Consider the following 72,030-nt stretch of genomic DNA (forward strand, 5'->3'; position numbering starts at 1 on the left):
TGTACATGTATGAGTTTGGACGTATTTCCGCATGGTGGATTAGAAAAATTGCAAGAAAACCCGAGAAGGAGGATGGGGACATGTCCTCAGTGCTATAACTTATATAAGATTTTTTCTACTACATGTACATGTATCTGCCTGTGTATAGTTCTTGCTAATCGAGGACGTGGCTCGCAGTTTTATCAGCGCTTGAAATTAGACTATTTTTAGGATGATCATTCAAAAACATTTGTAGCGTCAGGGGGTGATGGCCCTAGTCTTCTGGGATGATGGCGTGCCTAAGCGGTGCTGCCACAGGAACTCTTCTAAGGTGAGGCAATGTTGACTTGACGGAGTTTTAGTGGCGTGGCTCGTTGGTAGATCCATAAATCATTTGATTCTCGACCATTTTTAGGGGTATGCCAACTTCAAGGTACCCTTCAAAAACTTTTTCAAGGGCTTTACACAGTCGACCTACTCCCCAAAGGAAACCCACCTGTAAACATTTGAGCGATGTCGGAGAGATGGACTTTGCACATATTGCCTGGTTTTCTCATACATTTAAGTTGACAACATACGAGAATGCTTGAAACACAGCCTGACATTCAAAAGTCGGTGACTAGATGATTCAAATTTGATGGGTTTTCTGAAAGACCTTCCGCGCCAATAGCGCACCTATCGTGGTACCCAATGGGCTTAAAATGGTGGCAGAAGACGTTTTGGAACGGAAGGGACTAGCGGCAGCGATACTTCCCCCTCGAATTGGGCTGGTATGTACGCAGTCATTCGGTTGGTCACAGTATTGAAGGTTATATCCGCATCCAAGGTGGTATCCAAGGTGATATGCAAGGGATACACTGGGATATTTGTCATAAATGTACATGTAACATGTTCTGTGTGCCTGTCTCCTAGAGTCCTCTTCGAAGTCTCACGTTGCCCTAAAGTGTTTAGATGAATATTGATCTGACGCTCATCATTCGCTCCCCTGTCACAGGGCAGTTCTGTCAGTTTGGTTCAGCAAATTCAAATAAAGCTGCTCATGTTTGCCGATGACAAGACTTTGTACGCTTCCTCACGAGATCCAATAGTATGCGCCGATGTTGTCTCCTCGGCTCTCGCTAAGCTACACTATGAACTAAGATCACTTGGCATGAGCGTTAATGTTGACAAAACCGTGGCCATGAGGATCTTGCCGAAAAATGCTCCTGACGTACAAAGACCAGTTCTTGTTGAGCTGGGTGGTACTACCTTTTAAAAGGGGAGTGAGTGAAACTCGCTGACTTGGTATCCTTATCGATAACAAGCTCTCATTTGTCCCACACGTAGATTACCTCGCCAGTAAGGTGTCACGCAAGATAGGCGTGTAGCGACGCACCTTCCGCCAAATGGCAGCATTTGCCCGTCGCCAGTACCTGCTTAGTGTGCCAGTTAGTTGTAGAACGTCAGTACCGTCGGTCAGTGTCGTGCAATGTTACTGCATAAGCTGATTGTTTAGTAACTGGTGGTGTTAGTGGACAGCATAGCGTAACCTCTAGTTCCTTAGTCCTTTCTCCTTTGTATACATTAAACCTTGGCTCTCCATCCCAGTCCATTTCAGAAGTTATTGCAACTCTTCTTCTTCGACGTGTACTTGGGTTCTCTTCTCGTATCAGTATCATTTTAAATATAATGTTGTATTGGCTTGAGCTACACTAGAGGAGGTGGATGGTGTAACAGTTCTCACCCCACGTCTAACACCTGAGGTGCACGCTACGCTGATTACCCGCTTTCACACCTTTTCGTCATATACAACATGTTGGTTTAGCTTGATGAAGATGATAATCCCATTGAAACGGCCTGTCCGTTACACTCCTTGTCGAATATTTATTTTGTGAATTTCTCAGTTTCATAGTTATAAATCACACATTGTCTTTGTTTACATCTAACTGGTTCTCCCAAGTTCGATTCTAAGATGTTTTCTCCTCGCCGTTTGTTTAAAGAGGTAAATAAAACTGAATATCACGAACAAAACTCAATATGGCAGATATGGTTCTGAGCTCTGAGCTGGGCGGAATCATGGCCACTAGTTGAGGCGGGCCATCCAGACACTGAATCTTGTGCAGATAAGCAAGCGCGTACACTAGTATCAGTGCAGCAAGGCTGTGAACAATAACTAAGGGACCAATGGTATGGGCGCGCCCCCTGGGCGCTGCTCAGCTGTGCAAGGTTGGATTCACTTGGATGGGCGCAGCGCCCAGTACTCTAGTACTGGTCGAATAAGGCAACGGTAGATAGTGCCCTCTCCTTGCGTGGGTAGGTACTTGTATGCATGCTTCTGGAAACCAAGCTTGGAAGCGGCACTAAGTGTAACATTATGAAGGTGTAAGCAGAAGGTCAGGGAAGCATCAAATGTCACCCTGGACAACTTAACCTCTGCTGCGGGTCCCACAGCATGGCCTCCGAAGCTGGAGTGTGGAAGCGCCCAAGCCTCGTAGTGTTCGGAGAGATGAATGAGTTGGGACTTGGTGGGCTCAAATCACACCTTCCATTGTGCGCCCTGGTTAGCAGACGATCAATGGATTACTGTAGTTCAGCCTGGGTATGATTACTAGCAGTAGTTTTATGCTGTCCAGAGTTGTATAGTCAGCGTAGGCGGCCATCTCCGTTCCCCCAGGAGAATTGTTCCTGCGTTGTTCACATACATGAGAAACTGTGATGGCCCCAGAATGCTTGAGGAACTCCAGTTGTGATATTGAACGGCAATGATAGCTAAGCGCAACGCAGAGTGATCGATGCTGGGGACAGTGTAGAATCTACTGAAGTTGACATTCACGTACTTGTATTCCTAATGTGGCAGCCTTGTAGATAAATTCCTTCCCGTGAAACCTTGTCAAATGCCCTGGATATTTCGACTACGATGACCTATGCACATCCGCAAGCACAAACAGCTGACGCCCAGTCATGTTGCAGGACTGTAAGCAGGTCTACTATTCTCAGTCCACAGGGAAGTCCAATTTGCTGACTGAAGGGTGTCCTGATGTAGTGTCTGCCCTTAGCGAACTGGTGAAGGGTGCAGGTGATGGGTTATTGCCAACTCCTTGTTGTTGTCAGCGCCAGGTGCTTAGTTCTTCAAAGTGTAGCTAGTCACTGACGAGTACTGTCACTTTGAAGTTGACACAATAGCGTGACGATATCCTTAATTATAGATCAACCAAGTGGGCCTGTAAGATATCAGTTCCCTAGTCGTTGAGTTACCTTTACGGTATTGTGCTCAGGGCTGGCACATGACCCGAAGCAATGATACCTACAGTTCAGCTCTGGATGTATCAGTCAAGAATGAAAAATTATCGTTGAGAGCTGAAATGCCTGTGAGCAGAAAATATGTTGTCAGTCAGGGAAACATCCCCCCCAATCCCCCACCTCTTCTTTTGAGTTAAAAAAGGAGTTGACTAGAAGACCAACTGATAATTATAGCGAATACCTGTATATTTATCTATGGAATAGGTTCCACTTTCTCTTCACCTACATACCTGTCTGTTGTGTGTTGGTATACGCTTTGGTCGTCTTCCTCCTACTCTTGCGTAGGAGCACACACACATTTATTGAGAAAAGAACTACAATATCATGTACAAGTCTTTAGCGGGTAATAGAGATAACGCTAACGAGCACAGTCAGTGGTCCATTACCTGCTGGTTAAAAAATGTGGTTGGCAGTACCCACTTGGACCATGGGCTGTAAGAATATCTGTTCTTTCCTTAGATTCCAGGTTGAGGGTTTTCCAGTCCTATCATTCATGTTTATGTCTACATTGATGACGCCCTTTCCCAATGTTGTAGGCAGCATTTTCTACGTGTAGCTGTCTGAGTCTTTTACCTTGACGGCATGCATTGGAAGTTGTGAGATCCGTAGAGGGGTAGTACATAACAAGAGCTAAAACACCCTCCGACGACCAACTGCCACCATATATACTGTGATTTAATATATGTACGGTGATCGTCTTGGTTTGGGGCAGGATAACGTAAGGTGGCGAGTGTGTTCCTCAGCGATTAATGTTCATCTCCGCAAGGCGTAATCTTTTTTTGTGGGCTTGCTAGACGATTGATTTACGATTTGTGACTGAGCACCAATCCATGATGGGGCTGGCGTCAGCTTTCCAGTTCATTTTGATGTTTGGATTGCTGTTTTCGGTCTCGTCCATAACGGCTGGGTCCACTTACAGTGGTGAAGACTTGTCTAACGGAACGACAAATAAAACAGGTACTTAACACAAAGTATATCCAGTTCGAGTTGTGAATCAATTTGTTGTTAGGCTTTCATACGGTTGACAGTCACCACCAGGGCTCGAACCACGGACATTCGCCCAGGTACCAGTGATGCTCTAACCACCGAGCTACATGTATAGTGTAGCTGTAATTCAGGCAACGACTGCCTTTAGACTTTTCTTCCCCTTTCACTTCCCTTCACTTCGGAGAGTCGGAATATGCAGATGATGTGGACTTCATCAGTACCGACCAACAGTATCTAAAAGATTGCCTTCCTACAATATCCTCTTCGTTAGCAGAGTGGAACTTGAAGATGAATGAGGGGAAGACGGAACACACCATGATAAGCAGACAAAAGGATCGAATAGAGGAACAGTGGCGACACACAATAAAGCTGGGCTCGATGCTTGGAGTGGATGAGGACATAGGCAGACGAAAGCGGTTGGCTACAAGCGCACTTCACCGGATGTGGGTGATATGGCTGAGAGGGCAACACATCAGAGAGTCTCTACGAGTGCGCCTCTATAATAGCTTCATTCTACCAATCCTGCTTTATAACTGTGGCACGTGGAGTCTCACGGGGACACAGGAGCGGAAATTGGACTCGTTCCACAGGCAGCAGCTGCGAACAGTGATAGGCATTAAATACCCGCTCATAATAAAGAACACTTCCCTGTATAAACGCACAGAATCTCGTCCCGTGAGCCAAATCATCAGAGATGCTAGATGGAGGCTGTTTGGTCATGTGCTGCGTTTGGAAGAGGCAGCCCCAGCCAGACGTGCCATGGGAGCTTACTTCTTAGGGGGTAACGGCCCCAGCTTTAGGGGACGCCCAAGAACAACGCTCCCGCGAACGCTCAATAATGATCTCAAAAAGCTGAAAAATAATACCGCCCTAGAGACTGGCGATGACTTGAACATGCTGCAGCAGCTTGCCCAAGACCGTCGACAGTGGCGGGAACTGGTGAAGGCTGTATGTAGCTGCTAATGAAACAATGGACATAATTTATACCTTTATATATAGATAATGGAGATGACTGCAACAGGCTGCAGCAGCTCGCCCAGGATCGCCCTCAGTGGCAGGACCTGGTGAAGGTTGTATGTAGCCGCTAATGCAACAATGGACATAACTTTGCGTTTCCATCTTGTCTTTTTTGTGATTGTGATGCTTGATGTGCACTGTGCTTCCTCGCATTCACTTGCTCCTTCTTGCAGCTTGTCTCTTTTTTTCTGTTTTTTTGTTTTTTGTTTTGTTTTGACGCTCTGTGTGCATTGCGCTTCCTCGCGCTCACTTGCTCCTTCTTGCGGCTTAAGCGAAGGCTATATGTGAGCTTTATAAGCTCACTGATGCTAACGCGAATAGAGCATAATAAATAATAATAAAATAATAATTCACTTCCCTGGAAATGATGAACATTCCCCCCAAACATCTCTAACAAGTCCATATTATTAACACTGTGATGTCCTTACAGGTTGTTCTCTTTTGGGCTCTTCTCTGGAAATATTCATCACGGAAGGGGTCGCTGGTGATTTTCGAGAATTTTCCGGGAAGCACCCGCCGCTTTCTATCAGCATGATTGAGTTTTTTCTAAGAGAAAACATAGTCGATAGGATATCTCTGTCCTAACCACTTTAGTTAACCGCTAATTCCAATATTGTTCTTGGTCGCTCGAGCAAGAGCTCGTCATCTTAGGTTTCAACCAGCGATGTTCACCAACAAACTATACGGTAGTCAATAGTGTAACAATGAACTCTCAGTATATTCTTCAGACTTCAATTTTATGCTTCCCTTAAACCTACACAGGCTGGTACATGTAAATTGTGTAACCATGGGCCTTCGCTTTCCTGATATTGGTATCAAAATTTGATTCCTTTACACCTGACGGTATTTGCTTCTGCGACAGGCGTCGAGGACTCGTGCATGTCACGAGTGCTTCAGCATTTACCCTCCGCAGCTCTCTATCGTACCATCCAGGACACTGAACTACTGCTATCACGTCTCACTCCATCTGTTGATCAACTGAATGCAGCCAATGCCGACACAGCATCGCTGTCGGCATTGCTAGGTGGCCATCAGCATGCCGAGCTGTTGTTGCAGTGTCTTAGTAAGTCAAATCTGTACCTAACCTTACATTATAGTGTTCAACAGCACACTCGATATGTATTTTTTAAATTGCACACTCTAATGGAAAGGATATGAGTGCATACAAGAAGAACACGAAGAAGAGGATGAAGACTGTGCTTTCATCCGAGTTAGACTCACTAATTGATCAGACAAAAATCACAAACATCTGGATGCTGCTTTATATACAAACTAAGTAAAGGTTTAAATGAATGCAGATTTGAACGATTGCAACATGAATAATATTTCGTGATTATTTTTTAAAATAGAAGAAATCAGATGGAAATGAGTTATGAAGCAACTATCCATGGCTGTAACAAGATATTAAGCAGTCAGAGAATGCGATAACAGGGCATAACACTAACATGTTACTAAAACATTCTACGACCTGAGACCTAGCTCTCACACACCTCCAGTGCGCAAACCAACAGCCATCCAGCTTGGACGGTTCAAGGTTCTGGTAGGACCAATGAGGGGAAGGTGAGAGCAGCGAAAATGTGCACAAGCTAAATCCCACGGCAACAAAGAAAGACGACTGTTACAAGACCATGACGGGACCAGTTAATGACATGACAACGCGGCCTAACTACAATTCGAGGCAGGAAAGCAACACACCACCCAACTAGGGTCAGGAATATCAGAGATAAAGAAAGGGGTAAACTTTGCGAAAAACAATTGTACAAAACCGGACGCCAATATCTAACAGTACTCCTCATGCATGACAGTATTATGGACGACATACGTTTCGCGGTATTGTTTGGAACGGCTCATCAGGTGGAACTCGGATACTGCGCCAATAAATAACGTATAGTTAAAAGTAATTGCGATAATTTAGCAGCAATTCTAACGTTGTAGCGTTGTTCTCTTGTAATTTAGTGGAACCTGTATTGAGTAACTGAGTTTTATGTTTCGTTACATTGTCGACAGATCTCCTGTGTACCGGTTTTGTGGCACAATGATTATAGCCATTATATTTTGTCGTCCCCATTCTTGTGCAATCATGCATATGTAGGTAATGGTTGGTTCTCTTCATGTTATTGTGGCCAATTTCATAGATGTTGGTTGCCTTGTTGCTTTCTCTCCCCTCTCCTCTCACCCAAGCCATTCTGCATAAGCGAAGCTGTGGACGCAGCATACTGCTGCTACACTTCAACGCGGGAATGCGTATAATAATAATAATAATAGTTAAAAGTGAAGAAATCAGACCGAAACGGTCCTAAGGGGCCTATTATATGTGCAACTCCAGCCCGGGCTGGATACATGTGCAAGGCCGGGCTGGTCGCCAGCCCGCAGTGAGTTTATATGCGCTGAGCACACGCCAGCCCGTTGTGAGTATGTAGCAAATACACTACGACTGTAGTGTGCTGCCCCGGGCTGAAACGCAGGGCTGCAGGCCATACTCAGGTTATAAACCTAAAAACTTTTTTTCTCATACAATGTACTTTGAAGTATTCTTCTGCTGATTTCTTTTCGCGCTGTGGCACATGTTTGGTGTGTTGTATCACCTCGTTTCTTTTCCCTGTTTTTCACATTTTTAGCTGTCCATATCAAAGTATTTTGCAAGTAGTTCCCCTTCCACGTTAATGTAAATCATGCATGTCGACAAATAAACAGTGCTCACTGTACGTCCTTCTTGTTGCTGTACAAAAAGCTTCATAGATTTTCAAGACAATATCGGGAATCCTCTTTATAGCTACCCTCAAAAGGTAAAAGTACCTATTTTGTAGTATGAACGCGGTGTAGACACCATAATAATATAACTCTGGCCCGGGCTGGTCTGTTTATATGTGCTTTTTCCGGCCCGCCTAGCCGGGATCCCGGGTGCCTCGAGGCGGGATCCTGCCTCGCCGGGCCAGCCCGCTTGCCATGTAAACGCACCACAGGTTTTGTGTGGATTTGTGTACAACCCCGAGATCCCGTTGCAGGCGGGCTGGCCCGCCTGTCGACCAGCCCGGGCTGGAGCTGCACATATAATCACCCCCTAACAGTCGGCATTCTTTGTTGCTGTTGCAAACCACCTGTTCTCAAGTGGGAAAGGCCTTCGCGCTTATGGCATTGTATTCATTGCAATGTTGTAATGCGACTCCGCCGTACCGCTGATGTTGCAGCATGGCATACGCTATATGCGCTGTGTGCGGTTTGCAGTATACGCTGTCATGTTATGTTTTATATCTGTATGTTTTGATACACATGTACGCTGTTTTGCATACTATAAATAGCTGGTGTTATTAGTGTTCATTTTTAATTATTCGATGAAGTGAAATATGCTGTGGAAAAGAAAAGAGTTGTCCTCGTGCCGTGTGGTCGTTCGATCCTGACAGGTAAGAGAATCTTAGAGGGTTCACAACATTTGGCGACCACGCCAGGATACAAGCAAGCATGGCAGAGGAACCAGAACAGCTACAAATTTTGGAAGCCCGCTTTATTGCCAATGGAATTCTGCTAGGATTGGAAGGCAGTGAGTTCAGGGAACATTTGGAGCAGAGGCTCCGCCAGCACGAGGATCGTGAGGAGCGCAGTGCCAGACGGCCAGAGGAAGCGCTCCGAACCGAGTTTAGAAAAACGCTCAAGGAGATTAATGAGCGCATCGCCAACGCGTATGAGGGTGATGGTAAAGCCGCCAGTGAGAGCGCGATGGGAGGAACAGCGGAAGCTCCCAGTCACAGCTGTGGGCATAAACCGTTAATGAAAATCCCCTCATATGATGGAACGCAGCCATTGGAGCGTTATCTTGACCTGTTCGAGGACATTTGTTCCAAGAACGAGTTATTTTATTTATTTATTTCACTCAACTCGTGGTCCATGACCAATTGGCACGCAAAGTGCGAGAGAGGGGTGATCGCCAACCACGGCAAAAAAGAAAAGAAAGGAATATAGAAAAAGAGAAGAAAGAAGGATAGACAAGAATCCAGCAAGGAGATCCTATCATGCTACATTTAATATGCGATCGGAGTGCATTTTTAAAGCGGGAAAGACATTTTGATGTCTTAACATGCTGGGGAAGTTGCAGCCAAAGGCTGTAGGACAAAAACAGAGGAGAGTTGGTAAATGCGGCTGAATTAGCACGGGGAAGTGAGAGACTATTACGAGTGGACCGGGACAGAGAAAAACAATTGAATACGGAGACGGATGAATGGGAATTTTACCTAGGCAAATTCTGTGGATCAAAATGCAAAGCTGCTGTTTGCGATTATCTTGCAGTGGCTGAGTATTGCTGATACAATAGAGCTCAAGACTAGGAAATAAACGCTGCTTGTTAAACAATATATTAAGAAGAGATTTATGTTGGATTTCAAGTTTGTTCACAAGATGTTGACTTAGACTACACCAAGACTGACATGCATACTGGAAAATAGGTAATAGATACGAGCGATAAAACATAGAACGGCATGTATTTGGCAGATGAGAACGGTGAGGATATAGTATGCCGAGAACACTACTAGTTTTCTTGCAAATATAGTCTACATGAGGAGCCCATGCTAGACAGTCGTCAATAATTATACCAAGGTGCTTATGTTCATGGACAATTTCTTTGGTCGATGAGCTGCCAGGACATGATAAAGACACATTACTGAACTGATCACTAGCACCGCTACAGAAGAACATCACTTTGGTCTTGCTAGTGTTCGGTCTCAGCTTCCAAGTCGACATCCAAGAAATGGTGGAGTTTATCTTTTTCTGGAGGTCATTGACTAGCAATTGCTTGCAACTACTTGAAGCGGAAACTGTGGTGTCATCGGCAAACAGTGAAACATTAGGGACAGACATCGGTAGATCATTAACGTAGACTAAAAAAAATAGTGGCCCCAGGATTGACCCCTGTGGCACACCAGAATTAATTGCCTGGGGAGACGAGAGGGTATTGCCGACGCGTACAGCCTGTAACCTGTCAGTTAGGTAGCTTTCAAAGAAACAAAGCAGGTTGCCACCAATGCCATAGGCACCCAACTTGGCTATCAGGCCTGTATGCCAAACAGTGTCAAAGGCTTTCGCCAGGTCAAAGAAGCACATGCCAGTATATTCTTTCAAATGTCGGGACTGCATGATGGTTTGGGTTAGGTAGACTAGGCGCAGAGCTGTGGAGTCTCCTCGCCGGAAACCAGACTGCAGTTCGAAGAATGCGAATGGCTGCTGCGATTGCGCATCGCGCTAGTGGGTAGCAAATCGGAGAGGATATGTATTGGATGCAAAAATTACGAGGAAGCAAAGCGAGAGTTGCTTGCCTCGCTCGGAGAGACTCCGGATAAAGCGTGGAAAACATTGCTGAAAGGCAAGCAGCGGTCAGAGGAGTTGTTTCACCAATACGTTGTCCGTGTTTGCCGAGATGTAGAGGTGTGGGCAACACTCGCTATGACAGAAGATGGCGAGGTGGACACCAAGTATAGCGCCGATATAGGTTAAATGGCCCCGGTACTGCAAGAAATTGCAAAGCAGGTAATCTTGGAGTAATGCGAACCTGAGATGAAGACGTACCTGGTCGAACGGTAGTGCTACGGGATGTCTCTGCGCCAGGTACAGGAGCACGGCGCGTCTTACCAGGTAACGCACGGACGACAGAGTGATACTGCCAGGAAGCTATTAGAACGATCCGTGCGAAGGCCCACGGCAACGGCACAGTGCATGGCGATATCGGTCGCAGATGCAGAGAAGCAGCTAAAGTCGCTGCCACAGGAAGGGAGAAAGGTTTTTCTGCAGCGAGAGAGACTCTGCTGTATGGCCAGAGAATGTCGGTGAGGCTCGAGATGCACGAAATGCCAGAGGAAGCACCACCTGCTAATACATGATGTGTTGGATAGAGCAGATTACAGCCAGGAGAAACCGACTGAGATAGTAACGGAGAAGAATGTTGTATCGTGCTGTCTACACTCGCCAAGTGTGTGGCTGATGACCGGAGTGGCACGAGTTGAGGGAAGAACTCGAAAGGCGAAGGTTCGCGTTTTCCTTGCCTCGGGTGCTGAGGCGTCATTTGTGACTGCAGCGTTGGTGTCAGCAATCGATGCAGAACACGTTGGGGTAGAAAACGTACAGGCGCAAGACGTAGAGGCGCAAGACGTAGAGGCGCAAGACGTACAGGCGCAAGACGTAGAGGCGCAAGACGTAGAGGCGCAAGACGTAGAGGCGCAAGATGTAGAGGCGCAAGACGTAGAGGCGCAAGACGTAGAAGCGCAAGACGTAGGGGCGCAAGACGTACAAGCTAAGGGAATGAGCAGGGCGATACTGGTTAGCACGGAAGAAGTGAGCGGCGAGATTGTGTGGAACACACTGCAAGCTCCGTTAAAGTATCGGTTGTGTATTGTCTCGTCCAGCGTCCGCCCCACGTCGAAGTGGCCCGGTGACCGTTCCGTGTGTGACATCCTACAGCGGAAGGCTTCTCGTGTTGCTGGACTCGGGTGCCAAGGTGTCATTTGTGACTGCAGCATTGGTGTCTGCAATCGATGCAGAGCACGTTGCTGTCGAGAATGATGAGGTGAAGCCGTTCGGTGTGCAACAGCGGATGGACAAGTTCGCCATCACGATCCTGGGTACCTCCGCCGTCATTCCAGTATGTGCTCTCATGAAGCCAACCTTAGAGCTTGATCTGAAGCGCGCAAGTCCGCAGACCATTGCTCAGTTGGCAGAAATGGTGAGCACTCGTAATATTCCACCATGGCCACCACCGTAGCAGCAGATGAGGCGTCGTCAGAGCGCCTACTCCACCCTAGTTGTGGTACGACGGTGAGAAGCCCTTTGGTGGGGAGAATGTTGCGAAACGACAAGTTCTCGAGAGTGAGAGGCATTCTCGCTTGTGACATGTTCGTTTTAATGCACTTGTATCCCGACTCCGCCGTACTGCTGATGTTTACGACATGGTATACGCTACAGGCGCTATGTGCGGTTTGCTGTGTGCGCTGTAGTTGTATGTTGTATGTGTATGCTTTTCTCATATACGTTGTCATTTTCACGCTATAACTACCTGGTGGTTTTAGTGTTCTTCATTATTGTTAGTCGATCGAAGTCAATATACTGTTGAGAATAAATAGTTGTCCTCGTGCCGTGTGGTCGTTCGTTTCTGACACTTAGATAAGAGAAGAGGGTTCATAACATTTGAGAGTTGGCCGAAGTGGTGAGCATTGACATACCACGTTGGATTTGCTGCGATCTTAACACGCCGATTGCGCTTCATGCCTTCGCGGATGCCAGTGGGAAAGCGTTTGGATGTTCTTTGCATGCAGTCGTCAATGGACAGTCGCACTTGGTATTTGCCAACGCCAAAGTGGCACCAGTGTCTCCACCCACGTTAGCCCGCCTTGAGTTACAAGCAGTATGTCTAGCGGCTCGCTACGCTGAGTCTGTGGTGAAGGAGCTGCTTGTGACCATCACGCAAGTCTATGGCTCGACTGACAGTCTCACTACCGTTCATTGGATCAGTAATCCATCGTACAAATGGAAAACATGTGTGGCTAACCGCGTCAGTCAAGTCCAAGAGATATCGAAGAAGGTCGGAATTGTGTGGAATGATTGCCCGGGTCTTTACAACCCAGCAGATTTACCGTCGCGTTGGAGCAGTGCACAGCAGATCCGTAGTCCGTTCTGGATGGGCGGACCAACCTGGATTAAGGAGCCCAATGACTGGCCCACCGCATCCTCAACCGCAGCTACAGATGAGGCCAGTGTAGAAGTACGAGTGTCAGCAACCACCTGTAGTCGAGAATCTGATAAGGAGTGGTGGCTCCGATTCAGTAAGTGGTCGAGGGCACATGGCATGGTGACTCGGATGTTGCAGTGGAAGCACACTGAGCCTCGTGCTGAACTCTATTTTGCAGCAGACAACGTATTGTATTGCATCGTTCAAGCCGAATGTTTCGCTGAGGATCTTGATCTGATCAAGCAAGGTCAACCAGTGAAGCCTGGGTCGAAGGTGTATCAGCTTGCACCATTTCTGGATGAGCATGGAGTGCTCCAAGTCGGGGGACGACTTCAGCACAGCGAGTTGGCGTATGGAGCCAAGCACTGGCCGTCAGAACGGCAATTTGGCTTCCGTCGCGACCACAGTGCAGCTGACCTGCTGACTGCGCTCCACCACCAGTGGGTGCACACCGCCGGAGATAAAGGAGCTTCTCGAGTGCTGGCCATCTACATTGCTGGAGCATTTGACCGGGTGTCTCACACTGGTGTGTTGCACAAGGCTCGAGTGTATGGAATCTCGGGAGACCTGCATCGGTGGCTGCAAGACTACCTCTGCAACCGCACACTTCCTCATCTCCGGCCAGACATCAGCCAGATACCCAGTTAAGGCTGGGGTCCAACAGGGCAGTATCCTGGGCCCCATCTTATTCTTGGTCTACGTCAACGACCTTGAAGACCACCTCCCATTCGGCTCCAACCTTGCCTCATTCGCCGACGACACAACCCTATGCGCCGAAATTGCAACGCTCGCTGCTGTTCCTGACAACGCTAGAGTACTCCAGGCTGTTGTCGACCTAGTAACCAGTTGGGTCTCGGATTGGAAAGTGCAGTTCGAGCCAGCCAAATCTCAGGCCCTTACAATTTCCCAACATCGTCGGGACTGACCAATACCCCCATTGTCTTCAATGGAACTCCTGTCGAGGAGCAGCCCTCCATCAAAGTACTCGGCGTCACTTTTGACCATCAGCTAAAATTCAGCCAGCATATCTGAACTGTTGTAGTCCGAGCAACGCAGAGACTTGGAGCTTTGCGCAAGGCATTTCACTTGCTGACTATTCCTGCCCGGCTTCGAGCCTACAAAGCCTTTGTCCGGCCGGTTATGGAGTACTGCCCAATCGTCTGGATGGGGGCAGCACCTTCCCACTTGATTCGGCTGGACTGGGTGCAGGAGCGCGCCATCAAGGTAATACAATCGCAATGCTGGCTTCCTAGCCTCATAATTCGCCGCACCATCGCTGCCCTCTGCCTCCTGTATAAAGCCATTTGCGATAATTCTCCATCTCTTCTCTCGAGAATGGCTCCACCCCCGACACACCAACCCAGGACCACACGCCTCACCCGCCAGGCTGTACGACTGTCCACCGCGCATCCCCATCAGTTACAGAATGTTCTTCCGCCCAATTCCCAGAACAATGAGAGCCGAGCCTTTCCCCACTCCGTCATCCCAATTTGGAACCAGCTGCCTACCTCTATCATTCCCCACCCATTTCACCCAAAGAACAACCAAAAGTTCAAGACAGCAGCTTATCACCATCTCCTCAGAACGAACTGGCACTGCGCCACTCATAGCATACGCGAGTAAGAGGGTACAGTGTCCTACCCTGCTTGGACATACATGTAATCTCTCCTCACAGACAGTCTCCTCTTGAATTTGAAATTCTAACAGCGTTCACATCAATACTCAACTTATTCTTTCGCTCACTCAGCAATACAATCTTTCCATTTTCTTTCTTCTGTTTTCTTTTTCAATTTAATCCTCCCTACTTAGTCGGCATGTGGGATATTATAGAAGATACTGTGGAAAAGAAAAGAGTTGTCCTCGTGCTGTGTGGTCGTTCGATCCTGACAGTTTAGAGAATCTTAGAAGGTTCACAACAGTTGCCTTGGGACGTAGCTTGTGCATATTTTCGCTGCGCTCTCCTTCCCCTTATTGGTCTGAGTGGTTTTGTGCCCTGTTATCGCACTTTCAGACTGCTTATGATCTTGTTACAGTCGTGGATAGTTGCTTCATAACTCGTTTCCATCTGATTTCTTCTATACAATTATATTATATTAGGTCAGGTATTGCAGATGTTCGACTTTCTTTCAAGAAGTCGAACAATGGCTCCAAAAGCCAACCACGGACGCTTTATAACATATTATAGCAATAAAAAGTGATTTATGGAAGTTTTCTAAAAAATGTTATTGTGTTCTAGTCCATGGACCCCGTCTAAGGAGTGAGAAATTAACGAAATGTGATAACTGAAAATTAAAATTTCACACAAAACCTCACAATAATCACAACAGCACAATTGCCGTCGACGGCAATAGTGCCTACATTACCCGTATCGAGAGCCGTGGAGATGGATAATGTGCACATTGTCACTATAACACAATGCACCATAACAACACAAGAGAGTACACCACAACAACATCCAGCTCAAGACCAAAGTGAACGCTGCGACGAGGTGATGCCCCCATCGCCATCGTTGCCGTTGCCTCCCCCAGAACCGCCACCTGCATCTGTCATCGGCAGTGCTGGGGCTGAGTCTGTGGTGTCGCTGGCACGGGCAAATATGGATGATGTAAGCACTGAACATGAACAAGAAGAAAGAAGGCTGAAGGAAACGGAATTCAACAGAGAAAACAACACGATTAACATTCAAAGACCTAGACGATCAACCGCTAATTATTCAATGAATTATTACAGTACTGGATGTCAAGCACCGGCGAAGACACTGGGAACAGAAGATTTAACAACAACAGGAGAAACAACAATGGTAACAAATTACCATCAAGATCAAAGGAGGAGTCAACGAACAGAGGTTCAGCAACGTGAAGCGAGCCTGGGACCGATCGGTGTTGATGAGGAGAATGACACGGAGGACGACACTGAGGACGAGTTGGAAGATGAGACGGGGGACGAGGTTGCGGTTGGTGGGGACGAGGAATCGGATGGTGATTGTGATCGTAAGAAGTCTCCCGTTTTTCTTCATCTGTTGTCTCACCCTAAGTGTCTGCAGGTGTATGATGATTTTAGTTTTACTGTTCTTTGTCGTGCACGGTACGCTAGTCAGTTGAAAGTACTTGAGGCTGTTTGTATTCGTTTGCATAAGCCTGATCTTTGTAAGCAGAAGAAACATGTAGTTGCGTTAAGATTGTTTTCGTAGGTGCACAGCATGATTGTTTGTCTCACTACACAGTTCTAGCGTTGCAATTAGTTCCTCACCCCTGTTGCACTTAGCTCTCAATTTACTTCTATTGTCTCACCTTCCCTCATTCTATTTTAGCACTTTGTTTTGTTCTCGTAACACATTATTGAATGTATATAAATTATTGATTTAGCATGGTTATTCTTCAGTTACGGCTTTCCAGTGATGATTGTGACAAGAAAATCGATTTCGGTAAACCTTCATGACTTTGTTGTAGTGTGGCGATGACAGCAGAATTGTTTCTCTTTATAGCTATTATACTACTACTACGTACGTTTTTTGGCATTCAACCTGGGCGTGCTAAGCCAACTCGGAGCACAAAGCCAACTATAAAACAACTATCCCAAGACCAAAAAGATCTCCACATATGCATCCATGCTTAGCCAGATCCTGCCAGAAGAAAAGTAATGAAAGAGGAGCGCAACAGTGTTCAGCACAAAATCAGAAAAATACTGAGGCAGGATGGAGACGACTTCTGGCAAAGGCAGGCAGAAGCTACTGATGCTTTATGACCTGACCCACGCTCCTATCACAATGCAATCCGGAAGCGCCAAATGAAGTCGAACACAAACACTCCTCCTGTTTGGCGTGCAGACCATTATGGCAATATCACGACAAACATTCAATGGAATCTCGACACAATTTGTAAATGCTTCCAGTCAATAATTTATCGCACTGACCTACCCTGTGATTTCCGTTGCTCGTAAGATATAAATGATGAGGAATTGCCGTTAACCACCCAAGTAGCACTTCAGCAAAAAGGAGGTGCCGTTGGACCCGATGGAGTCAGTGCGGAAATGCTACGAGCTGCTAAGGATCTCCTCAGTCCTTGGCTGGCCTCTTTCTTCAACACAATACATAGTATTGGTTATTGCCCTGACGATATGCGCATAGGATTGGTAGTACCTGTATACAAACCAGGCAAGCCACTCGGAAAACCGGAAAGTTATCGCCCGATCATGCTACTCTCTAAGGTGATAAAGGTGCTGACGTCAGTTATTACAAAACGTAGCACTGATGAAATCACAGTTTATGTCTCTGAAACCCAGGCAGGATTTTGTACAGGTCGCTCAACCGCTGACGGTGTATTTTACACAAGGTGTGAGCGCGCCTTGCTTGGCAACTGAACATAGTCCTTCACCCTCCTTGATTTCTGTGGTGCCTTTAACACTGTAATTCGCACCACAACACTTGAAAGGTTTGAGGAAGCAGGTATCAGACCAACAACTATCAAGTCTCTACTTTCCAACAAGACAGCCAGGATCAAGCTGAGTGGCTCCCTGAGTCCACCATTCCCACCTAACATCGGAGTGGTCCAGGGAGGCCCGATGTCCCCTAGTATGTTCATAACATTCTGTAGAAGGCGCAATGCGCAATATCTGGGAAAGATGCACAATTCGCTAATCAATGCCTGGTCCAACAACGCAGTACGCTGACGATACTGCTCTGCATTACCGAAAACTAAATATGTTGATGTTACGAGAAACAGCAACGAATGGAGATCAATCAAACTCCTGGGTTCCCTTTTGGTTTCTGCAAAAGACGTGGACATGAGAATTTCAAAAGTAAACAGAACGCGTTTGGTTTGATTTCTTGGAGACGACATTCCTTTCAATCCCGACTGTGTATGTTGAACTGCCTCATAATGCCGATCCTTCTATACAATTGCGGATTGTGAAATCTGTCCTAATTGCTAAACGACTAACTGGACAAATAGCAACGTAGGAAGCTTCTTGACTGCTGCAGATTATCTATCCGCAACGCATCACCAATAACAACTTGTACCCAGAAACAAAACAATCTCCAGTCAGTGCCACATGCCGGCGGCACAGGCTGATGTGGTTTGGCCATGTGGTGCGAGAGGCCCCAGAATCCGCCTTGTTTCAAGCACCGGAGCTATCCGTGAACACAAACGACATAAAACAAACCGGAGAACACTAAACCAGGAGACGTGAAACACCTTACCACATTCAGGACCGGACACCAAATGCTTGTACTGGTTTAGTGTTATTCGTTGCGCACGTTTCATCAGGCAATTGCAGGTGTTGGAAGCTGTGTATATTCGTACTCGTGACCCTGTGCTATATAAACCGAAAGAAAACGTTGTATCACGAAAACGTCATAACTTAACTTTGGACTTGGATGGAGAGCCAAGGATTAATATATAAGAAAGAAAAGGGACAACGAGCTAAACGTTACGCTACAATGTCCACTAACACCACCAGTTATGTTATATATAAAGCTTAGAACCTTTCAAGTTGGAAGGCTGTTGGAGTGCGCATCCAAGATGTACTAGAGCTGTTAGCCAGTCAGTTGTAGCACGTCAGTATCGTTGTTGTTGGTTTTTATTTCATTCAAACGGGATGACGACCCAATAAAATGACGGCCAAGGCTTAGCCTAGAAGTGACTATGGAAGAACATAATAAAGGCTATGGAAGCACATAGTAGGAGAATAGGATACTAATAACTGCGAGAAACCGGGGGGGGGGTGAGAGAGAATACGATGTATCGTCGGTCAGTGTCGTGCAGTGTTATCGCATGAGCTGATCGTTTAGTAACTGGTGGTGTTAGTGGACATTGGAGCGGACGTTTAGCTCTTTGGTTCTTTTTCTTTCTTATGAACTTAACTTTCTTCATTTTTTGCTGTTGTGATGAGTGCACAGCCATGCAAAATCTCTCGATCCTTCTATACAATTGCGGATTGTGAAATCTGTTCTAATTGCTAAACGACTAACTGGACAAATAGCAACGTAGGAAGCTTCTTGACTGCTGCAGATTATCTATCCGCAACGCATCACCAATAACAACTTGTACCCAGAAACAAAACAATCTCCAGTCAGTGCCACATGCCGGCAGCACAGGCTGATGTGGTTTGGCCATGTGGTGCGAGAGGCCCCAGAATCCGCCTTGTTTCAAGCACCGGAGCTATCCGTGAACACAAACGACATAAAACAAACCGGAGAACACTAAACCAGGAGACGTGAAACACCTTACCACATTCAGGACCGGACACCAAATGCTTGTACTGGTTTAGTGTTATTCGTTGCGCACGTTTCATCAGGCAATTGCAGGTGTTGGAAGCTGTGTATATTCGTACTCGTGACCCTGTGCTATATAAACCGAAAGAAAACGTTGTATCACGAAAACGTCATAACTTAACTTTGGACTTGGATGGAGAGCCAAGGATTAATATAATATATATTATAAGAAAGAAAAGGGACAACGAGCTAAACGTTACGCTACAATGTCCACTAACATCACCAGTTATGTTATATATAAAGCTTAGAACCTTTCAAGTTGGAAGGCTGTTGGAGTGCGCATCCAAGATGTACTAGAGCTGTTAGCCAGTCAGTTGTAGAACGTCAGTATCGTTGTTGTTGGTTTTTATTTCATTCAAACGGGATGACGACCCAATAAAATGACGGCCAAGGCTTAGCCTAGAAGTGACTATGGAAGAACATAATAAAGGCTATGGAAGCACATAGTAGGAGAATAGGATACTAATAACTGCGAGAAACCGGGGGGGGGGGGTGAGAGAGAATACGATGTATCGTCGGTCAGTGTCGTGCAGTGTTATCGCATGAGCTGATCGTTTAGTAACTGGTGGTGTTAGTGGACATTGGAGAGGACGTTTAGCTCTTTGGTTCTTTTTCTTTCTTATGAACTTAACTTTCTTCATTTTTTGCTGTTGTTATGAGTGCACAGCCATGCAAAATCTCGTTTTTTGCCATTTTACGGCTATTGTCTCTTCGTCGAATGTCTACATTTTGCATAGCATTTGGAATTATTTTTCTCCTTCCATACTTCAGAGCCTTTGTCAATTTTTTAACCTTTCCCCAGGTGGGGAGCTGGAGGCATGCAATCAACGTCATCCTTGCAATAATGCCGGAAAGTGCATCTTCAGAAGATCTCTAGAAGGACATGGAGAGTACACTTGCATATGTAAAGAAGGCCGTGCAGGAAAGTTCTGTCAAACAGGTAATCAAATTGTATTAGCTTGATTTCGAATTTCGTAAGATTGGCCTTACTCCACTGTTGATGCAGTTTATTAAAGGATTGGGAGAACTTCACGTTGAAAGGATCTGTCAGGGAAGTGCATTTCCTGGAAAGAGAAAGGTATGTTCTCTTTGATGAGACAACTGGCGTTGACAGCACGCCGCTTTGAAATTTGGGTACATGTAGGTACGTCTTTATTGGAATTCGCAGAACCAAACTGGCAATGTCGCCAGCCCTTTCCCAAAGATGCCATAATATTTCGCAATTGATCCTTTTTGCAACCGTGCCAAAAACAGGTGCTAGTTGTTGAAATCGCATCCATATTTTCAGAAAGAGCTCAAAAATTGCTAATATCGCAACGCAAAATTGGAGCGGTCTTGTGCAAAAAACAACAAAAAAAGGAGCAGAAACAGTAGAAGTGCAGCGACATCAAACTCCTACACCCTGCTATGAATCACCCCTTCACACAGTGCCAGTAGCCAGTTGCAAGTTGCCAATAAAGTGGCGAGCATCTTTGGAAAGGGCTGGATGTCGCGCACTTAATTGGAAGCAAATGGGAGCAGAAACTATATGCACTGGCACCATGAAGCGAACTTGGAGCTATTTTCCCAGTTGATTGACCATTCCCAGTTGTCAGCCAGTCTCCACATCAAGAAAGTAAAGTAAATTATCGTATCCGTTCCCGAAGGGAACTCTTGACGGCCGCTTACACCCGGTAAACCCTAGCAGCAGATGCAGCGCCTAACGACAGGGGTGAGGCGATAAGCCACACAACCGCTCTCAAAAGTTCTCAGAAATCCGAATAGCGGCATCCATGTACATCTAGTGCCTGGCCACAATGTCCCAGTTGACTGTGGTTAGCAGAACAGGCGGAAAAACCACCCCCAGGCAGGACCTCAACCAGGTACCTCTCGTATTTCAACCTTGGACTTGTCAGTACCGTCGGTGAGTGTCTTCCGATTCCATTTTGGGACTTTTCCAAATGCTTAGCCAGTATCGAATCAGCAAAGACAGAGAGAAACAGAAGGTGAGAGAGGAGACAGAGACAGGGACAGTGACAGAGAGTCAGAGAGAGAGAGAGAGAGAGAGAGAGAGAGAGAGAGAGAGAGAGAGAGAGAGAGAGAGAGACAGAGAGAGAGTGTAACAGGTTTAATCAAACTTGAAAAGTAAGAGGCCTGGTTGAGCGTGCCTCGACCAGTTATATACAAATGTGATAGTATACATGTGGCAATGGCGCCAATGAAGGTGCTAATAGACAGGCGTAAGACGCATGAGGTGCGAGGGAGTGTAAAGTTATAGAGAACAGGGGAAAACTGTTACATCATCCCCCTCCTATGGAGAGGAAGGAGCTTATAACCCAAATGCTCAAGTGGAATAGAGTACAATAAGCGCAAACACGTGCGAGACGAAAAAAGGCTTTGCACTGAAGTAACACAATAAGACGACTGAAACTCCATGCAAATTAAAGTGTAATAAGCTCAACAAATGTGTAAGGTGAAACTAGAAGTTCAACTGCAAAACTCAGCGGGCAGAAGCCAAGGTTTTGTACTTCTGAAGTGGAACAATGTCATTACCAGATTCATCCAACAAATAATGTTCAGGCTCCCAAGTGGCATCAGAGTAGCCTTGCCACTTGACTAGGTACTGAAGCTGATTCTGCCGGCGGCGGTGACTGAGAATGTTCTCCACCACATAGCGGGCATGACCATCAAGGTCCGTGATAGGCGGAGGCGTAGGCTGTCTCCTATTAGGAATAGCGTTCTTCTCGTAGGCACGGAGTGCCGACACATTAAATACCGGGTGACAGCGGCTGGTATGAGGCAACTTGAGCTTGTAGGCATTCGGGCCGACCACATGGGTTATAGGAAAGGGGCCAAACCACTTGGGGCGTAATTTATGGGATGGTCGGTCCCGAGCTTCAGGAGTCAGGAGGAAATCCCGGTAGACCATTACCAAATCTCCCACCTTCAGCTTTCCCTCGACCCTTGTCCGATCTGCATAGAAGGCCTGACGAGCTTGAGCTGCCACTAACGCATCTTGTGAGATCTTGACCGCGTCTTGTCTTGCTTGCAACCAATCAGCTGAATCTCTGCCTCCCTGAATAGGGTTGAGGAAGTCGGGTGGCGCTCTGGGATTTAGACCGTAATTTAAGAAGAACGGTGTGTTTCCTGTAGATGATTGAGTAGCGCTGTTGATAGAAAACTCACAGAGAGGTAGGAGCATATCCCAGTTATCTTGTTTATGATTTACAAAAGCCCTCAGCACATCCTCTACTATTCTGTTTACTCGTTCAGTTAGGCCATCTGTCTGAGGGTGATTGGCAGTACTAAATGCTAGTTTCGTTCCTAAGCGATCAAACAATTCCTGAAAAAATGCTGCCGTAAATCTTGGATCACGATCACATACAATACTAGAACTCAAACCATGAAGTCGAAATACATGTTGAATATACAGATCAGCACTTCCTTTAGCGTCAATAGTAGAGGAATTAGGTGCTAAATGTACACACTTTGTCAAGCGGTCTACAAATACATATATAGCATCATGACCTGTATCGGTCCTAGGCAAACCCATGATAAAATCCATCGAGATATCCGCCCACGGCTGACTGGGCACTGGTAAATTCTGCAAGAGACCAGTTTTTAGCTGGCCGCCTTTAACTCGTTGGCAGACGTCACATGACTTGACAAACGCCTTTACATCCAGTCCCATTCTGGGCCAATAGAAATATCTAGCGAGTCTGAAATAGGTGCGATCTCGACCGGGATGCCCCGCAGTCACACAGTCATGGTATTCTTGAAGCAGGGCGAGTCGGAGTTTGCTACTCTTTGGAATACATAACCTGTTCTGTGGTGAAGATCTGAGATAAAGATAACCGGGTGTTTCATTTAGAAGGTAACGGTCGTGCAGATTGTCATGGCTTGAATTTTTCAGTCTCCTGATAATGGGAGCAAGATCCTTGTCGCACTTGTAACCGCTGACAATTAACTGCGCTAAGTCTGGATTAATCTCTAGGGTATGCTCTATGGCATTCAACTGAATGTTAGGAGGATAGGATGACCCGCCTATTTCAGAATCACTGAACAGATCTGGACGGCGTGAAAGCGGGTCGGCAATGTTTTTCTTTCCTGGTTTGTGAAAGACCGTAAAGTCATAGTCAGCTAAAAACTCTACCCATCTTGCCTCACGCTTGGTGAGAGTCGGTTTGGTTCGTAAATAGACAACACCCATATTATCAGTCATCAGGTCAAAGTGGCGGAATAGATAGATTCTCCAGCACTTTAATGCAAATACCACAGCCAACGTTTCCCTCTCGGCCGCAGTATAGTTGCGTTCTGCAGCTGACAGTTTCCGACTACAATAGGCTACGGGATGCAAATCCATATCTTCTCCCTGCTGCAGGAGCACACCCGCCACGGCAAAGTCACTTGCGTCAGTTTCTACCGTGAAGCTTTTCTCAACATCGGCCAGTTGCAACACTGGCGCCTCGAGTAATGCTGATTTTAGAGACTCGAATGCCTTCTGTCTAGCAGCGCTCCATTCAAAGCGTGAATTTTTTCCGGTGATTTCTTCTAATGGACGAGAGATGGTCGAGTGTCGATCTATGAACCTTCGGAAATAGTTTGCAAAGCCAAGAAACTTCCTCACATCAGTTACTGACGACGGAGTTGGCCATGTTTCCACAGCACTTATCTTCTTGGGATCAGGGGAAATTGATGTGCCGTTGATTTTATGCCCCAAGAAGAGAACTTCTCTCACGCCGAATTCGCATTTAGACTGTTTGCAATACAGCTCACTATTTCTAAGTGTTTCTAGAACTGTTTGAAGATGATGCTGATGATCTTCCCAGGTCTTGCTGAAAACTAGAATGTCATCCAAGAATACTACAACGAATTTTCGGAGATGCGGTTGCAGAATAGAGTTCATGAGTGACTGAAAGGTGGCCGGGGCATTAGTCAGCCCGAATCCCATGACTCTAAATTGGAAGTGGCCGAACGGCGTATTAATGGCCGTCTTAGAAACATCCGAGTCTTGAATTCTGATTTGATTGTACCCCGACCGCAAGTCCAACTTGGAGAAATATGCACTGCCCTGGATCGTGTCGAATAAGTCATCAATATTAGGAAGACAAGCTTTGTTTTTGATCGTAATTCTATTCAATTCTCGCCAATCGCACACCATTCTCAGAGTACCATCCGACTTTTTCACAAAAAACACAGGTGCACCGTATGGCGACTTACTTGGCTCAATGAATCCCTTCTCAAGTAATTCTGACAGCTGTGACTGGAGCTCGTCCATCTCCGGTTTCGGCAGGCGGTAGGCGGGTCGAGACGGTGGTCTGGCTCCATCTTCTATCTGGATTTCATGGTCGACTGGTCTCTTCGGTGGAAGCTCATTCGGCAGCTCGTCTGGAAATAAATCCTGGTACCTCTTGAGCAGGTTCTGGATGTCTTGTTGCTCTGATTCCTGGAGTTGTGGCCCGGAACGATTCTCCTCGTTTGCAGCAGTGACCCATGCAAGAAACCCCTCGGCTCCACTCCTCAGGGCATGACGAGCTTGTCGGCCACTGATAAACATGCTTTCCACAGATGGCCGGTCGGCTGTCGGCGGGTTAGCTGAAGGCAATTTGGCAACAAAGGGCTCACCGTCCAACTGAACTTCGTTCGTACGGAAGTTGATGCTGGGGTTGTTCCTTGTAAGCCACGGCTTGCCAAGAATAGCGTCGTAGCGAGTCAGGGGATACACAGTAAGGTGCTGTTCCTCACTGAAGCCCCCGACTGTCACCCTTAGCGTGCGTGTGGAAATCTGCGGGACCTCGCTGGTCGAGCCGTCCGCCAATGTTACGCTCAGCACTGCTGAGCTTGCATCCGTGTCAAGATGATGCTTTCGAACAAAACTGTCTGCAATGAAGTCATGCGTCGAACCGGAATCTATCAGCATCACTGCACGGCGACCGCCGATCTTTCCCTGTATGCGCAGTAGGTCGTGTTCAGGTTCATTGCCGACGCTGACGTTGCTGACATGACACCTTTCTGCAACGGGACAATTTCCTACAGCTATGGGTGTCTCCGGCTCCGTAGGTTCCTGGAGAGCAACGTCTTCAACCTCCAGAGCTCCGAACCGGTTAGCGACTGGTACCGGCGTGGGTGCTTCGGTCGTCGCCAGTAAGCGCACCCCCTTTCTTACTGGCGACCAGCGTTTGGGTAGCGCTGTCCACCCTCAGTACAGTCTTTAGCGAGGTGGCCTGGCTTCCTGCAAGCAAAGCAGTGTCCCATTGCTCGCAGTTGGACACGCTCTTGGTCCGTCAGCTTGCGGAGGCCCTGACCACAGATGCTGGGCACGGAACGCGACTCTCTACTGGCTGGTGGCCCCGACGCCGGTGGCCCTGACGACTGCTCCACGGTGTTTGCAGCCATGACAGCTTGCTCCAGGATACGTGGATGCTCACGCAAGACCTGTCGCTGGATGTGCGGCACTAGACCCCTGACGAACAGCAGCGCTCTGGTGTGGTGGTCGATTTCCGGCACTTGCAGGCTGAGGCGAGTGAAAGCAGCAATGTATGCGGCCACCGACCCGCGCTGCGCTGCGGAAATTAGTCCCATACGCGATGTTTCCTCGTTGTGCCGTGGTCCGTACACATCGCCAAGTGCCGCTTTCAGAGCAGGCCAGTCGGAAAACACTTGGTTAGCTTCCAATGCCGCTATCAACCAAAGACGAGCGTTTCCAGTCAAAAATCCTGCCGCGTAGTCGACCCTCTGTGCCGCATTTGGGAGTGCCAACGACCGTAGGGCCATGTCCATTGCAAACGTCCATTCTTTGAATGTAGCGGAATCTCCTCCAAACACAGGCGGCTCTTTCGTAAGGCGGGGTGTTGGCTCCCACGGTTCCGAGTTCGGATGTATCGTTCGGTTTCCTTGGCTAACGCGCTGAGCGGTCTTGATATCGTTTATCAGCCGAACGACGAGTACGAGGAGCGTAAGCAGAGCGACCAGAACACCTGCCAAAAGCAGAGTAGTAACCATCCTCTGCTACCAGTGTAACAGGTTTAATCAAACTTGAAAAGTAAGAGGCCTGGTTGAGCGTGCCTCGACCAGTTATATACAAATGTGATAGTATACATGTGGCAATGGCGCCAATGAAGGTGCTAATAGACAGGCGTAAGACGCATGAGGTGCGAGGGAGTGTAAAGTTATAGAGAACAGGGGAAAACTGTTACAGAGAGAGAGAGAGTGAGAGAAAGAAAGTGAAAGAGAGATAGCTAAGAATACCAAACGTATTTTAAGGACAGCCAACCCCGATACAATGTAGGACACATATTTTGACTTGGTAAGATTGACAGAATATAGCTCAAGACAGGACTGAGCTTTACAAATCTCGAAAACAAGGCGCACAACAAGAAATGAGTTTTATATTTACCGTGCTTTCGGTTGTCCGTTTCCATTTTGTGACTTTCCCAGAATGTTTAGAGGAGCCAACAACGAATCAGCAAATCTTGCATCAAGTGAGCAAGGATGTGCAAGACCTGAAAGTACATATGGCCACACAGGAGGACATCAGGCACATTGAAACTTTCCTGGAAAGTATAAACTCGACCATGACTGAAATGGCATCGAAAATTACGTCCCTGGTAAGTTGGCAGACAGTGTCTGAACATGTATAAGTATGGTGTGCCTTCCGAGCAGACTGCTTGAGTGACATTAAATAGGTTTGCCTAGCATTTAAGCTATAAATCCTACTTAGTAGGAGTGATGAGGATTCGTGCAGCTTTATTCATAGGAAGTGTGTTTTAGAGCAGACCCACCCCTTTCCCATTCACTTTGCTACAATCTCGAACTCGTTCATCAATTAATTATTACAATGGTTTGGCATAGCGCCCTCGTCAGGTATGCTCCAAGCTTGCAAAACAAATAAAAAGTTCGACGGGTTCACGTACCGGGCAGGTCAAGAACAAGGAGTCGTACAACTCCATGGTCAAGAACCACCTTTCCACTTCCGTGCTAGCAAAGGAGCAGAAACGCCTGTACCTGCAATACTATTATTGTCAAACACCGTGACGTGTTTTAACCATAAAATAATGATAGCCTAAAGTTGTTAGACGAACAATACATGATAATAACTTTATTAGGATGACCCAAAGGCATTATGATGCTAAGACAATTATTTGGTGATAAATTCACGCAAGTCAGTAGTGCTACCCCCCCCCCCCCCCCAACACAGACACACATAATCCGGCAAAACAAAAAATTATGCTGTCCACAGAGATGTATAAGGCAGGACACCTTACCAGCTAGTGGCCAATGTCGCCCAAGTGGCGACAAATAAAGGGTCACTGACGCACAGTAATATTTTGTTGGAAGGATGTTAGAATAACACTGAGCTGTCATACTCACAGAAGCCCTCAGCCAGCGTTAGGGTGTATTTATGGTTCGAAGTTTATTATATACACAGCTTCTCTCATTTTTTGCTTGCCCTGTCACCTTCCCATGCTAATACTGACACACCCGCAAATTCGGTGTCTCCCAGCGCCAGTCTCGTTGGGGCATGCTTGGTGCACACGTGCTCACCCCATGGTTTTACTCGGGTGTGGCGTCTCGCTTCTCCATTATGTTTAGTCAGTCTAGTTTCTAATGATCTCTCAGTCTCCTAGACATAAGGTTCCTGGCTCCACTTGCATCGCAAATAGTAGATATAATTTTATTGCATAAGCACTTGCAATGAACTCGGTAATCAGTACATGTACAATTCATCTAGCAACGGGTAACGAATACTGTGCTGAGACGCAGAATCAGCGATCCCAAAAACAGATTCGCAAGTATGCCCGTCTTCAAATTCTATTTTAACTTTATACGTGCACGTACATGTACAGTGATGGCAAATAAAATATCACCGCATAAATCAAGAGTGAATACTGGCTGTTGTCATGCAGCAAGAATGTGAGTGAAGGTCCCACCCCTGCCCCCCCCCCCCTCCCCCAGATTCGCTTGTATGTTGAAATTCAGAATTCCGTTTTTAAAAATTGATGTGTTTGCTTCGCTGTTTCTTTAGAATGGGTACCTTGCAGAAGACCAGGAAAATCAGGGTGTTGAGGAAACGGAAGGTACGGCACGCACCGTCACTAAACCATGTTGTAGGAACCATGTTGCTCCATTGTAGCTGATGAAAGTCATTATTTTCACCTCCTCTTCACAGACCTTACACAGTAATTGAACAGAAGCAACTCTGTATTCACAGAAAGCGTGAGTTTTGAAGTCTGAAAAAATTTTTGAACTGTCGCTGCTTGGGTAACTACCACCCCATAGCTTAGTTTTAGCCCTGTGGAGCGTATTTGGCCGCAAGCGAGGGTCCCTGGTTCGAGTGTTGGTGGTGACAGGGAAATTTTCGGTCACACTTTTTCGCGTTTTAACTTTCCCTCAAACTTATAACATTCTAATTTTAAAAGTTGTCTTTAATTCTCCTTAGTGATTCATGTGCACATGGTAATGTCGACTTACTAAAAGAGCAGTGCACAAAGTGAGAAAACGCTACACCTATTTAGACGCCTGAGGAGTTTATACCCTGGCAATTTTTGCCGTTCTCCAGGTCTTTATATCAGCCCGAATGCGCGATTTGGTGGGTCTTGGGTGGGAGTTTTGTGGATTTTGCTTCTGGTTTCCTCATATGGCGGTAAAGGCACACGTGGAAAAATTGCGGTTTACTTGATAACGTTATTAGCCTGCCCACACACGCTTTCTAAGGTGCAAACTGTACGGTGAATTGTTGTAGAGACCTCTTTCTCACACCAGCTGTTAAATGGGAAGTTGAGGCAAAAACCAAAATTTCACCAGTTGTAGTCTTCGGGGTGCTAAGTTGAATGGTCGTGGTCCGAGGAAGCTGAGACGCTCCCTTCCTACTTGAATCCCAATTGAACTCGCGCACTTCCACCGAAACTGGGTGACTGTCGGAAAAGGCTGCGATGCAGCGTTCCTCCTTTATTCCCAATCGAACATGGTTGACCAAGCGGTCACGTGCTCCTGCGTACACCAGTCACCTGGTCACCGTGCCTGCAGGGTACAACTTACTAACCTGTTTGACCTTTTTTGGGTGCAGTCCTGTCACTCGAGTTGAACTCGAGTTGAACCTTGGCGTGAAAGTTGTCGCCTGCTGGCGTGGTGACCAGGTCATTTTGGCACCCAGGAGCACTTGACCACTTGTTCAACCATGTTCGATTGGAAATAAAGGAGGAACGCTGCATCGCAGGATTTTCGGACCAAAACCAGTCGACTCAGCGTCCAAAAGATTACAACATATGGGCCAATCGCGGTCAGCTGTGCTTTTATAAGAACGAAATGGCGCTTTTAGTGACATTTTGCATACAAATCCCCATCTTGTAGGGCGCAGTCACCCAGTTTCGGTGGAAGTACGCGAGTTCGATTGGGATTCAAGTAGGAAGGGAGCGTCTCACGTTCCTCGGACCACGACCATTCAACTCAGCACCCCGAAGACTACAACTGGTGAAATTTTGATTTTTGCCTTAACCTCCCCTTTAACCACCACAACCATGCACCATTACTCCGCGCATAGTGCCTAGAGGTCTGCGACAGAGTGCAACTTTACTGCGGTGTGTGTGCATGACATTGTCTTGGTGTGGGTTATTATCTTGTTACTGTGTGCGACGAAGCTCTTTATCATTATGACTATTATTTATCTATTATTACTATTCGCCATGGGCAGCCATCTGGGCAGCCATCTGGTCAACCATCCGGCAACCATCTGGCGCCGCCATTGGCCATTATTTTCATGTCAGCGCTTGAGAATGCAGCCCTGTCTTCTGCTGAATTTCAGCCCTGCATTTTCAAGCGCTACATCTATGATATAATCATGCTGTGGCGATATGGACGAGCGGCTCTGAGCAGGTGTGTTGCCTATCTCACCAACCAACACCCCTTTTATAACATTCACCATCACACACTCCGACAACGACACCAGGAGCGTCGACTCCCCTGATTTTACGTTGAGTGTCAATCCCGAGTGTACGTTGGAGTGGGAACTGTTTGTCAAGCCTTCACACAGCGGAGTTCACCTGTCATTTCTGTCGTCTGTTCCTTTGTCAACAAAGCGTGCAGTCGCAGTTAATCAGTGTCGTCGGGCAATCTCCAACGGTTCAACGGAGGCGGGAAGAGGAGCTGGAATCCAGAAAATCACAGCGTTACTGGAAGCCAACGACTATCCAGATCGAGAAATTCAGCGGGCAGTTAAAACAGCAAAGAAATCGAATCGAGGTAAGATGAATCCGTGGCAGAAGCCGAATCAATCAATTCTCAAGCTCCCATTCATCAATGATGCACTGGCCGCTCGGGTTTCTCGCCGTGTTCGTCAGTATAGTCCAGATGTTCGTCTTGTTTTCACGTCCGGTCCGTCATTGAAGCGTAGACTTGTCAGTTCGTCGTTTGGTACGCGTATGTGTCCGCGTGATGTGCAGCGTGCGAAGGTGAAGCGTGGTCCTGGCAGGCCAATGGTGTGCAGAGCATGCGATGCGGATGTGAAGAGCAGTGAATGTCTGACGAAGAATGTAGTCGACTGTATGTCATGTACCTTGTGCGAGGAGCTCTACGTCGGGGAAACCGAGTGTTCAGGGAGGGAAAGATTCAAGGAACATTATCGAGAGGCAAGGGTGAGGGCAGTGAAGACTCCCTGGGGGGGGGGGGGGGGATCACAAGTCTGACCACCAAGAATTTGCAACATCATCGCCTAACTTCCAGCCTTTCCACCACGCCAAGATTCTCGGCAGGGAGTTTTCGCTGCCTTCCCGCAACTACATGGAAGCAACCGAAATCAGAAGCAGAAAGCCAACAATCAACTGTGACAGTGGATGGAGACTATCGGCATAAATTCATCAAGACAACAGGACCTTTTATGGTTACTGTGGGCAAGACCATCTCATCGAATGGATGCAATTGCCGCTCTTGAGGCTCGCACTCACGCACTAAATAGTTTGTTCAAACGTGCGGCTCGCTCGGTGTGCAGGGCAGCCCCTCGAACTCACACGGCTCCCTTACTTGAACGCATGAATGCCCATACCCTCAGCATATACACCCACATGCACATTCTTGTATTCATTTGGCGCTGCCTGAACAAATCTTCAAGTACTCTGTTTGCAAGCTTTTTCACCCGTAGTCCCTCTCTCCGAACACGAGGAGGGAGCAGCAAGTTACTCATCATTCCTGTCTCCCCCACTGCATCCTCAGCTAAGCGCATTAGCCATGCTGGAGCTATCCTGTGGAACCAGCTCCCAGACACAGCACGCCTCGAAAGAAAGCGCTCCACTTTCAAATCGCTAAGCCTGGCCTTTCTGTTAGGCAGTACCGTCAACTAGGATGAACTCATCTGCTTCACTACCTCTCTCTCTCTCCCTCTCTCTCTCTCTCTCTCTCTCTCTCTCTCTCTCTCTCTCTCTCTCTCTCTCTCTCTCTCCTCTCTCTCTCTCTCTCTCTCTCTCTCTCTCTCTCTCTCTCTCTCTCCCTCTCTCTCTCTCTCTCTCATGGTGAGGCCTACCTCGATGCGCAAACTCTGCCATTCTTTTTATTGGCAGTCGCAAACGCTTTGGCTTACGCCTCCACTACCTTCCTACGGTGTGGAAAAAGTGCCAGTCCATCAAATGGCACATTCTTCGATCGAGTGGGGACGCGCGCATGAGGGCGCTGTACACTCTGCGTCGGAGTAAGGATGCGAAGCTGACAAAGCGATATGCGGCGACAATAGAGCTGGAGTGTGCAGAGGCATCAGTAGGTTCAGGGACTCTCCGTCCACCGTCATCTTCAAGTCATCGTGCAGGGTTGGGTGCTCGTGCTCCGAAGCAGCATTCCAAACCCCCGAGGAAGGATCTCCTTCAAACATTTGAGGAGATCAACGCGCAGGAGCAGATTTTGAGGCTGAAGACTCTTCAGGTGCAAGGCAAGTGGTTGGAGTGGACATCGGTGATGTGGCAGGACCTCTCGTGGAAATCCCTTTTGTACGGTGGTACTGGTAAGGATTTGAAATTTCTTCTCGCGTCAACCCTCGACGTGCTACCTTCTCCGACGAACCTACGCCGTTGGGGAAACACCGTAGTGGATCCGTACTGTAGTTTGTGCCGTGCCTGGGCCTGTGCTACGCGCCACATGCTTGGCGCTTGTCGCGTAGCGCTGGACCAGGGACGTTACACCTGGAGGCACGACAACGTACTCGGGGTCATCGTCAGGAACATGCGTGAGGAGATTCGAATCCACACTGCTGCAAACACCGTACAAACCGAAAATTCAAATGAACTTGACATCATCTCGTTTTGCAAGGCGGGAGAGAAGCCAGTTCGCGTTCAGCCCAGACGGAAGTTGGTTACGACTGATCTCCTGTCAGCGGCCTCAGACTGGAAACTTCTTGTCGACTCAGTTAGTGCAAAGATTTCTTTCCCTAGCTGTGTTGCACTTACCACCCTAAGACCAGATATAGTTCTGTACTCTACGAGTCGTAGGATTGTATTCTGGATGGAGTTGACAGTTTGTGCTGAGGACAGATTCAGTGTCAGTAACTCGCGGAAGGACAGGCGGTATGCGGATCTGGCCGATCAATGCCGAGCAAACGGGTGGCAGGTCGTTTCTTTTTCGGTTGAGGTAGGTGTGCGTGGTTTCATCCCGGACTCTCTTCGGAGGGCTCTGAAAGCGCTTGGGTTTTCTAATCGAAGAATACAATTTATTTGTAATTTGTGCAGTAAGACGTCTCTGCGAAGCAGCTACATCATCTGGTTGCGAAGTCAACAAAAACACTGGTCGGAAGATCCACTTTTCTGAGGTACTGTATGTGGGGCTCCGTTTATTGAGGTGCGTTGAAATTTATTCTCTTTATCTTATTATTTCTTTTCTATAATTTCCCCATATGAGTTCCTATCGGTTGCTGTGAACACCTTGAGTGGAGAGCGCTTGCTCGAGCGTTGAACCGGGTTCTTAATCCACCATACCCAGTTCGCAAGGCTGGGCGGGGTTGTGAGCAGGCTTTCATTTCATCTTTTCTTATTATTTCTTATTATTTCTGCTTTTCATCTCATTACAAAAATTCTGCGTTTTTCTCCATCTGCGCATAAAATCTAGACTGACAACCTGCTTGTTAAATCATGCACCTGCTTTCAGGCGTAAAAACCCTGTTGTAGAGGTCTCAGTCCTCATTTGTTAGACTTACCTGTCTTTATAAATGTAACTTACTCTCTCTCTCTCTCTCTCTCTCTTTCTCTCTCTCTCTCTCTCTCTCTCTCTCTCTCTCACTCACTCACTCCTTTCTTCCCGGTTGCCGTGCTTGTGACTTTTTTCCCCCGCTGCCGTGCTCATATTAGTTATCTAACTACAGCTGTATCCTCTTCTTGGTTCTGTTTGTACGCTTTTTTTCGCGATTATTAATAATTATATTTTCTTTTCTCTTATTATCAGTGGGACCATTGTCATTAGGTTTAGGCCTGTTTTGGAACTCCACTTTAAATAAAGCCAAACGACAACAACAAACAACAACAACGCACACCCCCCCCCCCACACACACACGCACGCACACACACACGTGCACACACACACACACACACACAAACACATACATACACACTATCTTTCTCTGCCTCTGTCTCTCTCTCTTTCTCTCTCTTTCTGGCCTCGTCACCTTCACATCTAGGTGGCGATCACACCAGTTGAGACATGCACTTCACGCTGACCCATCATCACCTGACTTGAGATCTTGCAAGTTGAGACATTTGTTTTTAGGCGCTTTTTTTCGCGATTATTAATAATTATATTTTTCTTTTCTCTTATTATCAGTGGGACCATTGTCATTAGGTTTAGGCCTGTTTTGGAACTCCACTTTAAATAAAGCCAAACAACAACAACAAACAACAACAACGCACACCCCCCCCCCCCCCACACACACGCACGCACACACACACGTGCACACACACACACACACACACAAACACATACATACACACTATCTTTCTCTGCCTCTGTCTCTCTCTCTTTCTCTCTCTTTCTGGCCTCGTCACCTTCACATCTAATTGGCGATCACACCAGTTGAGACATGCACTTCACGCTGACCCATCATCACCTGACTTGAGATCTTGCAAGTTGAGACATTTGTTTTTAGGCTATTACCTGGCGTGCGATATTGTGGGTAGGTTCTGTTTTTGTTTCTGAATATGTGACATTATCTACAATGTTAGTCTCAATTCTTAGCACTGGTTATGATGTTCCTGGTATATTGCCACGTTATTATTGTTACCTTTTTCTGTAGTTATATTGTTGTTTGTTCACAGGATTCACATACCCCTGAAGATGCTCTCTTGGGCGAAAATTTGGAAAGGAATTTGAAGTTTGGTTTGGAGAGATTTGGCGAGATTTTTTTGTAGCCAAGGACTTGTGCGGCCGTGGGCGGTAAAAATTTAAAAATGATTACTATTCATGAAGTTGATTGTTCCAAATAGGAACACACGCTTCTTGCCGAACTTGACACTTGACTGACTCACGACTGCCATCCGGAGCACACGCGGAGCACGTCGCACCTTCCACTCGGCAAACCTGCAAGAAAGCACCACTCCCTGCTCAATACACGGTGTTTCGGGGAATTCACCCCTCATCAGTTGAGCTTGAGTAGGCTGAGGAAGATTCCTAGTTGGAACAATCAACTTCATGACTATTACCGCCGAAGTCGCAACTTCTAAGTTCTTATTACTATTATTATTATTATTATTATTCTCGTATCCGTTCCCAAGGGGAACTCACGACAATGGAGTGAAAAACATAAACAAAAATAAAAAAACATGGTGACGTGGAGATAATAATGTTGCGTACATTGAGTACAAAATAATACAGATACAATCAGTGCTTCGGATGCCTGTCGACCCTGATATAGTTGTGAGCACAAGCACCGTCCATACACGTAAGACAGTCCATATGTTCATGTGATGGCCGAGCAGATGTTGCCCCAATTCGTTCGATCGGCCGCGAAGTCCCGGAGCGTGTCTAGGTGTCGATTCGTCTTCAGTGCAACTGCAGTTAGCTTGCAGTCTCGCTGAAGGGTGGTTACCACGCAGGACCGAGGTGCTCCCTTCCTGTGTTTAGTTGTTTCCTCTGCAGTTAAGTATGCCATCATTCCTTGGTTCTCTGGTGTGCCGATTGGTTGGCGTAGAATATGCCCGAGTAACCGCCATTTACCTCGCTTCGTAATTCCAGATAATGGCTCGGTGTTGGTGAGCTTATACAGATCGTTGTTTGTGATGATTTTCGGATAAAGGATGCCAAGCATGTGACGAAGCTGCTTTCGATGGCTCTTGTCGAGGGAGTCTTCCAGTGCCTTTGACAAGCCTGCGCAGCCAATGTTGTACGTGAGAATCGGGAGGACGTATGCGTGGTACAGCCTCATCATGGTGTTAGTTGTTAGGTGATGTCGCCGGAGCCAAAGCTCTTTCATGCGCCCAAATGCCGCTGCGGAAAGGCTAATTCGCCGTGCTACATCATAGCATGATCCATACAAGGAGCCATAGCAAAGAAAACAGGACCAAGAAACTACAAGTTATGCTTTAATGTCCTCTAACACCACCAGTTATTAAACAATCAGCTCATGCGATAACATTGCACTACACTGACCGACGGTACTGACGTTCTACAACTAACAGACTCACAGCTCTACCACACCTTTGATGTGCACTCCAACCGCCTTCCCACGTGGAAGGTTCTAAGTTCTATAATAGTGCGGGGTTCCTTTTCGAAAAACAGTCATAGTTTAGAAGTTTCGTGGCTAGCAGGACCTCACAATTATTTTAGACCTATGTCTGACTAAGTTGTGGCTGCTGAAGACGATAAAAGTATCGGCAAGTCTGTACAGTTGTTCGTTTGTTAGATATGGCGATCTTCCGCTGCATACGGAAATTGTACATTTACTATAACCCAGTCATTCTAGGGTATAGCGGGTTTCTACATACAGAGTCCGTCAAGAAGCATTGACGTTTAAAGAAAAAACTTGCTCTAGAGTGTTTTGGAGCCGAACCGGGCAGGCAGACCCGAAGCGCAACAGGCGCGATCTGAGCAAGTGTGTTGTGTGCCAGGATTACGAACCTGACGCGCAGAACAGGCGCTTGGAAGAGAAATTTACTCAGTGCGCCACATAGACATCTACGAGGAAGAGTTTAGTCTGCTCGATGCTGCGCGTACACGCAGCCACGCTAAAATGTTGAACGAACTTGAAAATAAGGTTGGTATAGCGAAAGAGATCAAGTATCACCGTAGCTGTTTTTCACTGTACGTAAACAAGAAGTCTCTGAAACGCCTTGCTAATGATGCAATAGATTCTGATCTGGCCCAGAATGGCGATGTGAAGGCGCAGACATTCATGAAATTGTGTGAGTGGATTGAAATTAGTGTACTGACTCAGAATAACACCGCAACAGATGTGACTGAAGTATGTAAACGTGACAGTCGATTCCTGGACGAACTAGGATTGATTAGTCATGTTCAGATGTCTTTCGCGGTGCAGCAACGCCTCATGGCACACTTCAGCGACCGGTTGCAGTTCCATCGGCCTGGATCCCGCAGAGAACCAGAACTTTGGAAGAACACCTCAGTTGACCTCTCTGGCATGGCACTGACCCAACCGCAGGCTGCCTTGGCTGTATTCACCAAAGGCTTGGCGGCGATCTGGGCTTATCACCTGCGCTGCTCACCGTGTGCGCCTGGGCTGTCGACTGAGCTCGATAGGAAGCTGAAGGAGTGCCTATTGCCGGCCCTGCTGGGGGATGGTGTTCAACCTGCGATTTGATGGTATGGCTATCCCATGGCCCAGTTCTCGAAAACACTGCTCAGGTAGAACATCTATCCGAGCGACCAAGCCACTCGTGCAGCTCCTACTTACCGGAACCTATGAGAGCCCTCCGGATCTGCATCGAGGGCTGGTGGACGGTGTGCATGCTACGGGGGACCCGGTGTGCCGCATTATCGCCTGGTTCCGTGCCGGCTGTTGCGGGCGACCCGGCAGATGGCACACGTGCAGCGTTGTCCCCTGGTCCAGTGTCGTCCACAGTTCACGATGGCGTATCCATACTGCCAATTGCACATGCGGCTGGCAGTCTGCAGCTGACTAGCAGAGACCCGGTGCTGGATGCCATTGGCGACACTCGACCACTTGCGCGATTAGCGCGGACAGTATGCGGCTGCCAGCAGGAGATTAAGCCGAGTCTAAGCCCGGAGCAGATGCTTATGGTTGAGGTCTGCGATGAAAAGGGACTCTCATCTTGGCTTACGGTAGTGCCCAGGTTCCAGGACGGAACAGTTCTGAAGAAGACTGAGTCCAGACATGCACTCTGCATTCAAAACGGCCGCCGTTTGGTGGGCCTTCCGGATACATGTGTTTGCGGTGTAGTACTCACCGCACGGCATGCGCTCACCTGCGCAACTGGTGGCTATATGATACCCGGTCGTAATGAGGTGTGCGATTTGATCGCGCATCTTCTCCGAGAGGCCGGGACGGTGGACGTTGAGACAGAGCCGAGGTTGTTGGCTTGTGCCGGCGGGGACAGCCCGGCTGGTCGATCCGTCAACAGGTGTGCCGAAGCTCCTTAGCCTCGCTGTTCGTGGAGCGGAACAGTGGACTGAACTATTCAGTGGTGATGGGATTGTTGCGCACAAGATTGCCATTTTGTGTGCTTAGATGGGCCGTCACTTGCTTCAGAGGATGCCACCCATCATACAGTGACAGGCCGCAGTTGAACTCGTTTGTTGCCCAGTATCGCCAGGCTGAGTAGGCACTTGCCCTTGGCCGGGACATTATTTACTTGGTGTTATTCCTATTTTATTTTACTCCAATACCTACCAGTTCAACATAATATCATCAATGTTTAGGCTGTTGTGTTCAATCATTCACAAATTGGTTTTGAGTTGAGTTTGAGTTGATTTCCCTGATCACCACCTGGTCAAAACAATGGGACGTTGTATTTCTCGCCGGCCGAGCGCAGCGAGATAGGCGAGAAATGATTTTCGCGAAACATTTTCAGTTGCAAATATGGCATCTGGTGTGTTCTTTTTGTCGCTTTTTTTCCTGACTTATCAGTCAGTTTTGATTATCACCAGTACCCCTGATCTCCCACCCTTCATTTCTGTACATGTTATCATTGCTTTGTTGTCATTTTTTGCCGGGACGTACTTGCGAAGCCTACATGATGCCTAATCGCCATTGGAGATATACACCCGGTTTTTTCCCTCACAACTGCGTCCATCGGCTAGCTCGGTCTAGGAAAATTAATCTGACGATCCCAAGTGGTTCTGCATCATGGCCTATTTCTGCTATCCCGTCGACTGGCACGCCTACTCTATCTGAGACACTCTGTTCTCAGTCCTTGCTTCCATGCCTCAATCGTTATCCGGCCACCTACCCTCCACTTTGTGTTTTGTCGCTATTGCTCTCCATGTCTCTGTGCGTGCCAGTATATGTGGAGCAAGAAAAATGTTTTATTGCTTTTGTGTTCAATTGTATATTTTGATTTGATTTCCCCAATCACTTTAGTTTGATGACATGCATATTGACTTGCTGGTACAAGTGGCTTTTTCCTATGGAGCTGCCAGTGATTGTTGCAATGATGATGACGTCATCAACACTGAAATCCAAGAGCTAAATTGACCTACTTCATCCTGCTGTCTTGTGGACTGCGAGCAAAACTCTGATGCATGTGTTTATTGCGTCATGAACTGAGTTTTTTTGTTTTGCTATATGTTGCTAACTGCTGAATATGTAAGTAATTTGATTGTGTCACTTGTATGTCATTTTGGTCGCTCTTTGCTATTCTTTGCTGCTGCGCCGCTTGAGACAGACGTGTAAATCGTTTCGTTGTCTTTTTACTTGTATTTAATGTCTTTTCACTTGTATTTAATTATGTTGGCTTATTGCTACTGTATTCTAATTGCTGCTGCGCTCGAGTACATGGCAAAGCCAATGTACGTTTCATTTTTTGTATCACCAACACTATATTTTGTATCAGTGACTGAGCGCCACTCGAAGTTTGACAGCCATGCCACAGACTCGCATGAAAATCAATTTGATTGCATTTGTACAGTTGCTCGCATTGACCTTGCAAGTTCACCTTAATTTTACATTTTGCTTTGTATTGTTCAATGTTTTCAGCTGAATGATGTTTTATTGCCACCAGGGAGTCGTAGCCACCCGACTGCCACCAACTGGAGTCTAAAACGGACTCTGTATGCAGGAACCCACGATACTCTAGAATGACTGGCTTAGAGTACATGTACAATTTCTATATGCAGCTGAAGATCGCTATATGTAACAAACGGACAACTGTACAGACCTGCCGATACTTTTATCGTTTTCAGCAGCCACAACTTAGTCAGAAACAACTCTAACAAATTTGTGAGCTCCTACAGGTTGCGAGTTTCTAGAAAATACCACCTCGGACTGTAGACTATAACTAACACGAGGAGCTGTTAGCCAGTTAGTTGTAGAACGCCAGTACCATCGGTCAGTGTTGAGCAATGTTATCGCATGAGCTGATTGTTTAGTACCTGGTGATATTAGAGGACATAAAAGCGTGCCTTGTAGTCCTTTTTTCTTTGTTTATTTTTTCTTTACTATAAATTTGTCCTTTGCTCTCCATTCGAGTCCATTGTTATTTATTCATGTTTTATTAGAGCACTCCCCACAGACCCAAGATCTTCTTACGGGTGCCCTAAGAATAAAAGTAATGCATGCCGAAATAGGTATGGCGATGCAGCAGTGCGGATATGAGATGGAGCGCTTTTTCATCTGTCTGGAGTGAAATAATACAGACAAAACAGACCGTTGCGTGAATAAACTCCGGGTAGAACAAGACCATTGGAGGAGTAAAGGTGGGTCCGACATTGCAAAGTGTTATCTGCTGAGAAACAAAGTACAAACAGGTCCCAGAGAAGGGCACTCTTCTGGCCTAGGACGCAACGGAAACCAGTTCTGAATAATTTTCAACAGAAAAAAAAATTCACGGTTCGCGTGAGACTCGGCCAAAGGCCCAGTTTTCCGTATCCGCAGGAACGCCACCACCCTCTTGGATCAAGGCGCAGATGCAGCTCCTAAGCGGTGGGAGGTGAGTAGATCAGACCCACCACAAAGTGGTCAAAGACCGAAATCCCATTCACTGCATCCATGTTTCCCTCGTGCCAGGCCACGAGTTCCCAATTAACTGTGGGTCGCAGCACGGCTGGAAAAAATCTCACTATGCCTGCCTGCTTCAACAGAAGCTGAAAGAAATTGACATTAAAGAGAAGAGTGCAAGAATTGAGGCTGAATGGGAGGACGAGGGGTAACCAAACACTATCCGTAATGCACGTTTAATGATCTTGATCAGGTTATCATAATAATATTATTCTGTGGTGCGAAGAAAGTGTCCATATTATGCTTTACTCAGATACGCAAGAGTGGATTTTATTTATTTATTTTGACTACAGTCCATTCATTGGAAACTGGCACCCTAACTTTTTGGTGGCTCTCTCACATAGTTGAAGATATCGTGAAAACAACAGTACGTCCTGCATTCTGTGACCCGTGCAATTACTCCTTGCAACATTTGAGGGCAGAAAAATCCAAGAACAGGGAAACAGAAATTCAGCCAGGTTTTACAAAATTAGGACAGGTATGCCATGGCAAAATGTATGGAGAAGCCGATCCAAAACCCAGCTTTTTGAGATTTATAGTGGGTTTTTGAGCCTCAATTCGGCCCAATTCCGACTTTCAAAAGCCAGCGGGCCAGTTTGCGATGAATGGAACTCGTGGTCCATGACCAATTGACACGCAAAGTGCGAAAGAGGGGTGCCAACCACGGCAAGAAAAGAAAAGAACGGAATAAAGAAAAAGAGAAGAAAGAAGGATAGACAAGATTGTATTAAGGATACGTAGAACGAACATTTAGCTTAGGTTGTCAGGTGTTCATCGATGATCAAGCAAAGGTATTTTACGCTTTACGCTCAAAGCTGAGGAAATACTCATGCCGTCGAGCATTAGGGGACGGCTAGCGGGAGTGGTCGGAGTGCGGATATGCATGTACTGCGTCTTTGCAGTATTGAGTGGGTGGGTGAAATAGAATAATTTTTTAATTATGATCTCTCTGTGGCCACTGGTGACCTACCTGCGTGTGTGGGTGTATGTCTGCATATCGGTTTTTGGTTGTTGTGTGAGTCGAGTCTGAGTGTCGGTGCGCGTAAGAGTCTGGGTGTGATTGTGTGGATGGTTTTGCATGTGTTCTGCTCTACACTTGCAGCATTGACCGGATGCAAGAGATATGCTCACGACGCATCCGGAGTATTCGCAGGCCAAATTTCGACATTTGAGTACATTGCTTACTGTGATCGAGAAACCGATGGAGGTGGCTGGACTGTGTTTCAGAGAAGACAGGATGGCTCAGTGGACTTTTACCGTGACTGGAATGCATACAAACGAGGATTCGGATCAGCGGCTGGAGAGTTCTGGCTGGGTCTAGATATACTACACTATCTGACGTCACAAGCGGGTAGTACATATGAACTGCGTATTGATATGGTGTTCAAGACAACTGGAGAGAAGCATTATGCCAAGTGGTCAACATTCCGTGTTGAAGGTGAAGCTAACAATTACAGACTACACGTTTCAGGATTCTCAAGCCCTACCTTGGTGGACAGCATGAGTTACCACAATGGACAACAGTTCAGTACTCGAGACCGTGATCATGACTCACACAGTAGTGACTGTTCCAATGCATACAAGGGTGGTTGGTGGTATAACAACTGTCACCAAGTCAATGTCAATGGATTGTATGGACGTAGTGATGGAGACGCAACTGGTGTAGTGTACCGTCAAAACGTGTTCAAAAGTTTGAAGTTCGTGGAAATGAAACTAAGAAAGCAAGGATAAAACCCAAAGTACTACTAGATTCACTACACACACTGCGCTCATTTGCATCCAAATGCAACATACTGCACGTCTTAACTAGTTTCCTCTTTTCATAATGTCTTTAGAAATGCTTAGACCTCTTTCCACGCTTACAATTCCTTTGCAGAGAATCAGCATGCCATTCGACTCTCAGTCGCGAGAGTCTACAAACCATCGATGCTTTGTTTAACATAATATTACTGCACACATTCACTAAGTGAGTGTTTGCCATTTAAGGGCATTGCTCCAGTTCCTTCGCCACCGTAAAACACATTGATCTTCTTGGAGCGCTTTCGTTTTATACTTTTTATCAGCGAGCCATCGTGGTTTCAAGAATACGATCACTCTTTGTAATGAATGGTACTTTTCCTCTCTACTACAATCACCCGCATTCTCTCACTAACCACCTGAACATTAACCGTCTAGCGCTATCCACTTCAACTGTTTTTGTTTTGCGTGACTAATTGCTTAAACCAAACACACAGTAGAATGACTCGCGAGCAAAAGCTGACGTTCAATTGAGGGGAAGACACACTATCAAAAATGTCTGTGACATGCACGGTAGGTAAGAACTGTTTCCTGGTGCCTCTATATCTTTTACTTTGAACTATGTGCGGCTCCTCCGCTATTACCTTAGACTGGGGGTGAAAGTTGGCAATGAGATCCCGAGTTTCGCTAGCTTATATACTCTCCCTCGCTCTATGTTGCGGCACAGTAGCTCCTTTGTTCATGTAATAGCTGGCCTACTGTAACAATTATGACTTTGCTAGCCAAATAGCTGAGCCTGCAGTCACCTCACCAATCATCTCATATTTTCAGTGTTCCTTTTATTTTACTTTAACAATTTCGCAACCTCTCTCTCCCTCCCTCTCTCTCTCTCTCTCTCTCTCTCTCTCTCTCTCTACCTCTCTCTCTCTGCCTCTCTCTCTCTCTCTCTCTCTCTCTCCCTCCCTCCCTCTCCCTCCCTCCCTCCCTCCCTCCCTCCCTCCCTCCCTCCCTCCCTCCCTCCCTCCCTCTCTCTCTCTCTCTCTCTCTCTCTCTTTCTCTCTCTCTCTCTCTCTCTCTCTCGCTCTCTCTCTCGCTCTCTCCCGCTCTCTCTCTCTCTCTCTCTCTCTCTCTCTCTCTCTCTCTCTCTCTCTCTCTCTCTCTCTCTCTCTCTCTCTCTCTCGCTCTCCCTCCCCACCCACTCTTGGTGCGTCTAGGTGGCTATGAAGTCGAGACCCTAGGTCGGCGGAGCTCCGTAAACCTCACCACCACTGCCACGATTCAGGTTGTGCGTGCTTCCCCTAGCTGCATCTCATGTTTGGCATTAAGTGGTCTTTGTAAAAAAAAGAAAACAAAAAAAAAAAGTTCGAGTACTCTGATCTTCTCCGATCGTATATTCGAGTAACAAAGGGGAAGGACAAAATGTTACGAGTTATGACTACCGTTACTTCTGGGATAAAAGTAACTGTCTACAAACGTTGGTGGACAGTTAGGCATAACTCGTAACATGTTGTCCTCCTTTTTCACCATAATTTAATTGGATGGTGGCACCATCCGAGTTGAAGACAGAGAGTAGAGGAAACATGGAAAAAGAGAGCAATACCTACATGTAGATACTAGATAGGTGCGATTAGACTGAGTCAGTAGTCCACATTCAGTTCTCGGCACGCAGGTAGTGGTATACCTGCATCTTGAATGCCTGCATTCGGCTGCGATGGGGAGGATGCAGGAGCAGATCACAGGGCAATACATTCCACTGGTGGAGCACACAGTGGGGAAATGATCGCTTCAGGACTAACGGGGTAGAGGCTGGCGTCCAGGTGAAACTGGTGGCCGGCAGCGCTGGCATGGTCGCTCCGGGTTCACGGGGTGGCCAACTGCTGACGGCGAGCTGGCAGAACCGCAAGAAGTTGAGGTGGGCCCGTAATTACTTGTAGCTTGTATAAACAATCTAGGGCAGCTACTGTCCGTATGATTGCCATACTGGGCAGGATTGCTCCCGGACCGATGATTCTGAGGGCGCTGTGCTGGACTCGGTCCAGTCGGCTGAGTTGGCTGGGTGACGCTCCAATCCAGATAAGTAGGGCGTACTCCAGCAGGGGACGAACGAATGCCTTGTAAACTGGAAGGATCCGGTTCGGAAAGGTCCAAGAGGGGAAGGAACGTGCAACGAAGAAGAGCACGAGCTACGCCCCACGGCAACAAAGAATGCCGAAAGTTACTGGATAAAGAATAAAGTAGTTCCACGCGACGCACGTTTCGCCGTATATGTCATGACGGCTCAAAAGGTGTACGAACTCGAACTCGGATGGTGATCCAATCTTATTATGGTAAAAACGGGGAAAGACAAAATGTTTCGTTGTATGACTAACTGTCCACCAACATAACCAGATCATAAAAGAACGAAACAGCATGCTGTCCGCAGATTGAGTAACCAGATCATATACAGTTAAGAAGTGCGACAAAATGGCAGAAAACTGGCAAGGTGAAGTGAGACATTCAGCGACCTGACACGTAATTCCAACATGTCTCCAAGGTACAAACCAATAACCTTCCAACACTGCAGGATGAGGCTCGGAAATGTCTCAGTACTCCTTGTCAGTTTTGTGCCATTTTGTCACACTCGCTGACTGTATAATTATGATCTGGTTATGTTGGTAGACAGGTATTAATCACTCTTAACATGTTGTCCTGCTCCTTATTTAACATAATTAAATTGGCTCACCATCCGAATTCAAAGATAGTAAATGTTAGGGATTTTGTGAGTTCAAACTTTAACCGCAAAGTTTTGTTCCACAACAAAGGTCATGCAATCAGTCTGCAGGTGAACTGAGGTAAATTGACAAGGAGAAGTGAGACAATAGATATCCTTAGCTAAAAAAACGCTAACGTAAACGCAAACCTTTCCGTACTTCGGATCGTTCAAGCTGACTTTTCCCTTAGCACAAAGTACGTTATAGTTGAGACGAAGTAGTCGTGACAACCATGGCGATTTGAATTTTCGTGGAACAGGTGCGGGAAATTCAAAATTTTGAACCAGGGATTAGTTTGCTGTCGTTCCGAAAGAATACCTTGGCCAGGTATTTTGCTCTGGAATAGCAAAAGCACGGCGAACATGAGTTTTCGCTGTTCCCAGGTCCTTGGAAACCCTTTCCTAAACGCAGCACCGAAGACTGTAGGGGTTCTCCAGCTCCAGCACGTCTGGGAGAGGCCGATGAATTTCTTCCTCAGGAGTGCCGTGGAACTGGTCCTTTGTTTCCCAGATGGGATAGAGGGAGAAAGGCACGAAGCAGAGGACGCAGAAATTGTCAACTGAAAGGCAAAACTCGCCAAAAAGCTAAATGTCACAAGAGGAAGCAATCTCGACTCTCGATCTCATCTCGATCTGCACGACGTGCTTTTTATCTCCCGCCAGTTACAAAACAATGCAAGTTTTTGCATTTTTTGCAGAATTTCCATAACGAACGTCGGCCCGTTATTTTGAGCTCTGTAACGTTTTTCCGTTATCCGATAACGTCTTTTGTCACGGCTGGGAGTGAGTACCGTAAAAGTTAGCGTTATCGTACTTTTGCTAAGGATGTCTATTCAGCGACCTGACACGTAATTCCAACATGTCTCCAAGGTACAAACCAATATTTATTTATTTATTTATTTATTTATTTATTCAACATCTCCTGGCCCGTCCGAAGACTGCCAATAAACATGAGAGGTCAGGTGATAGCCAACCACGGCAAGCTAAAAAGGGAAAAAAAAGAAAGATGCTGTCAGAGAGGGAAAGGAGATAGGGAGAGAAAAAGAAAGGGAGGCACATTAATAATACATGGGATCACTTCGGATGAGACAGTGTGGAAAGCTGGACTGTGAATTTCCTGATATCCTGGCATGTCTTAATGCTAGTAGGCAGGTTAGACCAAAGGGAGTATGCTGAGAAGAAAGGGGATTTCAAAAACAGAGAGGAACTAGCTCGGGGCAGTGATAAGGCATTGCGTGTTGGTCTAGTGGTAACAAACCAGTTGTACTTGGCAATATGTTTCGGGACTTGGGCTAGGAAGATTTTTTGAACAAGGATACAAAGATGCTGCTGTTGTCGGGCAAGAAGAGGGTGCAATAACCTTCCAACACTGCAGGATGAGGCTCGGAAATGTCTCAGTACTCCTTGTCAGTTTTGTGCCATTTTGTCGCACTCGCTGACTGTATAATTATGATCTGGTTATGTTGGTAGACAGGTATTAATCACTCTTAACATGTTGTCCTGCTCCTTATTTAACATAATTAAATTGGCTCACCATCCGAATTCCAAGATAGTAAATGTTAGGGATTTTGTAAGTTCAAACTTTAACCGCCAAGTTTTGTTCCACAGCAAAGGTCATGCAACCAGTCTGCAGGTGATCAGAAGTACTGGCTGATGGAAGAATAGTGAAGGGCTTTGTCATGAGCATTGGTACACGACACCACTACATTGGGCAACATAACTATCAGCGGGATCGTACACAAAGGAGAGAGTATGGGCCAGAATGCTGTACTTGCGCACACCAGATAAGAGAGAGCGAACTCGGGATGGTACTTTAAGAATAACAGCTCGCATGTACCCCATGGGGGAGATCACCCATTGGGCTAACGCCTCTCTCGGCAAAAAAGAGTTAGAGAAAACGAGAAATATATGACATACACATCTTCTCCATTCTGTTATTGCAGGAAAAACTACATCGATTCCACCATGAGCCTAGGCATGAGGAATATAATATTAAGTACAGAATGTTATTTATCAAAAAGATATTTGAGTAAGCGCAGATATTTTAGGCATGATGAGTTCGTACATTGATTCACAATGCCGAGCCAAGCTTCCCTGTCTTGAGGGATAGCTTCCGCCTCGGCAATGGAAACGTTTATTGTCTTTAAGTCATTCTTGATGTTGTCGATCCATCTGGTTACGGGGCGTCCTCTGGGCTTCTTGATGTCTTTGGTGTCGATTGAAAGTCTTAGAGCTGTTGTTGTTGTTGTTGCTGTTTTTTATTTGAATTCGCAATACCAAACGGGCAATAAGCCCAATTACATGGAAGCGAAGAAAAGAATGCTAAGAATGAGGGATTGGGGTGGATGTTATTTCAAGTGGAAAATACTGATCCCGGGAGGTACTACAAATAGGTACAATGAAAATCTGAAAAGGCCATGGTACTGTCGTTTACCATGCTGGAAGCAGCTACATGAAGAAGGGAAAACAACAAGAAAGACGTTGAATCTCATGTATTGGACAAACAGAGCTAACAGGAAAAGACCGTTCGTTATATGCCTATACATACTGTCCGTGTGTGTGTGGGGGGGGGGGGGGCATGTCACTGTTTCTCTTCTTTTAAAAACGTTTATGGCCTGAGAGTGTACGGGTACACGGCTGCTGCGAAATCGGCCACGGCTTTGCAGGAACGTACACTGGCTGGCAGAGTGTTCCACAGCGCAGGTCCACGGAAGAACGGTCGGCGAGTGCCTGTATTCGTCCTGGCCAGCGGGAGAATGAGCCCGGCGTTGGCTTGATGTCGAGTTGGGGCCGTGGTTGCGGGCTTCAGCTGCTTTGAAAGCGCTGTACTACATTGGCCGTTCAGGCCGCGCCAGATGAGATCGAGGAGTCGGTGGTGTTGTGTCTCCTCGATTTTCCGGAGGGATATGCTCTCCCTTTGGTGGCTTACCGAAGATGTGGGTGGTAGGCTGAACACAGCGCGGATGGCACGGTTCTGAAGACGTTGGAGTTTCCCTAGAGCGAAAGCTGAGAGGGACGTGCTATAGGCCACACTTCCATATAATAGGTCGGGCATCACAACGGATTTTAGGTATTGGACCCTGGCCTTCTGGGAAAGGGATCGCCGGGCTCGCCACAATGCTCCGACTTTCCTGTTCACCTTCGCTGTAACATCGTGGATATGAGGGTCCCAGGTCAGTTGCTCGGTGATGGTTAAACCCAAGTACTTGGCCGCAGTACAAGCAGGTAAGCGGGTCTGATGGCAATTTACAGCGATACTGGTTTGCGCATCCCTCCCACAGATGGACAGAACTTGACTTTTGCGTTCATTCAGTATCAGGCCGCGGTTTTCGAGCCAGTCGGCCAGCGCAGTGACGGATGACGAGAGTCCCAGTGAAATAGTTGCCGTGTTGGAACCACTTTGGTACAGTGCAATATCGTCAGCAAATTGTATGCTAGGGGTCGGGTGAGCTACTGCAGCTACCGCTCGGGTGTATATATTGAACAAGATGGGCCCCAATACAGATCCCTGGGGTACTCCACTTGTGCATACTGTGATGTTGCTCAGTTCGCTACCGATGCGGACTTGTTGTGTCCGGTTTGTAAGGTAGCTAACGAGCCATTTCATCACCGTACCGCCAACTCCAATTTCAAAGCAGTCCTGGATCATAATTGCATGCCGCACTTTGTCGAAGGCCTTCGACATGTCAAGGAAGCACACTCCAGAGGAGTCCTTCTTGTCGCGAGCCATTTGCAGCTGATCAACCAGTAAGGCTAGTGCATCAACCGTCGAGTGCTGCCGGCGAAATGCAAACTGAGTTTCCGGGATAGCGTCGGTGTGGTCGAGGTGCCGTACAAGCTGCTGCTGGACCAGCTTTTCCAGCAACTTTGACAAAATCGGAAGTAGCGACACTGGCCTATAGTTTGTCGGCTGAGACGGATCCCCAGACTTGAACAGCGGGCTTACAGCCGCCAACTTGAAACCGGCGGGCACTGCACCAGATTTCAGTGACAGGTTGAAGAGTGTGGTGACAGATGGTGTGAGGACCTCGGCACAGGCCTTCAGGAGGAGCTTTGTAGGATGATGAGTCACTGCCTTCTCTGATTACATGGCCGAGCCATAACAAGCGCCGTTCCCTGCATGTTCTGGTGATAGGCTATTGGCTGAACAGCTTGTATAAGTTTTTATTCGATATTATTTGGGGATACACTACGCCAAGAATGGATCATAGTAGCTAGTTTGCGGCGATGCCACGTGTCGATTCTGTTGCCGAGTGCTACTGTCTAGGTTCACAGGCCACAGTTGTATAATAGAACCGGAAGGATAAGTGTGGTAAACATAGGCAATCTAGATAATATAGTGTGTCTCTTCCAGGCTATAGTGCCAAACGCTCGATTAGCCGCATTGATACGGTTCTCGATGTCACTTCCAGATCACAAGAGACTTCCAAGTAGTTTCGTCTTTCTCCATGCGTCATCATCCTTGGAAGGAGTTACAAATTGAGTTTTTGTTAGATTTAATCTCAGGTCATCCTGGGCGAAAATTGGCTCACATTTCGCTGCAGCGACCACCACAGCATCACGATCAGTGTCATGTATTGTGGTGTCATCTGCATACTGTGAGAAATGAGTAGGCAGGCATGAAGGGGAGGTGCAGGCTTCTCTCACCTGCCTCATCGCACCTTCTGCGTAGACAATGAACATGGCGGGAGACATCGGGTCTCTCTGAACCACGCCGATTTTGGTCGAGAAGGGAGCACTGAGCTGCCGGGCAATCTTCACCCTAGCTGTCGTATCGGAGACTAGCAATTTCATCATTGAGGTGGGTGCACCCGAAGCGGCCATTCGATCAAGCGCCTTGCCATGGTTCACTGTGTCGAATGCACCGCTGAAGTCTAGTAAAGCTGCCGAATAGTTCCAATTTCCTAGCAAAGCTCTCTCACACAGAGACCACAAACAGAAAACCCCATTAGCCGTTGAGCGACCAGGTCTGAAACCGGCTTGTGACTCGTCCACAAATTGCTGAATATTGGTGCTAATTCTCTTTGTGATTATGGTTGTAAGGACTTTCCGAACCACTGACAATAGCATTACTGGTCTGTAACTCTTCGGGGCTCCCTTCGGTTCGCCATTTTTGTATATTGGCACAATAATTCCAGTGGTCATGTCGGCTGGGCAGTGCTGTAATTGGCGAATGACATTGAAAAAGGAGGACAGCCAACCAGCTAGAATGTCAGAACCTGATACTTTAAAAACAACTAATGGTACTTGCAGATGACGTAATGGTACTTGCAGATGACGTAATGGTACTTGCAGATGACGGTCGCAGTGATACGCTTAGTTAGCCATGGAAGCAAAGACCCATTGAAGAGGTAGCCAGTGATCTTGTAAAACAGGCAACAGCGTGACACCTTTTCAGATGTTAAAGCATTATCTACTGCTACTGCAAGGACTACTCTCCGAGAGTTAATAGTGCGCAGCAATGCAGAAAGATTCAGCAGGTCTACTACCACTAGAGCATTTGGCAAAAGCCAAACCTGGTGCTCAGCTAATTGTTTCATGATGCTAATAATGATGCTCTGCATGACTTTAGATTTGAACCTTCATGTGCAGTGCAAATCCGTCCTGCTTTGTGGGATCCTGAATCTAAGCCCATGATGAACAACTTTGAATCACCCAATTTCCGTTGTAAGAAGTAGGATACTTTTTCAACTGCATTGATACACGATATTGGAATGGTTCGAGTTATGTATTTGTGGCATTGAGATACCGATGATTGCACTTGCCTGTGACTGGAATATACATGTACATGTATATGTACGCAGGACTTGAGCGGATCGGTCACCGGTAAAGGGCGAATGAGCAGAATACTCGCATTGGCATGCTTAGCCTACGAATTCAGCGACCTGAACCTGTTGAAGTGCCAGCCACGCTGAAACTGCTATAAATCGTCTACATGCTTTAAGTCAGGCAGAAAGTGAAGCTACACCTGGTATAGCACTGTCTTCGCCTATTCATAATGTTAACAGTTTCGAAGAAGGTTGCCAATCTCGCCCTCTCCAAACCTAGTTTGAAGCAAAGCAAAATAACAACCGTCCTTCCTATCTCTCTACAGGGACTTGAGAGGGTGCAACTGAGACAAATATTATTTTAAATGTAAGTCTGCTGATGGGGCACGTGGAACCACTGCAGGTGATAATGTTGTTGTTGACAGTGGCAGCAGTGATGTTGTCCGTGAACACGAAGATGACTCTGGGCAGGAGCATTGAAGGCGAAACAAGGGAGCCGGCTACAAATGCCACAGGCAAGTGACTTCCTATTTGAAGCCTTTTGAAACCTCATGCCACTTTGCAGTACTGTACCCACGCAATTAGGTCTCCGGGGAGCTAATTTTTCAAATTCCATCAAAGACGGTGCACTATGAAAGAGAGGGCGTTAATCAAGAGAGGGTAGCATTATTATAATACTATTTTCCAATTCTGGTACGTTTTTCCAATTTTTCCAATTCTGGTACGTTTACGTCATCCAGCATATAATTAAAAAAGGCAAATAGAAACAGAGAACAGGTAGAGATCGGCTATATAATTATAATTATAAAAAAATTACAAAATTAAGCTATTGTGTCCGTTACCGAAGGGAACTCCTGACGGCCGCTAGCACCCCATAAACCCGAACGGCAGATGCAGCGTCTAACGGTGGGGGTGAGGACAACCACTGGCGCAAGTGCCAAGAAAGACCCCATTAGCCGCATCCATGTACCCCTTGTGCCTGGCCACAAGTCCCCAGTTGACTGTGGGTAGCAGCACGGCTGGAAAAACCGCTCCTAGGCAGTACTCTGATTTTTGCACGTTATTTCTGCATTGATAGTCATATAGCTATGAATAGGATGAAGGCCGCAGACATTACGCAACTACGTTACTTTTTTGACATGTATTACTTTGTATTTTATAACAAAAATATTATTGAAAACCCAGAATCGATTTTCTCATTCCTATCATCAGTGGGAAAAAACGGAACTAAGGATACAACCAAAGAAACTGAAGTTAAGTACTGTAAATAGAAAGGTGTTAGAAATAACATCAAAATACAAGTGCAATAAAACCACTAGCGGAAACGCAAAAAAGGTAACAAGATTACATAACCAAAGGCGAGAAGGCACAGAACGAAGTGTCAACCTACGAATACAACTTCCGTGCAACAACGTGCTCTTTCTGCTTACACAAAACAGGCTTATGAATACGTATACAAACAGCCTCAAGGACTTTCAACTGTTGGACATAACGCGCACGACACAGTACAGAAAAATGTGAGTCATCATACACACCAAGACAGTGAGGACGAGATAACAAGTGTAGATACACAGTCTGCGGCCTTCATCCTATTCATAGCTATATTAAAATTATTATCTCCACGTAGGTTATTTGATAGTCATAGTGATTGATTTTCCGCGCCGAATTTCGGACGCTGCATGCATATCCAATGCGCGTTAACAGTACTTCACACTTTCCTTTTCTCGCGTTATCACATCAGCTATTCCAGTTTTGTATGTGGAACCCCCCTATTATAATAGCAGTTTGGTCTATATTTTTAATCATTCAACATCTACCTTCACTGATGAGCTATGTATTAGCGAAACAGCTGTCTGGAGGAATTATCAATATCGTCTACGAAAGTGTCCTCGCAGTGGTGATGGTTGTGTGAAGTCGGCTAACGAGCGCAGTGTAATGGTGGAGGTGACTCAACATTTTCTTCAATGGCCGAGAGCTCTGTCGCACCCTGTAATGAAGAAGAAAACGTTGAATGGTCTCTGCTTGGATGACGACTACACCATAGCTCAGTGGTTAGAGCATCGCTGGCTACAAGCGAGGGTCCCTGGTTCGAGTCCTGGTGGTGACAGTCAATTTTTTCTTCGGACTTTTCCCGTTTGTCTCTTTCCCTCAAAACCAGTTAATAATAATAATAATAATTATAATAATTCAAAGGATCAGTCGGGGAAGTGAACCGCCTGAAAAGAGAAAAAAACGCCAGACCCACCAGGACTCGAACCTGGGACCCTGCTTGTCATGAGCAATGCTCTAACCACTGAGCTATGGGACCAGGCTGAACCTAGAAGGCGCTGACAAGTCTTTCACTCCAAAGCGATGCTCGTCAGCGCCTTCTAGATTCAGCCAGGTCCCATAGCTCAGTGGTTAGAGCATTGCTCATGACAAGCAGGGTCCCAGGTTCGAGTCCTGGAGGGTCTGGCGTTTTTTTCTCTTTTCAGGCGGTTCACTTCCCCGACTGATCCTTTGAATTTGAAGTTCTCCAAATCCTTTCCAAATTTAATCACTTTCGTTCACCTCTGGTAGTTTCCAGAAACTGACCGTGGTTGGTCCCCTGGGAGAGGGAAAAAGACCCAAGTGCCATCAGTATGTGTGGCACGTGTTGTGAGCTGCCTTTGGAGTGAAAGACTTGTCAGCGCCTTCTAGGTTCAGCCTGGTCCCATAGCTCAGTGGTTAGAGCATTGCTCATGACAAGCAGGGTCCCAGGTTCGAGTCCTGGTGGGTCTGGCGTTTTTTCTCTTTTCAGGCGGTTCATTTCCCCGACTGATCCTTTGAATTTGAAGTTCTCCCAATCCTTTCCGAATAATAATAATAATAATAATAATAATAATAAAATGAGAACAAAGGAAATAATATAGCAATCAAGGTAGGGTGACACGATACAATGACAGCACTAGAATATCGAGGTGCGATTTCTCACAAAAGTGTGCAGAAAACAAGGGTATACAAGTAAGAACTAAGCGTGACAAGTGTGTATCAGCAACAAAAAACAAAAACAAAAAAAGTGAGAACGAATGATAATAATAACAATAATAAACAAGAAGGTGACAAAACACATTTAGGCACAAGTGGCAACAACGTTGCCACACTACACAACAGAACATTATTTGAACAATTTTAGGGTAATAACACTATCTTTCTGGACACACAAATTCGGCTTATGAATGCGCTGACAAACAGCTTCCAAAACTTGTAACTGCAAAAGATAACCATGACGAGCACGGCACAAAACAGAAAAACAGGAATCAGAATAAGTACGACAACAGTCAGTACTAGAAACCAAATGATTGTATACTGAAGACTTGTTATTACGAGACGGACGCACACAATCTCGACTCACGCGCACACCCTCACACTCCCTCTCACCCTCACTCAGCTCACCTTCTCCCTCACTGTCCGAATCAGAACCTGCTCCGTCATCCACCGCGGTTTGACTCTCCTCCTCACTTGCATCGTCCTGCGTCTCACCTTCACCACCCACGCCAACCCTGAATGCCGTTGCCTTCACGTCAGTCGTCGTCCTTTCCGATTGTTTCCTTTGTATTTTTACCGTGAATTCATAGGTCCGGTTGTAATCTGCTGTAGATCTCCGTGGTCTGTCATTTGCTGCTTTGTTTTGTGGATTAGTTGTTGTTGTTGTTGTTGGATGTGAACCTGGTGTTGTTGTTGGATGTGAAGCTGGTGTTGTTGTTGCCGCCATGGTTGTTGGTCTTTCTGTTGAATCCAGCTCTGGTTCCGGTGGGACAAATCGACCACCACGGGTGCTCCCCACCAACACAGACCTCGAAGGAGGAGGGTCAGGGGGAGGCAGAGGTGCTGTCACCACTCGAGGCACAGCCCCATGCAAAGCACCCAGAGGCACAGACTTAGGCACACCCGAGGGCTGCACCAGTGGCGGTTCCGCACGCACCTCCAAAGAGCTGCCAAGCTCCAGCCCGTCCAACACAGATGTCAGAGGGGGAGCGGCAGACAGCGGCAGGGAACTATCCTGCCGTCTAGGTGATGGGTTTTTCCTAGGCCTCCCGCGTTTGGGCCTCTCAGATTGCGCACTGGGTGCTAATCCACAAAATCCACAAAACAAAGCAGCAAATGACAGACCACGGAGATCTACAGCAGATTACAACCGGACCTATGAATTCACGGTAAAAATACAAAGGAAACAATCGGAAAGGACGACGACTGACGTGAAGGCAACGGCATTCAGGGTTGGCGTGGGTGGTGAAGGTGAGACGCAGGACGATGCAAGTGAGGAGGAGAGTCAAACCGCGGTGGATGACGGAGCAGGTTCTGATTCGGACAGTGAGGGAGAAGGTGAGCTGAGTGAGGGTGAGAGGGAGTGTGAGGGTGTGCGCGTGAGTCGAGATTGTGTGCGTCCGTCTCGTAATAACAAGTCTTCAGTATACAATCATTTGGTTTCTAGTACTGACTGTTGTCGTACTTATTCTGATTCCTGTTTTTCTGTTTTGTGCCGTGCTCGTCATGGTTATCTTTTGCAGTTACAAGTTTTGGAAGCTGTTTGTCAGCGCATTCATAAGCCGAATTTGTGTGTCCAGAAAGATAGTGTTATTACCCTAAAATTGTTCAAATAATGTTCTGTTGTGTAGTGTGGCAACGTTGTTGCCACTTGTGCCTAAATGTGTTTTGTCACCTTCTTGTTTATTATTGTTATTATTATCATTCGTTCTCACTTTTTTTGTTTTTGTTTTTTGTTGCTGATACACACTTGTCACGCTTAGTTCTTACTTGTATACCCTTGTTTTCTGCACACTTTTGTGAGAAATCGCACCTCGATATTCTAGTGCTGTCATTGTATCGTGTCACCCTACCTTGATTGCAATAATAATAATAATAATAATATTATTCTGAAGAAAATGTTGAACGGCCTCTGCTGGGATGACGACTACACCATAGCTCAGTGGTTAGAGCATCGCTGGCTACAAGCGAGGGTCCCTGGTTCGAGTCCTGGTGGTGACAGTCAATTTTTTCTTCAGACTTTTCCCGTTTGTCTCTTTCCCTCAAACCAGTTAAAATAATAATAATAATAATAATGTCTCTTTCCCTCAAACCAGTTAATAATAATAATAATAATAATAATAATGCAATTAGGAGTATAATCGATGCAGACATGGCCAGACAACAACGAGTTCATGGAATTTTTAAGGATTTTTATGTTATTCAAAATCGATTTTCGTGTTCCGCTCATCAGTGAATAGTATCGGAACTGAGGGTACTGTGTACAACAATAGAACATTTTATAACAGCATAATTAATTAAAAGTGTGAACAACAAAGGAAGTGCTACAGCATTACATAATAGGTGTCAAACATAGTGCTAACGTATATAACTGAGTGCAGCCACAAAGCAAGAGGTGATACAGTGCAACATGACACAACATTTACATCTGATAACCAGCTACGAGAACAACTTTAGCGCGACTACATGCTTCTTTTGTTTACAAAGAACAGGATTATGCACACGAATACATACAGCTTCCAGAACCTTCAACTGATTAACATAACTTGCACGGCACAAAACAGAAAAGTGAGAATCATCGTACACACCAAGACAATCTGGACGTGATAACAAGTGACAAAATACAGCTGACTTTTTGCTCACGTCGCTCTCTTCCGTCTCATCCCGCTCCTTTCCTTCGACCTCCTCCGCCTTATCCTCGTCCTCCGTCTCATCTTCATCATCATCGTCCTCATCACCACCATCATCATCATCAGTCACTTCCTCATCATCCATTTGATGCTCAGTCTCACTGCACTCCTTATCAGCCTCCAACATGGCTCCATCATCTCCACCAGCATCACAAGTCGTTTGACCGCCGAAGTTATGTTAAGCAGTTGAAGGTTCTGGAAGCTGTATGCATTCGTGTGCATAATCCTGTTCTTTGTAAACAAAAGAAGCATGTAGTCGCGCTAAAGTTGTTCTCGTAGCTGGTTATCAGATGTAAATGTTGTGTCATGTTGCACTGTATCACCTCTTGCTTTGTGGCTGCACTCAGTTATATACGTTAGCACTATGTTTGACACCTATTATGTAATGCTGTAGCACTTCCTTTGTTGTTCACACTTTTAATTAATTATGCTGTTATAAAATGTTCTATTGTTGTACACAGTACCCTCAGTTCCGATACTATTCACTGATGAGCGGAACACGAAAATCGATTTTGAATAACATAAAAATCCTTAAAAATTCCATGAACTCGTTGTTGTCTGGCCATGTCTGCATCGATTATACTCCTAATTGCACTAATAAAATTGCTTTCTCCACGCCGACTCTTTAAATAATAATAATAATAATAATTTTACAAGAAGTCGGAGGCGGATAATACTTTAATAACGAAGGTACGTGTTAGGTCGTAAGTATCCACGCAAACACACATCCAGTCAAAATAAGGCACTTGTCAAAGTATCCGAACGTTTTCGGTCCCTTCTCATCAAGGATTATACAGGGAATGGCTCAAGCAGGAAAGACTAAAACTTATATAGCGTAAAGATAATTAGATAACAACACTCGTGACAATGTGGAAAATTATCAAGTTCAGCACGACACAAAACTCGAAGGACATAATAATAGCGACAATAACATAGTGAGCAAATTAAGTTACATTGTTAACACCTCGACGAGGCATCTGGCTGTGTTAGAAGCTTTGTATATCCCTAAGTTAGATCCTGAACTTTGCGTACAAAAAGAAAATGTGTTGTCGCTACAATTGTTTGGTGTTACTCCTCGTCGAGGTGTTAACAATGTAACTTAATTTGCTCACTATGTTCTTGTCGCTATTATTATGTCCTTCGAGTTTTGTGTCGTGCTGAACTTGATACTTTTCCACATTGTCACGAGTGTTGTTATCTAATTATCTTTACGCTATATAAGTTTTAGTCTTTCCTGCTTGAGCCATTCCCTGTATAATCCTTGATGAGAAGGGACCGAAAACGTTCGGATACTTTGACAAGTGCCTTATTTTGACTGAATGTGTGTTTGCGTGGATACTTACGACCTAACACGTACCTTCGTTATTAAAATATTAATAATAATAATAATAATAATAACTGGATAGTAAAGTATGTGCACTTCGAAATGTGTAAAGCACGAGATCTACCTACTGGTGCTTCACGATTCGACCACCAGCTCAAGGCATTGGTCAAGAGTGATCAGTATCGCCTCTACTGGGAGTATTCGGTCCCAACTGACCTGAAACTATCAGCAAACAGGCCCGATCTGCTCCTTGTTGATGACAAGGAGCGCATCGCCTACATTATAGACATCAGCGTTCCTGGTGAGAACAACATCAATAAGAAAATGGCTGAAAAGCGCTCGAAATATTATGATTTGAAGCGGGAGATTTCGAGGATTTGGTCCCTCACCCAGGTTGACGTGGTCCCTGTGGTTGTCGGTGCCCTGGGAGGCTTGGTGAGGGAGACTCCTCAATGCCTTCCGACTGTGCAAGGAGGAGACCTGGCTATTGTACAACAGGAGGCTATACAAGGTTCGATTAAAATACTAAGAACTATCCTTAACATGTAGATGCACCTCTGCTGCGTTTGCATGTTCAATAGCTAAGAGACTTGAATAACGACTGATAAAGACTGATATTTCCTTTGTTACTCCCTTCATTGGTTGATATATTTTGCCTGTCGCTGCAAATTCTTTATTATTGTTTTGATGTTGGAGTTCGGATTGAGTTTCTTTCCTTTCTTCCTCTTCCTTCTACTATTTCTTGTCCCTTTAGTTTTTAGGTTTTATTTATTTATTTATTTATTTATTTTTGTTTGTTTTTTCACTTTCTTTTTGCTGTCCCACCCATGGACATATTTCCCGGTGGGTCTGGCTTATCGCCTTCGAAAGAAGTGAATAAAGGAGAGATAATAATAATAATAATAATTTGAAAGCAGGACGGAGGCAGAAGATATTACAAAAAATGTATTATCTACGCATGCATCTACGCAAGATTCACCACCAGCCAATTAGGACATGTGTCAAAGTATTGAACGTTTTCGTTCCCTTCTTGTCAAAATACTACAGGGAATGATGGAAATAAGCTAAAAGACTACAACTATAAGGAAAATAAGTTCAGAAACATATCACTCCAATTATGTGTGTACACATAATTGGAGTGATATGTTTCTATAAGGAAAATAAGTTCAGAAACATATCACTCCAATTATGTGTGTACACATAATTGGAGTGATATGTTTCTGAACTTATTTTCCTTATAGTTGTAGTCGTTTAGCTTATTTCCATCATTCCCTGTAGTATTTTGACAAGAAGGGAACGAAAACGTTCAATACTTTGACACATGTCCTAATTGGCTGGTGGTGAATCTTGCGTAGATGCATGCGTAGATAATACATTTTTTGTAATAATAATAATAATAACAATACAACTGTGTGGATTCACGGGAAGTGTGAGTTACGAAGTCTGAAGAAAATGCTGAACAGTCTCTACTGGGATGACGACTACACCGTAGCTCAATGGTTAGAGCATCGCTAGCTACAAGCGAGGGTCCCTGGTTCGAGTCCTGGTGGTGACAGTCAATTTTTCTTCAGACTTTGCCCGCTTGTCTCTTTCCCTCAAACTAGTGAAGAAAATAATAATAATAATAATAATAATTTAAAGAGTCGGCGTGGAGAAAGCAATTTTATTAGTGCAATTAGGAGTATAATCGATGCAGACATGGCCAGACAACAACGAGTTCATGGAATTTTTAAGGATTTTTATGTTATTCAAAATAGATTTTCGTGTTGCGCTCATCAGTGAATAGTATCGGAACTGAGGGTACTGTGTACAACAATAGAACATTTTATAACAGCATAATTAATTAAAACTGTGAACAACAAAGGAAGTGCTACAGCATTACATAATAGGTGTCAAACATAGTGCTAACGTATATAACTGAGTGCAGCCACAAAGCAAGAGGTGATACAGTGCAACATGACACAACATTTACATCTGATAACCAGCTACGAGAACAACTTTAACGCGACTACATGCTTCTTTTGTTTACAAAGAACAGGATTATGCACACGAATACAAACAGCTTCCAGAACCTTCAACTGATTAACATAACTTGCACGGCACAAAACAGAAAAGTGAGAATCATCGTACACACCAAGACAATCTGGACGTGATAACAAGTGACAAAATACAGCTGACTTTTTGCTCACGTCGCTCTCTTCCGTCTCATCCCGCTCCTTTCCTTCGACCTCCTCCCCCTTATCCTCGTCCTCCGTCTCATCTTCATCATCATCGTCCTCATCACCACCATCATCATCATCAGTCACTTCCTCATCATCCGTTTGATGCTCAGTCTCACTGCACTCCTTATCAGCCTCCAACATGGCTTCATCATCTCCACCAGCATCACAAGTCGTTTGACCGCTGCTCCGCGTCACCGTTGCTGGGTTCTCTGATACTGCACACCCATTTCCACTGTCAATTTTGCGTGGGCCAAGTCCATTCCGTGCATAAATTTCAAGTGAATAGTTTGCTGTGCTTCTTCTGGGTCTATGGGTGAGGATATTGGTTTCATTTTGGTTTGTCGATGATCACCCTCTCTGTCCAGACACAGTCGGCACCGTGGATCCCAGCACCGGGGGGACCACCGTCTCGGTAGTCACCAAAGGTAAAGGGGGTGGCTCAGGCGGAGGCAAGGGCAACTGCCAAGGTGAAGGTTCAGTGTCTCTCTGTGGCAATTCCAGGACGATGATGTTGTGCTAGAGTAGGCTCCGCTGCCGTTTGCAGTGGGTGGAGAAGTGGTGGCCAGGTCAATGATGGCAAACCCACCCCAGCCCCAGCCACCCACGGCACCCCAGGTGGTGGGGCCGGTGGTGGCACGGGAACAGGCGGCGCTGTCGGCACAGCGTGTTTGTCTACTGAGCTAACTGGGTTCTTACACGGCCTACCACGCTTTGGCCTCTTTGCTCTGGCTGCTGGTGGTAATAAGTGCAACGGCACATGTTGTCTGATACGTGCGTTCAGGTGTTGAAGAGTCCTACCAACGTACCGGGCAGCACAATTCCGGCACTCCAAGAGATAAACCAAATGGCTTGAAAGCTGGGGAGGTAGAACATCCTTCCTCACCATGAACGCACGTACCGTGGTGAACACGGGGATGAAGTGGGCAGCAAAGTATGTTTTATTGACTAGGGTCTTGATAGCTCTGGACATGCTGACAGACGCGTTGCCTTTCCAAGGCAGGCATAAGTAGATAGGACACTTCCGAGGACCTGTGAATGTATCTTTGTTATTAGATTCTTGCTTCAGTATTTTGTTCAATAAGTCATGTGGGTATCCATTCTTAAGGAATATTGATCTGAGAAATTCCAGCTCGTCGTTGAGCTTCGTTTCAGAGCAGCGCCGCTTTGCTCTCCCCACCAGGTTACGTACCAGGTTCACTTTGTATTGATGTGAGCAATATGAATCATAGACGATGTACTGCCCAGTGAAAGTGGGCTTTCGGTAGACTGATGTTACGACGCTGTTATTAGATTTCTCTACCTGCACATCCAGAAAGGCGAGTTTGTTGTCATGCTCATGCTCACATGTGTATCTAAGCGCTGGGTGTAGGTTGTTTAGATGATGAATGATGAGGACGATGATGATGAAGATGAGACGGAGGACGAGGATAAGGCGGAGGAGGTCGAAGGAAAGGAGCGGGATGAGACGGAAGAGAGCGACGTGAGCAAAAAGTCAGCTGTATTTTGTCACTTGTTATCACGTCCAGATTGTCTTGGTGTGTACGATGATTCTCACTTTTCTGTTTTGTGCCGTGCAAGTTATGTTAATCAGTTGAAGGTTCTGGAAGCTGTTTGTATTCGTGTGCATAATCCTGTTCTTTGTAAACAAAAGAAGCATGTAGTCGCGTTAAAGTTGTTCTCGTAGCTGGTTATCAGATGTAAATGTTGTGTCATGTTGCACTCGCCGATGCTTGATCTCCAGTACTGTAATAATTCATTGAATAATTAGCCGTTGATCGTCTAGGTCTTTGAATGTTGATCGTGGTACTTTCAGCCTCGTCCTCCGTCTCATCTCCCAACTCGTCCTCAGTGTCGTCCTCAGTGTCATTCTCCTCATCAACACTGATCGGTCCCAGGCTCGTTTGACGTTGTTTAACCTCTGTTCGTTGACTCCTCCTTTGATCTTGATGGCAACTTGTTGTTGTTGTTGTTGTTGTTGTTGTTGTTAAATCTTGTGTTCCCAGTGTCCTCGCCGATGCTTGATCTCCAGTACTGTAATAATTCATTGAATAATTAGCCGTTGATCGTCTAGGTCTTTGAATGTTGATCGTGTTACTTTCTTTGTTGAATTCCGTTCCCTTCAGCCTTCTTTCTCGTTGTTCACAATCAGTGCTTGCCTCATCCATATATGCACGTGCCACCGACACCACAGACTCAGCCCCAGTACCGCCGATGATAGATGTAGGTGGCGGTTCTGGGGGAGGCAACGGCAAAGACGGCGATGAGGGCATTACCTCATCACAGCGTCCTCTCCCCTGGAAAGGTAACCTCTCATTATCCATGAGTCGCTTGGTACGGAAAATTGTACAGCAAACTTACTACGCGGTACATTTTGTACCCGTTTTCAAAACTGTACGTGCGTTCACGGTGAGGAAGGATGTCCTACCAACCCAACTTGCATCTAAATTGGTATACCAATTTGAGTGCCGACAATGCGGTAGTCGGTACGTTGGTAGGACTCTTCAACATCTGAACGCACGTATCAAGCAGCACGTCCCACTGCATATGCTGACTGGCTCGGCACGGTCACTGCGACCAAAACGCGGCAGGCCACTGAAGAACCCTCGGGCACAGTCATCGTTAGCACAATTTCCGTCATCGGCAATAGTGCCTCCATTACCCGTATAGAGAGCCTTGGAGTCGGGTAATGGGCATATTGTCACCACAACACAATGCACCATAACAACACAAGATAACACACCACAACAACATTCGGCTCAAGACCAAAGTGGACGCTGTGATGAGGTAATGCCCTCATCGCCGTCTTTGCCGTTGCCTCCCCCAGAACCGCCACCTACATCTATCATCGGCGGTACTGGGGCTGAGTCTGTGGTGTCGGTGGCACGTGCATATATGAATGAGGCAAGCACTGATTGTGAACAACGAGAAAGAAGGCTGAAGGGAACGGAATTCAACAAAGAAAGTAACACGATCAACATTCAAAGACCTAGACGATCAACGGCTAATTATTCAATGAATTATTACAGTACTGGAGATCGAGCATCGGCGAGGACACTGGGAACACAAGATTTAACAACAACAACAATAACAACAACAACAACAACAACAACAACAACAACAACAACAACAACAACAAGTTGCCATCAAGACCAAAGGAGGAGTCAACGAACAGAGGTTAAACAACGTCAAACGAGCCTGGGACCGATCAGTGTTGATGAACATAACTAGTCCATCATAATGTGATAGTGGAGTTCAGTAGGATGTTGACGTTTCGGTTTGTCACGATTCGTCTTCGCTTAGCTTCCCCTTTCTATGTTTATTATAAACTTGAGCCTCTCAAGTTGGGTGGTCTGCTGTTTTGCGTCGTCGCGTTGTAGTAAGGCCGGTATGTCCAATAGTCTTACTAGTTTCGTCACCATCCATTAACTTTCGGCATTCTTTGTTGCCGTGATGCGTAGCTCATGCTCTTCTTCGTTGCGCTTTCCTTCCCCTCTTGGACCTTTCCGAACCTGAGCTTTCCAAGTTGGAAGGCTGTTGGTTTGCGCCTTGGAGAAGTGTTGGAGCTAGTTGTCAGGTCGCCGAATGTCTCAGTACTCCTTGTCAGTTTTGTTCCATTTTGTCGCACTCGCTGACTGTATAAGATCTTGTTACGTTGGTGGACAGTTAGGCATAACTCGTAACATTTTGTCCTTATTCTTTTCAAACTAGTGAAAATAAAAATAAAAATAATTAACGCAATAAATAGAGTAAGCTGCGCACTCAGTACAAACACCATTAGCAAAACTTGTTTTCATGTATAGAAACTTTTTCCTTGAACGTTTTCGTGGCCATCTCGTCAGAAGGATTACTGGCAAAAATTACTGGCTTACTCTATTTATTGCGTTCATTACATTTTTATCTCCACGTAAGCTTTTTATTACAGGGTGCGACAGAGTTCTCGGCCATTGAAGAATATGTTGAGTCACCTCCACCATTACACTGCGCTCTTTAGCCGACTAGACCCTCCTGCACACAACCATTACCATTGCGAAGACACTTCCGTAGACGATATTGATAAACTCCTTCAGACAGCTGTTTCGCTAATACATAGCTCATCAGTGAAGGTAGATGTTGAATGATTAAAAATAAAGACCAAACTGCTATTATATAGGGGGTTTCCACATACAAAACTGGCATAGCTGAGGTGATAACGTGGGGAAAGGAAAGTGTGAAGTACTGTTGACGCGCATTGGACATGCATGCAGCGTCGGAAATTCGGCGCGGAAAATCAATCACTATTCAATGCAGAAATATTATTATTATTACTTGCATGTACGCGTTGGAGTCAACCATGCAAGCATGATCCACAACTTCGCTTATGCTGAACATGATAAACAGGACTATGACAGGGGAAAGAAATTGAGCTAGAACGATGATACAATGATATAATTATCATATACAATGTAGCTCATGGGTATTGAAGATATGTCATTTATGAATATGTCTTTAATTATGTCATTGAATATTGCAGCCTGATGCAGAAATAACGTGCCAGAATCAGAGTACTATGTAGCTAGTGAGAGTCTGTGTACTAGTATTGCAGTTGTCCGATCGCCATGAAGGCCTGCGAACGCGCCTCACGACCCGCCGACGTCAACAGCCACAGCAGCCCCTGGGGCATGACACTGTACTGCTCGCCAGTCGCACCAAGACGCTTGGCAGTTACTAGGCTTCATGCCACCGATGTTTTCCGCAAGCTACCTTGTTATCTGCCCATCACCCACTGCCGCTGACACGCTGGGAGGCCCCGCGGCATTCGCCCAGTATATCGTCGTCAGACCTGTGTCGACGGTACAATAACGCTGGTAGAAAAAAACAGTTGGTCGTATGGTATTGCGTCCTCCGGATTGTCCCCTGACTCGTCTTGTCCCTCTTCTTGCTCTGACGCTAGCGGCGCACGTATCGTAATTATTATTACAGGTTGCGAAAGAGCTTTCGGCCATTGAAGAAAATGTTGAGTCACCTCCACTGTTACACTGCGCCCTTTAGCCGACTAGACCCTCCTGCACACAACCATCACCATTGCGAGGACACTTCCGTAGACGATATTGATAAACTTCTTCAGACAGCTGTTTTGGTAATACATAGCTCATCAGTGAAGGTAGATGTTGAATGATTACAAATATAGACCAAACTGCTATTATATAGGGGGTTTCAACATACAAAACTGGCATAGCTGAGGTGATAACGCGGGAAAAGGAAAGTGTGAAGTACTGTTGACTCGCATTGGACATGCATGCAGCGTCAGAAATTCGGCGCGGAAAATCAATCACTATTCAATGCAGAAATAACGTGGCAGAATCAGAGTACTATGTAGCTAGTGAGAGTCTGTGTACTAGTATTGCAGTTGTCCGAGCACCATGAAGGCCTGCGAACGCACCTCACGACCCGTCGACAGCCACAGCAGCCCCTGGGGCATGACACTGTACTGCTCGCCCGTCGCGCCAAGACGCTTGGCAGTCACTAGGCTTCATGCCACCGTTAGCGTCAGAGCAAGAAGAGGGACAAGATTAGTCAAGGGACAATCCGGAGGACGCAATACCATACGACCAACTGTTTGTTTCTACCAGCGTTATAGCGTTATTGTTAATGGACCAGGCATCATGACTTTGCACATCTATCGGTATGCTGCTCCATTACGCGACCTATTTTTATTATTATTATTGGAAAGCCGTGACTGAAGAGTAACCATGCTGAATCAATAAATTAATATACATTCAAGAATGTGTTCAGAAAACAAAACAAAGTGCTAAAATAAAATGAGGGAAGGTGAGACAATAGAAGTGAAGTGAGAGGTAAGTGCAACAGGGGTGAGGAACTAATTACAACGCTAGAACTGCTTAGCAATGCGGTAGTCGACAATGCGTCCGACAATGTGGTAGTCGGTACGTTGGTAGGACTCTTCAACATCTGAAAGCATGTATCAAGCAGCACGTCCCACAGCACATGCTGATTGGCTCGGCACGGGCGCTGCGGCCCAAACGCGGCAGGCCACCTAAGAACCCTCGGTCACAGCCATCGTTAGCACAATTGCCGTCGTCGGCAATAGTGCCTCCGTTACCAGTATCGAGAACCGTGGAGATGGATAATGTGCACATTGTCACCCTAACACAATGCACCATAACAACACAAGAGAGTTCGCCGCAACAACATCCGGCTCAGTACCAAAGTGGACGCTGCGATGAGGTGATGACCTCATCGCTGTCGTTGCCGTTGTCTCCCCCGGAACCGCCACCTGCATCTGTCATCGGCGGTGCTGGGGCTGAGTCTGTGGGGTCGGTGGCACAGGCGAATATGGAAGAGGTAAGCACTGAACATGAACAAGGAGAAGCAAAGCTGAAGGGAACGGAATTCAACAGAGAAAACAACGCGCTCAACATTCAAAGACCTAGACGATCAACGGCTAATTATTCAATGAATTATTACAGTACTGGATGTCAAGCACCGGCGAAGACACTGGGACCAGAAGATTTAACAACAGGAACAACAACAATAACAACAACAACAATGGTTAAAAATTACAAAAATTACAGGAGTCAACGAACAGAGGTTAAGCAACATGAAGCGAGCCTGGAACCGATCGGTGTTGATGAGGAGAATGATACGGGGGACGACACTGAGGACGAGTTGGAAGATGAGACGGAGGACGAGGTTTTGGTTGGTGGAGACGAGGAATCGGATGGTGATTGTGATCGTAAGAAGTCTGCCGTTTTTCTTCATCTGTTGTCTCACCCTAAGGGTCTGCAGGTGTATGATGATTTTAGTTTTTCTGTTATTTGTCGTGCAAGGTACGCTAGTCAGTTGAAAGTACTTGAGGCTGTTTGTATTCGTTTGCATAAGCCTGATTTTTGTAAGCAGAAGAAACTTGTGGGCCTCAACCAGCGAAAACAGCCCTTAGGGTCCACATTTTCAAAATTCCTTTTTGATTAGAAATTTGTTGAAACACATCTTCTGAAGGACCTCAGCCAAGAAAAAGTTCAATATTCCGATTCTAAACGGGTGTATACACAAATATACAAGATGTACTCCAAATTGGTGCAATGTATGTATACGATGTATGTGTACGATGAATACTCAGCATTCGAAGTTGGGTGGGCAGCTTGAATACTTTTTGAAATAGTGCAGTAAGCAGCTATTATGACAAAGAATAGCTGAGCAGTGCGGAGAAATGATCGACATATTCGCAGCTGCATCCTGCTTGGAGTCGTTCAGCAGTCTCGTCTTCCATTTCTTCCTCCACAGCTGAAGACACGACGTCGCTGCCTTCACTAGCCCCAGACTCAGAATTTATCTCAGACGACTCCTCATCTTCCGACTCTGACGAGTCATCGGCCACCTTGAGCCGCATCGCAGCAGGAGATGATGGCTGCGATTCCGCCTTGCTGTCGACATCGATGTCGGAACCAAAGAACGTCTCATCCTCACTCTGAACTTCAGCGGCTACTTCAGCATCCACACCCCACAAGGCTCGAGCTAGCTGTACATAATGACTGCCGTGTGTGCTCTGCAAACAGCTCTGGCGTCCGCAGCCATCGCAACAAGATCAAGGAACACTGGAGTCGCCACACGACACCACTTCAACTTCAAATAAATTACTTCAAGCAAGGAGTTCAAGAAGCCGTCGCGCTGTTTGCAGCACGATCAAAAAGTCGTTGAACGTCACAAATCGACCTTTTTCTCGAAAAAATTACGAAATCTTTAAGGGTCGTTTTCGCTGATTGCGGCTCGTGTAGTTGCGTTAAGATTGTTTTCGTAGGTGCACAGCATGATTGTTTGTCTCACTACACAGTTCTAGGGTTGTAATTACTACCGCCGACAAGCGAAACTTGGCGCGTTTTTTACTTCAAAATACTCGAAATAATTCACACTTTACAATCAAGACTAATGATTGACTCACCAAAATACAACTTTGTATTGCTCAACAAGGACATAGGAGACATCAGTTACGCTGAATCACTCTCCTCTGATTCAGAGATCGCAGTTTCTTCTGGAGAAGAATCGTCCCTGTTTTGAGACGAAAGAGCGACTAGAGCGGATTCAGTTTCAGCAAATACCTCTGTTGTGATGGCTCTGGAAATCTCGATGTCGCTCCTGTGTGCTGTGCTTAAGGCATGGTGTCGAGGGTCGTTATTTCCACCGCAACTATCCAGGTTGACGTGGTAAGAATTGTGCAACACCTCCACACGCGCCTGGACTGCAACCTTTTTGCCGGGTATTCTCGCCAACTGTCCAAAATTGCAGGCAGCAATTCCTGGCGATTTTCCTTATCCACCAGAGACACATCGCTCTGAAGGCTATTGAAAGACGCTAGGATCGTGGCATAGACGTATGGACACTGTGCTGGCTGAGTGATCAAGTGAAGAGAGAGAACTCCTTGGTTTTGCTTTGAAACGCAAAATCATGACGATTCTCCTTCGCAGAATGGACGCGCGCACTGTTGTGCTGGTACACGAGAGACTGGCCTGCTTCTGACTAGTAGAGCCATATGCCACTCACCAGCTCGTCGCTTGGCTTCCTGCACGCGGTCGCATGGAGAGTAGAAGTAGGCCGTATACGCGCACCTCACAGCCTTGTGAAGTAACTTGTGGTATCAACACAAAAATCCAAAAAAAGCGCCAAGTTTCGCTTGTCGGAGGTAGTAGTTCTTCACCCCTGTTACACTTAGCTCTCACTTCACTTCTATTGTCTCACCTTCCCTCATTCTATTTTAGCACTTTGTTTTGTTCTCGTAACACACTATTGAATGTATATTAATCATTCCCGTAGCTATGCAGAAGACGTTACTTCAGTAACGTCTGGCGCTAGCCAGGGTCCACACAGCTTTAATTTGGTGTTTGTTTGTGTGTTTGTTTGTGTCACGCCTGGCGCTATCCGTATCTGACGGCAAAAAAGCATAGGATGTTATAAATTTTTCAATTCTCCTTTTTTTCAGGCATATCCTGGGATTCGAACCCGCACTATCGCCCTACATGCATTCCCCCATACACTTCGCATTCATACCCATTCTTCCAAGTTGCGTTACGTTATTATCTTGCGTTTGAAAGCCCTATTTGAATATTGCGGGAAGCTGTATGTGGCCAGCTGAGCTGTGTTTGATGGTACGGTACGGTACGGGAGACGGTGTCGTATTACCCTCGATCGTACCTGTCCCGTCCCTATCCCCTACCGTACCGTGCCATCAAAGACGGCTGGCCACAATGCATATAACTCAAATAGGGCTTTCAAATGCAAGATCACAATGTGAAACAACTTGGAAGAATTAGTATGTATGCGAAGTGCATCGGGGGATGAATGCAGGGCGCGCGATAGTGCGGGTTCGAATCCCAGGTTATGTCTAAAAAAAAGGAATTTTTTAAAGAATTTATAACATCCCTATGCTTTTTTTTTGTCTAGGTCATCAAGGCAAAAAAGCATAGCGTAGGGCCCTGAGCTTCCAAGCTCTCTCGTTGATTCAGCATGGTTACTCTTCAATCACGGCTTTCCACTGATGATTGTGACAAGAAAATCGATTTTGGTAAACCTTCATGACTTTGTTGTAGTGTGGCGATGACAGCAGAATTTGTCCTCTTTATAGCTATTATATTATATTAATATTCTTATTCTTATTAACTGGTTTGAGAGAAAGAGACAAACGGGAAAAGTCTGAAGAAAAAATTGACTGTCACCAACAGGACTCGAACCAGGGACCCTCGCTTGAAGCCAGCGATGCTCTAACCACTGAGCTATGGTGTAGTCTTATTATTCATTATTAAATATTAGAATCAACTCGTAAAAACTCCAAGTCAATCTCCCATAGACACAAACCTCGTTTATTCAACATAATCATATCCTATCCAATAAAAACAGTTCATAAAAACAGTTCTTAAAAACAGCTTTTTAAGATCGGACCCAGGCCGCATAACCAAGAGAGCTAGTTCCCTTGGCTGCTGTTGGAATATGCAAGAATGGGCCTTCCAGATAAGGTCTAACAAGGAGAAGTGGCTATAGTTATGAAATGAACACCGGTAACCATGGAGACAGACCAAACTCTCATCATAGTTACTGGTTATAAATAGACCGAATAAGGTAAATGATCTGATAGCCTATGAAGAGTAAAAGAACTTGAACCAATGACCACAAATACTCGTCCAGCACACGAGTTGTCATAGCAACACAAATAACAGCTGTCCACTAATTTTGTTGTTGAAGATTGAGTAGGAGTTTTTACTGGTTGATTCTAAATACAATAAATGAGGGAGGCCGAGGGTTTAAGACCTATAAAAACTATTATAAAAACCGAGGTCCCCCGAGGTTTTTATAATAGTTTTTATGGGTTTTAAACCCTCGGCCTCCTCATTTATTGTATACATAAGTACTAATTAGAGCCGAATTCTGACTTTGGGGCTCATAATATGGCCGAGTTTGGACATTCTCTTAGCAGATCGAAAAGCCGAGCAGGCGAATAAATCGGGCTGATTTTGGAAATGCCTAACGTACATGTACATGCATATGTACACGAGCAAGAATTTAAGATTATAAACAACAGCAAACGTGCACTTCCGCTTGATTACAAGCCTTTGTTGGGAGTACGGGCACTATTCCAGAGAGGACTTTATATTTCATTGACTCTCAGTCTCAGACACAGGGGCACTATTCAAGCCATAAGCGATAAGCAAGCCCTATGTAATCACATGCATCTTAGACAATACCTGTTGCTTCTCGTTGGCTGGCGTAGGAATGAAAGAAGTGAGGGAATGTATAGCGAATCGCAATACCAGGTTCAAGTCCTACTTGAAAGTGGAAGGATTCTTTCCAACCGTCCTGCGACCCACAGTTAATTGGGAACTCGTGGCCTGGCATGAGTAAAACATGGATGTGGCAAATAGAATTGAGGCCTTTGGCCTCTGGTTGGTGGATCTGATCTATCTTTCCCCACCGTTTAGGAGCCGCATCTGACGCCTGATCATGGGGTGGTGGCTTCCCGCGGAAGCTTAAAGGTGGTTCTTAACCAGGGAGTTGTACGACTCCTTGTTCTTGAACTGCCCGGTACGCGAACCCGACGAACAAAACACAACACACACACACACACTTCAAGTACATGCAGCGGATATCGGTACTTAAAACTACAAGTCGATAGGAGCTGCCGTCTCTCGCGGGCAGGAGGCTCTTCCCGTTCACAGGATTCCCCGCCCTGAAACCTTTTCCTGTTCATTTATTTGCTTACGCCGAAGCCTTGTTTGTGTGCCTTACGTTTCGTTCACTGCAGGCATGGAATCATGTATCACTCGAGCACTTCAATTATCACAAGTTCCCCAGGCTAGTATTCACACAATCACAAGCATTTTGCAAAGCCTCTCACCACCAGTCGATCAACTGACAGTTGACAGCGCCAACCCTGCAAATTTGGCACATATTCTGGGTGGAGAGGATACTTTCAGGAGATTTACGCACTGTTTGGGTATGTACAGACACTTTCAAGGTACATGTACTTTGTACATCTATTTATAAATGACCTTTCAGGCTGCAATGCTACACCATGTTGAGATTAGGACACATCTGGAACAGGAGCGACTGCTTAGCCCCCCCCCCCCCCCCAGATACCCTGTCTATTAGGAGTAGAGAGCGGCACTGTTACCATGCCCACATTCATAGTTCGCTGTGTTATTTAGCTTGTTCTCGTCTTGAGTGCACTGAACTGATTACTTTCCCTTTCTTACGTCATGTCATAACTTAGAACCTTCCAGGTCGGATGGCTGTTGGTTTGCGAATTCTAAACGTGATATAGCTAAGAATCAGGTGGTTGAATGTCAATATCATACCAGTCAGTTTTGTGCTAATTGTTGCACGTTCTGACTCACGGGGATCTTCCATTGTATACCGGTATTTGCTAATGTTGCACGTTCTGACTCACGGGGATCCTGCATTGTATACCGGTATTTGCTAATGTTGCACGTTCTGACTCACGGGGATCTTGCATTGTATACCGGTATTTGCTAATGTTGGACACAAACAACAGATAACCTGTGAAGCCCTTCTCTGTTTTCATTTGAACATTCTTGTCTTCGGATTTCGTATCAGCATTCTTACCTCAATTTGATAGGGCATGTTTTGTCTAATATTCTTGGTTTATGCAGGCGGTCAGCTTCAG

General features: G+C 46.1%; 1 protein-coding gene across 1 annotated transcript; it reads left to right on the plus strand.

The window, feature by feature from the left end:
• Positions 1–3,937: 3,937 nt before the first annotated feature.
• Positions 3,938–42,610, plus strand: LOC135830340 (angiopoietin-related protein 7-like). The gene is made up of 6 exons (XM_065342608.1): positions 3,938–4,215; positions 6,125–6,325; positions 20,041–20,178; positions 26,655–26,824; positions 28,243–28,294; positions 41,471–42,610. The coding sequence occupies exons 1-6, from the start codon at positions 4,089–4,091 to the stop codon at positions 42,097–42,099; spliced, it is 1,317 nt and encodes a 438-aa protein (XP_065198680.1). The 5' UTR covers positions 3,938–4,088; the 3' UTR covers positions 42,100–42,610.
• Positions 42,611–72,030: the final 29,420 nt, after the last annotated feature.

The sequence above is a fragment of the Sycon ciliatum genome (assembly GCF_964019385.1).
Source record: "Sycon ciliatum chromosome 5 unlocalized genomic scaffold, ocSycCili1.1 SUPER_5_unloc_1, whole genome shotgun sequence".
In the NCBI taxonomy this organism is placed as follows: Eukaryota; Metazoa; Porifera; class Calcarea; order Leucosolenida; family Sycettidae; genus Sycon; species Sycon ciliatum.

Coding starts and splice junctions, on each gene's coding strand:
- LOC135830340 (XM_065342608.1), top strand. CDS start 4,089: ATGATGGGGCTGGCGTCAGCTTTCCAGTTCATTTTGATGTTTGGATTG. Junction 6,326..20,040: donor GCTGTTGTTGCAGTGTCTTA/GTAAGTCAAATC, acceptor ACCTTTCCCCAG/GTGGGGAGCTGGAGGCATGC. Junction 28,295..41,470: donor GGGTGTTGAGGAAACGGAAG/GTACGGCACGCA, acceptor CTACACTTGCAG/CATTGACCGGATGCAAGAGA.